Source organism: Rosa chinensis, chromosome 5 (genome assembly GCF_002994745.2).
Source record: "Rosa chinensis cultivar Old Blush chromosome 5, RchiOBHm-V2, whole genome shotgun sequence".
Classification (NCBI taxonomy): domain Eukaryota; kingdom Viridiplantae; phylum Streptophyta; class Magnoliopsida; order Rosales; family Rosaceae; genus Rosa; species Rosa chinensis.
Window position 1 is genome coordinate 35,773,417 of NC_037092.1, and position 70,576 is coordinate 35,843,992.

Consider the following 70,576-nt stretch of genomic DNA (forward strand, 5'->3'; position numbering starts at 1 on the left):
CACATATGCCATGCTCCTATTTAATTGCAACCCAATTAAATAAACATGGGACATAAACAAAATATTATTACTTGCTCTATGTGTTTATCATTTTTCATACAGATACAAACTTTACGAGTCTATGTTCTACGACCAACCGCCAGGCGGTAAGGCAACGCCTCATAATGACAATGACCGCTACGCGGCATTGCAGTCAAGCTTTTCTCCTTCGAGAAAACAGCAAGGGACTAGTTAACACAGCCCACGGCAGCCATTGATCCGGCAGTTAACCCCGACGCTTGGGTATCTAAGATTGGGCTCACTACCCAACACCCTCTGCTCCGCGCAGCTCCCCTCATCAAACAATTTTCCGACCATCCGGAGGTCTATAGCCAGGAGTGGGGGACTCCTCGCAGGGCCTAGCAGGGGCCCACCCGAAAGGGCAAAAGCGTTCGCTCCAACCAATTCTAGATGGACGACGCACTCGCACTAATTATGCTTGATATAAGGCACAAAGCTACGCTTTGGTATCAACCCGCAAGGACACCCTCCTTGACTGGGGACTTCGGGGACTTGTACATACAGCCCAACATAATTAGCAACGGTCACGCTTATGCCTCAGGGCATCACCTTCGAGCTACCCGTTAATGCCTTCCCGGCAACCCTTGAGCTTCCGCTCACGAGCTTTCCGCTCATGCCTTCCCCGCACCCACGAGCTTCCGCTCACGAGCTTCCCGCTCATGCCTTCCCGGCACCCACGAGCTTCCCGCTCATGCCTTCCCGGCAACCCTTGAGCTTCCGCTCACGAGCTTTACGCTCATGCCTTCCCGGCACCCACGAGCTTCCCGCTCATGCCTTCCCGGCAACCCACGAGCTTCCCGCTCATGCCTTCCCGGCAACCCAGAGCTTCCCGCTCATGCCTTCCCGGCACCCCCAAGCTTCCGCTCATGCCTTCCCGGCAACCCACGAGCCTTCCCGGCAGCCCCGAGTGTTTCGCTCATGCCTGCCCAGCAATCCTCAAACTTTACACTCATGTCTACTCGACACACCACACGTTAATGGAACATTGAATTCTTCTACCATTTGTCGCTTGTGACAAATCAAATTCTTTTCACGTTCCATTAATACGAGCGACAACCAAACAAACACAAACGTTCAAGCATTCAACACTCACGAATTACAAACGCTTACCTCCGCAACGCTCATACAACTTACATTTATGCAATCCATATGCTCACACAACCATACGCGTTCTCGAGTTTGTACGTCATAAGCGATCGTACTCGGCGCCATTCGGGTGTATACATCAACATGTATCATGCACCCCGTACGTTAGTATATGCCAACGCATATAATTGCAACTCACATTTGTTGCCCGATGCAACGAGAATCCTACATATGCCTGTTTTTTGTCTTTGTTTTGCAGGTTCACGAGTCCCTTCTTTCTTACGGAGTTCGGGGACTTGTAGGGGCTCCGTGCCGCCCGGTTACTTATGCTTGATGACATCGTGGTTATAACTCCCCAACCAAGAAGCTCCTCTTACTTGGGGACTTCGGGGACTTGTACATACCTCCAACAATATGGAGTATTTACTACATCATCAAACATAAGTAACACCCTCTTTGAGACACCCACGAGCCATGGTGAGGCCCAACCGAGACATGCATCTTGTAGCCCTATGTTCAAGCTACGCTACGGTATCCGGAAGTCACAAATCCGTCGCCGGGAAGCCACCTTCCCGGCCTTGCCAACATGCCCTCACAAATAGGCTCTCTAGACTAGAATAGTTATGGTTGCTTGTCCCACATCGAAAACAATGTAAAGGAGAAGCATTCCTTCACCTATAAAAGGAATGTCTCCTCCCACTTAAACACCATTCAACATCATCCCATTACATCTCTTGTAATCTTGTTGGGCCGCAAGGCTCGACACACTAGTGTAAGCTTTCAAGTGGACGTAGTCTCCCGCTAAGGCGGGAGGTGAACCACTATACACCTTGTGTCAATCTCTCTCTCTTTACTTATCGTTAATTAGATCCCCAACGGATCCAAACATTAACAGAAGATAAGTTCCAGATTCGCGATTATTGAGGTTTATGTCAATGACATGAAGATAATTTGAACCTTTGATGTGTTAAGGGAAATTGCTGAACATTTGAAATCAGAGTTTGAGGTGAAGGATCATGGGAAAACACAGTTTTGTCGCGATTTAAAACTTGAGCATCGTGCCAATGGAATTATGATTCATCAATAGGCTTATATCCAAAATATGTCTAGGCGCTTTGATGAAGATAAAGTTAAGCTTGTTAGCATTCTCATGGTTCTCCGTAGTCTTGACCCTAAAAAAGATTCGTTTCATCCTAAGGATGACGTTGAAGACGTGTTAGATACTGAAGTGCCATACCGAAGTGCAATAGAAGCATTATTGCACTTAGCACAATGCATAAGACCGAACATCTCATTTGTTGTAAACTTGTTAACTAGTTATAGCTCTGCACTAACGCGACACCATTGGACTGGTGTAACGAATATCTTTTGATACTAAAGGGTACGATAGATATTTGCTTATTCTATCCGTACAGAGAGAAAATGAAGGATGACATGATGGATTTGGACCCGTCATGCTCGAGAGCACCACCGCCTCCTATGCCACTGTCAGCGCAAGCCAACCTTTCCCTACCCTTCACCAAAAATTGAATGATGTTTTGGTAGATTTTGCTGATGTCGGCTACCTGTCTAACCCATATAAAGGTCGTTTCCAAACTGATTATGTATTTACCATGTGAAAAATTGTGATATCTTGCAGGTCTACAAAACAGAACATTGTCACTACTTTTTCGAATCATGTAGAGATTATAGCTATTCACGAAGCAGTTATGAATGTATATGGTTAAGATCCATAATTACGCATATTCGAAGTACATGTGGTTTGAAGTCTACCACAGATGAACCTACAAATATTTATGAGGATAATGCTGCTTGCATTGAACAAATGAAGCAAGGTTATATCAAGGGCGACAACACCAAGCATATATCGCCTAAGTTCTTCTATAATCAGCAACAACAAACTCTCCTCAAGTTCAAAGTAAAACAAGTTCGATTTGTGGCTGATTTATTTACTAAGTCTTTGCCCAAGTCCACATTCGAGAAATATGTGGAAAGTATTGGTTTACGAAAATTATCAGAACTCCCATGATAGTAATCATCAGGGGGGACGCAAACATCAGGGGAAGATGTCTTCATGTTTTGATTTAGAAATATAAAGGGTGTGTTGTACTCTTTTTCCCCTTCGACTGACGTTATTTTTGTCCTACTGAGTTTTTGTTACTCAACAAGGTTTTTTATGAGGCAATGTGAGAAGCACCAGTGTTTGGACGACACAAGAGGGAGTGTTAAAGAGAAACCCAAATTATGTGTGCCTGGCCCAAACATAATTTTGGGTGAGGCTATTGTCACCCTATAATTTTCCTTATTCACCCTACATTTTAATTTCAATTATTAGATTTACTTATCCAACTCATTTCTCTTTCCAAGAATATCCTCCATCATATGACATATCAAATTAAAAAAGAAATTTTGTTTAACGAAAATTTCTCATTTAATTTATATCAATTAAAAAAAGGTCCTAAAATATATTAAAGTTTCATAATAAAATCATAATTTGATTTACTTCCATTTTTTTTATTTTTTCCATTCAGTTTCAACGTTCGTTTATTTCAATCCATATTAAAAAATTAGTAAGTGCTACTATGAGCAATGAAAAAAAGATTGATTTTTTTTTTGTGTTTTAAATTTTTTACTTTCGGTGTTTATAAAGGTATTATAAAGATTTTGATGAAGTTAACACTAATGGTTTTGTGAATTGAATAACGAATTAACAATGAAGACGCAACAAAAAAAGAACAAAGAAAATTGTAATAAATTGAAATTTGGATGGAGAAGATGAAGATTAATGTTATTAGAAGATAAATTAAATAGTTTTGTATTTAATTGGTTATGTATTTAGTTTTCCTTAAAGATTTAAATTTTAGAAAATTAGTGTATTTATTAGTTATTTTGCATTTAGGGCCGGTGTTGGTGGAGTTATTAGAAATAATGAAGGTGTTTGGTGCATGGGTTTTATGCAGCATATTGGTTATGGTGAAGTCTTGCAAGCTAAAGCTTGGGGCCTTGTGACTAGCCTTCAAATTGCGGTTGATATGAAGATTAAACATCTGGATGTGGAATCTGATTCTGTTATTCTCATAAATCTTATTCAGAGTAAGGATATTGATTTACACCCTTTAGGGACTTTGATTTTGAACTGCAGATCATTGATGAATCACTTTGAGTCCTGCTCCATCAAGCATATTCATAGAGAGAGAAATATGGTGGCAGACATCTTAGCAAAGCATAGCTTGGACAGCGAATTAGGAGTTTGCAGAATTGACACAAACCCTCCCTTTGTGAATCAAGTTTTGATGGATGATATTGATGGCCTAGTGAGGCCTAGGATGGTTGCAACAGCTTCGGCTGAGTGGTAGTAGTTGTTTTCTTTTCCTCTTTTTTTGGGCTTATTGCCCCTATGTAACCAAAAAAAATATATATAGTTTTTCAATAATTCAAATATTTGTAGGGTGAACAAAGAAAATGGTAGGGTGACAATAACCGCACCCTTACTTGTTTTAGTTGTAATATGGTAGAATATTCTACATCTCCTAATTTGTATTTGATTAGGATTCCTTGTACTCTAAGATATTATAGTTGTAATCCTCTATATAAAGAGACTCATATTATGAATGAATATATCAAGTATTCTCCCAAATTCTCTTGTCCTTAAACAAATGCAAAGATATTTTGCTCAATAACAATTAAAATGGTTAGTGAGATTTTGATTTCAAAAGGAAACATAAAATAAATTTTAAAATTTGAATAAAGAAAAAAAAATAATGAAAAAGATCAAGTTACCCACATGTGTTCATCATGTGACAACACTTGACAGTGGAACTTGACCGAAATTATAATTGGCAAATTTGAGAAAAATTAAAGTCTTGTTAGGTAAAATTGATAAGTTATTGTATAAATTGACAATAGATGGAAACTCGGTTGATTGTTCGGCCAATACTAAACTTGACGGAAGCAATTTTATTTTTTAAATCAAAGCATCATATTTCAATTAAATGTAATGGTAATATTACTAAATGTACAAATGTACACTACAAACAAGAGCCAAAAAGGCCTCCTGGGAGTAATTTAGTGTTGGTATAAGCAGGACCCAGTGTTTTTTGAGTTCGGTACTGAGGAAGTGAGGATAATGCCACAATGGTGCCTTGTGCTCGTATAATTTATGGGCATTTCATTTTCTTGGAACTTATTATGAGGCATGAGGCTCATGACACGAGGCAATGAGGCATGCGGCATGAGAGGCATGAAGCATGGGGCATGGGGCATGGGGCATGGGACATGACTCATAAGGATGAAGAGGATAAGGTATTGTCCTTGGGGAAACTGGTACATGTCCTTTATTTGGAGGGACTTGGAGGCCCTCGATTTGATTTCTCTTTGATGGAAAAGGACAGACAGCAACGTGGCAGAGCACGTGTCACATGAGAAACTAGGGCATCTTAGAAAGCAAAGGATTTTCTTCTTCTTTGAAACTAGGGCATCTTAGAAAGCAAAGGATTTTCTTCTTCTTTGAAAACGATTCGGTTTACATTCGGGTTAGGAGATTCTACATCCAAAATCTCCTTTTTTTTTTAACTAAATTTCATTGAATCAATTAGTGATTAGAATCACTTAAAATGGCATCCCTAATGCAATCGGGAGCAACAACAAACCAACTTTGACTCTCATTCAAGTGCAAAGCATGGTTAGCCAAGACATGAGCTATTTTGTTAGCCTCACGTGATACATGAACTACTTTAAAGTCTACATGCCTATTCATAATATCTTTCACTTCTATAATGAGAATACCCAAGCTTGACAGATCAGTATCTTGCTGCACCAAGGCTTGCACAAGCAGGACACAATCCCCTAATCTGTTCATAGTTCAACGTCTCAGCTAGCTTCATACCTTCAGTCAAGGCATTCAACTCTGCATGGAAAGGAGATGTGATCTGAGCAAAAGGTTGCCCCACTGCGCATTAAAATGGCAGTTTTCATCCCTTATGATCACCCCACTACCACCGCGATGTGTTCCAGCCATGAAAGCACCATCGGAATTACACTTCCTCCAACCAATATCATGTTTTGTCCATGTGTGATGTCGAGGTCTGGTACCTCCGAGACCTAATTCATTGGCTTTAGAAAATTCTTGAAGCCATCCCAAACTAAGCATAGAAGCCTCGCTTGGTCGCTGTTTTGTGTTATCCCACAACTGACTGTTCCTATTCTTCCAAATAGCCCACATAATCACAAGAACTTTATTAAAAGCTTCCTTGGACACAGAACTTGCTAAGTGCAAAATCTCCTTTGTAATTAAAACAGTGTTTTATTCCTCTTAAATAAAGTCTTGTATTTTGATTATATAATCCATTTCCTTGTAAAAGAATATTGTTTAAATTTATTGACATCTTATATTAATTAGGTAATCATAAATATTATGATGGAAAGAAATCCAAACTCTAACCATAATAATCACCATTTTCTCAAAGTTACTGATTGTCAACAAATTACAAGTCATATCAATAGATTTGTGAATTGTGATCTATTAATATTTATCTGTTGTTTAGAACTGTGTAATGAAAAAATCTAGCATGTTTAGAATTGACGAGATTGTTTATATAACCAAATAGTTTTGATTTTGAAACACGAGTCTAGTCCAAATTACTGTAAGTTAGAATTATTCTTATTTTTATTCTAGGGTTTTAGGGTTCATTAACTCTGACCGAAACCTATTTTCACTAGTCTCGATCCGACCAAACCCGATTCCAAATATCTGAATATGAGTTGCACACTCCTAAGTGAAGGAATCATCACTTCAATTCCTACTACGTGAACATGGCTGGAGAAATTAAATGGGCATAGAAAAAAAAATTCTAACCCTAATTTGAGGTAGTTAAATTAGTTAGGTCCCGTAATAACTATTTGAAAATGGTAGGTATCCAACCAGAGGTCTATTATCCAAATTCAAAAGCGTACGCTTCCACAGAATGATTCCTCCCTAAGATTCCGAATCCTCCCCCACACTCCTTTTCGATCAACGATTGTCTGCCGCGTGGGACCCGCCTGGTGAAATCACTGTCGTCCAATTATCGAACGGCAATTGGGTAGGACAAGTCACGTGTGTGTTTGCAGGGACCAGAATGCACAACTTTTTGATGTGCGGGTCCCAAGTGGGAATTGGACTAAATTATTGTTCCACTTAGCACGCATTTCTAGGAAAATAAAAAAAATGTGGGTTTTTTGGGATGAAGTTTGGGGAAGCTTCGGACGGGAGAGCAGGAATTTTCGTGGCCGTGGAGTTCAATGGCTAGGATGGCGAGACTTGGCGGATATTTTTGTCTTTGCGGTTGGGAAATTTCCTCAAGGTGGACGTTTGCATCATGGTCCACGAGGAAAAATAGAAACTCTCTACCAAAAGTGAAAAAAATAAGAAAAATAAATTACTTTTAAAGATAAATAAACAGATAATTATATGATATTAGTTTCTCAAATTGATGTCAGTGCTTTATTAAATATTTAACTCTATTAATGTTTGTAATTAGGGGAACGGGACTCTTCAACATTAATCATGATCCCGTGGTCAGCTACTGACCATGGATCATTTGGTCAGTAGCTGACCAGGGGAGCGGGACTCTTTAAACATTAGCAGATTAGCTTATTGTGTTTGGTAACCTATTTTTTACTTTTCACATTAATTGTTCTTACTTCTAGTTAAAAAGATCTCTGGTGTCTATCATTGTGGCTTTCTTGGCTGATATTTTCAACTTTATTATCAACAAATAGTTAGTTGTCTTCAGCAATATCAACTTTTATTACTCGTGAAAAAAAAATACCCATCTACTTATATTTGCCATTTTCTTTTGTATATAGGGGTTCCCCTTCTTCAAGGCTTTTTTTAGCATTTACAATCTCTTTTTTGGGATAATTACAAAGCTCCTTTTCTATTTGGTATACATTCAAAGGGATCATGTGATTCCTTTTTCTCTGCCTTTCATAAATGTTTCCATACAATGTTTTGATAAACTTTATTCTGGTGATGGGGATTTGGAAAACTACGTTAGAGTTATTTTTTGGTAGAAAATTTTTGAAAAAGAGATAAAGAGAACATATTTTAAAATTTTAGTTCTAAGTTTGTATCACGGGTAAGTTAACTTGTATACAATATAATAAGTCTTTCAACAGAATTAGTTATGTAAAGATGATTAGTTACCAAACGAAAAGTTAAATGACGTGAATGGAAATATCAACATAAATTACACTCATAAAGTATCTTAGCAACTCCAACAGATTCCCTATATTTTAATTTTTCTCTACTTTAGGGAAAAATGAGCCTCTTTTGCTCCAACAGATTTCCTATAACTATCTCTATTTTAGGGAAAGTGAGGAGAGAGAAAACCAAATTCTCTATATTTACAGCAAACTCCAAAATTTTAAAGAAGAATATGGAGATTTTATATATTACTGTAAATTAGGGAATGTGTTGGAGTTGGAAAAGAAAAATAGGCTAAAGGTTTGACTTTTGCTTCTCTATAATACAAAAATTATAGAGAACCTGTTGGAGTTGCTGTAAGAGTAGGAAATAAATTTGACACATAGAAAATGAATGTGAATATACTCTTTGTATAAAAAAGTAAATAAATTATTATTGAAAGACAATAATATAAACTTACATACACTTCAAATCAACTATACGTGTGCACACAATCGTTGTATATTATACCGACCAATTACATGATTACATAATTAGAAAGTGATATAGACAACTAGTCAAGTACTACCATTAGCATGTGTAGGCAGTGAATTAAGGAACAAAAACAGAATAATTGTGGCCAAAGACTAATTTCCCAATATTAGCACGAAAAATAAAATAAAAATGATCTTCATTTCCAAATCACTTGGAGGCGGTTTAAGCAAAAGAGGTCACTTTTTCCCGTCCGTACGCTTAAAAGTTGTCCCTTTCCGGCGACCAATTGGGCCCAAAACCCCCCCATATCAATTCTCAGGGAGTCTCTGATAAATTTCCAATTATCGTCTACATACATAAAATACATACACACAGAAGTATTTTTGAAGTCGCACAAAACCAAGGCCACGAAACCCACAAGAGACCCCACGGCACATCCTCAGCCACACCGTCCTCTCTAACCCCCCCTCCTCATCTATATAACAATCCCTCATCTGGGTCTTTGAAACAACCACCACAAACACACTTGCTCCATTCTCGATCCGCATCTGGGTTTTTTATTTTTCAGAACTCGGATTCCTTGCTGGTGCGATTTTTCTGCGAAGAAGAAGAAGAGGGAAAAGATTTTGGTGTTGAGTTTGTTCCGTTTGGGGTAAAACCCGGTTCGACGAGTTGTAGACATCACGGCTATACACAGAGTTTCACGGCCGCTCATTCATGTCCGGACTGTCCGACGTAAGGGTTGTGTAATTGAGAGCAACCCTTCGCCGCACGGCGGGCGTGGTGCTTTGCCGTCTGAAGGAGGAAGTCCTTCCGACCTCCTTTTCCTCGCCGGTGGTGGTGTTCAGGCTTCCCACTTGCTTTTGTTTTTCTAGCTTTTTTTTTCTTTTTAGTAGTTTCTGGTTTTAGCTGAAGATTGTTGTTTCGAGATTTTCTGCAAGTAGATCCTGTTTGTTGTCGTTGGTGTGGTTTCATTTGATTAAAAAAAAAAAAGAACAAAAAAAAAAAATGATGCTGAAGATCAAGAGGGTTCCTACTGTGGTTTCGAATTACCAGAAAGATGAGGCTGACGAGGGTCGCCGAGCTGGGGGCTGTGGCCGCAACTGCCTCAACAAATGTTGCATTTCGGGTAATTTCTTGAATTAAACTAGAATTGTCCAAGTTTTTTTTTTGTGCCTGGATTTCTGTTTGTATACTTTGTCAAGAGAATGCATCATAGGTTAAATTGAGGGTTTTGTTTGATTGTGTCACTGGTCTTATATTTTGGGATTTGTGAATATATTTTGGGGGTGGAGTAAGAGTCAAGCTCATTTTATAGTCTTTTAACATCATAAGTTATATAGCTTGGTGATGGGGTTGTCTTCTTTTTTGGGTCTTTGTAGGAGCAAAACTTCCATTGTATGCTTTCAAGAAGCAAAACAACTCATCTGGTGACAAGGGATTTTCCGGACATGAGAAGCAAGAGGCTCCCGTTGCTTTTCTTGACTCATTGCTTCTTGGAGAGGTAAATTAGTTGCAGCAGATTAAGAAATAATCACAAACCTTGTCTATTGCCTCTTATGTGTAATAATTATTGAAATTGTTCATGACTTCATTGCAGTGGGAGGATCGCATGCAGAAAGGGCTATTTCGATATGATGTCACTGCCTGCGAAACCAAGGTTACTAGTTGCCCGCCTTTGTTGTTATTAACTGGATTCAAGCTGCAAAACGATATCTTTATCTACTTAATTGAGATATTGGTACCAATTTTGTTATTTTACTTGGTGTAGGTGATCCCAGGCCAGTTTGGCTTCATTGCCCAGCTCAATGAGGGCCGCCACCTTAAGAAGCGACCAACCGAGTTTCGAGTTGACAAGGTTCTCCAACCTTTTGATGGCAGCAAGTTCAACTTCACTAAAGTTGGCCAAGAGGAGGTTCTGTTCCAGTTTGAAGCAAGTGAAGATGGTGAAGTTCAGTTTCACCCTAATGCACCTATTGATGTTGAAAATTCTCCAAGCGTCGTTGCCATCAATGTATGTTCTCTTTTCTTGTGCATTGTTTGCTCTTAACAAGTTATTTGAGTGAAAGTTTTCAGCATTAACCATCCGCCATTCAACAGGTCAGTCCAATTGAATATGGGCATGTGCTGTTGATTCCTCGTATTCTTGAGTCTTTGCCACAAAGGATTGATCGTGAAAGCTTCTTGCTTGCACTTCACATGGCGGCAGAAGCAGGGAATCCTTACTTCCGATTGGGTTACAACAGCTTGGGTGCATTTGCTACCATCAATCACCTTCACTTCCAGGTTTCTAGCTGCATCACTTTTCTAGCAAACTAATACTGACTATAAGTTTCAGCTTCTGATATGGTTCACTACTAATTATAGTTATCAGTCAACAATTCCAGTTTGCTGATTTTTATTTCTTGTACAGGCTTACTACTTGGCTGTAACCTTCCCCATTGAAAAGGCTCCTACTAAGAAAATAACCAGTTTGGATGTTGGGGTGAAGATTTCTGAGCTTCTGAACTATCCTGTTAGAGGTCTAGTTTTTGAGGGTGGAAATACTCTGGAAGATTTGTCAAACTCTGTCTCCGATGCCTGCATTTGCCTTCAAGAGAACAACATTCCTTACAATGTCCTCATATCTGACTGTGGAAAGCGGATCTTTCTCTTGCCACAGGTATATAGTTAATGAACCTTAAACGTTGAATACGTTATATCATGTTTATAATTCATTGGTCGTTTCACTCACCCTGCGCTTCTCAAATACAGTGTTATGCTGAGAAACAAGCTCTTGGGGAAGTTAGGGCAGAGCTTCTGGATACTCAGGTGAATCCAGCTGTGTGGGAAATTAGTGGACATATGGTGTTAAAGAGGAGGGAGGACTATGATGAGGCTTCTGATGAAAATGCTTGGAAGCTCCTGGCTGAGGTCTCTCTTTCTGAAGAGAGGTTCCAAGAGGTGAACACTCTTATATTTGGAGCCATTGCTTGTGGTGGCGATGATGGGAATGCAAATTTACTAGAGGATCCAGATGTGAAGCCTCACTCTCATGAAGAAGTCAATGCCATTAACAAAAGCTCCCGTCATGCTATACTGTCCGGGACACAGGAATGCCTCGTTCTGCAGTAATGAGCAGATCAGTGGTTTTGTACCTGTGAATCTAGTATTGCAGTTTGCCATTTGGGTTTATGTCTGTACCGTATTGGATGCTAGCCGATGCCTAAATAAGCAAAACTGGGTTTGCATAGCCAGCTCTACTTTTGCAGTTTGTATGTTCTGCATAACGACTTTGATCTATTTGCTTAGGTTGCTTTATGGTGACTGTAAAATACTCTGTAGAGATTGCTATTGTGGATGATCAATAAATGTCATGTTTATTCTATGATGACCTCTTGCAGCAGTTTTTGTTTTGACTATTTATGCTTCTCTGTTGCTGAGCCCCCAAATATGAAATACCGGTAAGTAGCCGTTACGTGTGCGTCCATGTTCTTTTAAACAATGCTTGCAAGAAGAAATCCTTAAATGTTAGCATGCAAATCAGAAGCCATTTAAAACGCAAGAGCATGCCTCAGCTTCAAGCAGATGCCCAATTCCAATGTTTGCAGTGAATACAATTCAAGCAGATGCTCTAGTTCCTGAAACTTGTAGATCGAGGACATTGTAACTTTTGTATGTGCCAAATTTGGTTTTGGGTTCAAATGGCACGATTTGTTCCATCCATGTTTGTTATGGTCGAGTGGGTCATTCCCAAGTCGATGAAGCATTCCAAGTTGAATAATCAAATCACAAATTGGAGAAGACTTTGACCATGGCGGCTTGTAACAGAGTTGACTTGCAGATCGGCAAGGACTAGTTTACGTATTGGTCTGTAAATTAATAGGGGAAACACAAAACGTTGTACAGACTGATATTTTATCCTTCTTATTTATCAAAATGTTTGTGCGCAGATCCCCCTGGATTCCTTTTATGTAGAAGTTGCATAAACAGCGTTGACTTGAGGCTAGATCAAACCAGTTCTACCGTGCCAAAGAATGCATCAAAATCAAATCCAGGACAGTCATCTAACCGATCACTCAAAATTGTACCATCAGTTGTACAGGTATGCTAGTGAGGGAAGGCAAACTGACTTTATCACAGCTATTCAGAAGGTTGCAAATTGTGATCAAAATGCTTCGATTCAGCTCCTGTCCCGACTGAGCCCGCTGAATAACTCATTTCTTCACACAGCAGTGACTTTCGGGCATGTAAGTCTAGCCATCAAGATCATGAAGCTTCACCCGCCACTTTTGTTGGTTAAAAACTTTGAAGGTGACACTGCACTCCACGTTGCGGCCAAAACCGGAGGGGGTGATGATAACCTGATAAGGTGCATTATGGAGCATGAGAATCTGGATTCTGGTGAAGGTCAAGCGACGGACATTGAAAAGGTTGATATATCAGTGTTCAGAATGAAAAATGATGAGGAAAATACTCCCTTGCATGAGGCCCTGATAAATGGTAATCACTTGGAGGCAAAGTATTTGATCAAGGCTGATCCTTCAGTTTCATTTTGTGCCAACGAGGAGAGAAAGTCCCCTTTGTATCTAGCTGCAGAAGCTGGGCTCGTTGAAATTGTGAAGCTAATATATGACACTACTGCAGTTCAGAATAACACAGGTGATCAAGGTAATGGCGTGCCGCCTATGAACTTGGTGATGGAGGGCAAGTCCCCGTTGCATGCTGCGATTCTCAGCCAGAAGGAAGGTATTTACTAGTCATTTTTCGGGTACACATCTTTAGAGGATGGAATATTTCCTTCATTTTTAAACAGTCATGCTGCATTTGACCACTCTATGAGACAACTGATTAGTTACTTATCCCTTTATATGATTCAATTTCTGGTTTTAGATGTCCTAGGCATACTATCAAGAATGCGATTCACCGTAGAGCATTTAGAAGACGAGAAAGGGAGGACTCCACTTCATTGTGCAGCATCAACAGGTTATCTCGAAGGGCTTCGCTTCCTATTAAAAAGATGTTTATCCGATTCTCATCGAGCAGATAGTGGTGGCACCTTTCCAATCCATTCTGCATCAAGCAAAGGTCATGTTCCTATAGTTAAGCTGCTTCTTGAACATTATCCCGATTTAAAGGAATTGAGGAACTCGAGTGGAGAAAACATTCTTCATGTTGCAGCAAAGTGTGGCAGGGACAATCTTGTGAAATATTTTCTCGAGAAAGGTGAATTTAAGATGTTGATAAACCAAAAAAACAAAGCTGGAAATACTCCTTTACATTTGGCTACAATTTACCAACATCCAGCAGTTGTGAACATCCTGACTTGGGATAAAAGGACCAATTTGAAGCTCTTGAATGTAAGAGGCATGACAGCTCTTGATATTGCAGAAAATACTCTGGAAACTACTCCATCGTTCCACCGGGTAAGTTTACAACTCTTGATGCTTATGGTTACATGTTCTTTTCTAATGATATGTCGTCTCCTCCATTTATCAAGAATATGATCTGTATTGGAAATTTTGTTTTCTGCTACACATATATATAGAGGCTAGCATGGATAGCACTGAAATCAGCGGGTGCACAGCAAGCTCAAAGTTCGAATATATGGAAAACAGGACAGAATACACAGCAGGATTTGTTAGTTTCGGCAACTAAACCACTAGGAGGCAACGGTGGAGATGTCAGAACTAAAATTGAAGATGCTACGGACAGAGTTATAAATTCTTGTAACAATATTCAGCTAGTGTTACCAAACAAGCAAAGCAATAAGGACACAGTCAATACTCTTTTGGTGGTGACTACACTCATTGCCACAGTGTCGTTTGCAGCTGGTTTCACAATGCCAGGCGGCTACAATAACTCCGGCCCTCATGAGGGCACGGCAACTTTGCTAAATAAAGAAATGTTCCAAGTCTTCGTGATCTGCAACACACTTGCTATGTATAATTCTGTCCTTGTTGCAATCACTCTCATTTGGGCACAACTAGGGGATTTAAGCTTGGTGCCTCTTCGTATAGCATTGCCACTGTTGGGGCTCGCGCTTACAATGCTGTCCTTAGCATTCATGGCTGGAGTTTTTGTAGTAGTTAGTAGTCTTCAGTGGCTAGCTAGCGTTGTGATGATCATGGGTGTAGTTTTCCTTTTCACCGTGATAGCACTATTCACTCCACTCTTCTTCCCTTCCAAACTGTTCCCAACTTCCTCCACTTTCCGTGTACGTCGTTACATCATCTATTATCCTTTCCGTTTGGCAGTACTGGTTTCTGGAAGTCACAAAGACTTTGAAGAAGAAGACTAATTAACCGCAAGTCGGACATAGAAGTCTATTGGGCTAATGTTGTATTATATTTCATGATGCCTTCTGTAATATTTTAAATTCTGTCTTGGACTATAACGTAGTATTATATTTGATATTGCCTTCTGTAATAATTTAAGTACTCTCTTGGACTGATGCTTAGGTGATTACTTTTCTAAAATACATTGCAAATGAATATCCTGGAGGGATTGTGCACATCTTATATATGATCCCAAGCACTTCGGCCGAGCTAGACGTGTTGAACACCAGAGTAATCTCGTGCCGTCCTTAAGCCTAAGGACGGGACGGGATTAGTGGGACCAGGGCCGGCCTTGTGAGTTTGGAGGCTCAAGGCTAAAAATAATTTTGAGGCTCCAAAACAAATGTTCAAACCATTACGAATGCACTTTCTTATTTCTTCTCAAAATCTAAATCAGGGGTCTTTATTGCCACTGACTAAGAACCCAAATCGAATTTGTGGTAATTGGAATGCATGCAAGAACTCAAATTTCTGCCTTTCTGGTGATTAATTATACTCAGCCTTTGAACAAAAACCATTTCTTAAACCCAGAAGAAGAAAAAATAGAAGAGAAAAGCAAAAACCGTGAAATTGATCACAACTCTTACCAGGTCAAGCTATTCAGACACCAAATTGATCAAAATCTTAGTAGATCAAGCTACCCAGACACCAAAGACATAGAGAGAGAAATAACACAACCAAAAACCAAAAACCCAAACGATAAGAAGAAACTGATGAGAAATAAGGAATTGATGATAAATTGTGTATTAATTTAGAGAAAAATCCAAACCAAATGAGCAGAGCAAATTACAAGGAACGGTGAGGCAATGAGGTTGCTGCATAAAGGCAAAACAAAGGGGCTACGATTGCCGGATGGCGGCCAAGATTCTGAATTGAATTCAAAATGATCTGGTATGCAATATTATACTGTGCTTCTTTATTTCTCTCTTTCTAAACTGAGTTCAAAATGGTCACAGACTAACACAACATATCAAAGAGAGACCCACCCTCCCATTGGCAGATCAAACCAAAACCCAGATAACTCTATGACCCTATTGACCCACATCAGTTCAAAACTTCAAATTTTCTTCTGATACAACCTGAGTCAAGTCATACTACATCTTTGCAATTCGATTAAAAACATATCAAATTTCTTCTATGCAATTTTGGGTTGTGAGAATGAAGAATGAGAGGCAAAACAGAAGAGAAAGAGATAAAAAGGGGGAAGAAAGAACTGAGGATGGGGGATTGGAGGTGATAATGATGTGAAATTAAACTGGTGATTTGTTTGATAAGAACACAGGAGAGGGAGAGAGAGCTCTGGAAGGAGAAGAATAGGAGATTGTAACAAAATAGAAAAAGATAAACCAAGTTTTACTATTTTTATTTTATTATTATTGCAGGTCAACATAAATTTTTTTTTGAGGCCTCTTGAAATATGAGGCTCTAGGCCTGGGCCTGCTTCGCCTAGGCTCAAGGCCGGCCCTGAGTGGGACCCACCAAAGGAGTTGTTAGACTCGGCCTTGGAGAAACGGACTGTATTCATTAGGTTTAGTCCAAGCAAAATACCTTGGTCATCTAGGCAACTTTATTAATAACAGAAACTTGAGCCTCAAACCATTCAATCAAGAATTTTGAGCACGGTTATGTGGCAACTGAAATCCCTCATTAAAAATCTAGCATTTTTCAAATGCAGTATTATGCTGAGGAACAAGTTCTTGGGAAAGCAAGAGCAGAGCTTCTGGATGCTCAAGTTGATCAGCTCTACTTCTTCTGGATCGTGTTCCGTGTTCTGCATAATGGCTTTGATCTATTTCCTTAGGGTGCTTTATGGATACTGTTTAAGAAACTATTTGCATACATTGCTGTATAAAGAAAAGCTAAAGTGGCACCTCTAAATTCAGTTCCTTGAGATGTCCCATGATGGAGGTAATAGTAAATTTTTCCCATTAGGTATCTTAATCATCATGTTAGTAACCCTGCCTCTCCCCCCATTTATCCATCTCTATCTTCATTAGAATTAGATGCATCCTATTTTAGACTTGTAGATTGAGACTCGGTTTGCCAAATTGTTTTTGGGTTCAAATGCCTCGATTTGTTCAATCCCTGATCTCTATGGTCTTTACCGAGTCGTTGCCCAAGTCAATCTAGCATTCCAAGACTCCAAGTTGAATAGTTAAATCACAAATTGGAGAAGGCATGAACTTGGCCATTGCCCATTGCCCATTATCGGTTTTAGAGATTTTCTGGCTTTTTGGTGCTTCGGGTTAGGACTGGTGTTGATAATGTATTGTAAAATAAGATAATTTGAGAGAAAATTGTATGTTTCTTAGTTGATAATAGGACCTTTATATAGAGGCGCAAGAGTACAAAGATTACATAATATTACAAGAATATACTCTCCCTATTACATAAAAAAATATATTCTTGTTTAGACCAGACGCCACACCTAAACATAGCTTAACTGCAACAAAATAATAATTTCTTGTGTTTGTGTTTTCGTTTTCGTTTTGCTTTGTGCTTCCTCGATATTGACCTCCAATAGCCCTTTCAATCTCCAAAGCATCCATTTCTTCTCTCACTCTCTTTTCATACTTGCTTGATCCACTTAATTTGTCACACCCTGCCTATAGCTTACCTCACCCATATTCACTCATACAAACAACTTTTCAACATTGATTACTTTACTTTGTGCTTCCTCAAAATTTACCTTTGCAGCTGCTAGCTCAGCCGTAAGCTTCTTCCTTTGAACATTTACTCTCTCATTTCCCTTGCTCCTTCCATGCTTGAGCTTTGAAATAGTAAATTTGTTCATAGTGGAGAAGCAATGAATTATAATATCTCCACAGCACAAAAGAAGCATTTGTAGTTGTGGAGGGGAAGTTGAATACAGCGGTAACTTTCTTCCATCTTCTATCTCTAACAATCTGCACACTGCATTCGATTAGAAAATTATTAGCCAAAGAGTACTCATCTTTGGTGAATGGCAAAAGAAATACTTGATTCATGCATTCCTACTCCAGTGGCGGAAGCACATGGTGGGCTATATGGGCTCAAGGCTAGACAACATTTAGCCTAAAAAACCCTTAAGTATATAGATATCTCTACCTCCAACCCATACCAGCCCAAAGAAAAAAAAAAATTACATGTAGAAGTCCCGTATTCCCAGCTCCCAGAGTCCCAGTCCCGTACTCCCACAGCAGCTCCCAGCTCCCAGTCCTGTACTCCCACAGTCCCACAGCAGCTCTCAGCTCCCAGTCCCGTACTCTAGACCTCTAGTGTTTCGAACTTTCGATGGAGGTAATGGACTTATGGATTGAAACAAGGTATGAAGCTTTATCAATCTCCTCTGTTCTTCACTTCTTGCTGCTCTGTTTTTCCCAATGGGGTTTCTTGACTTTCCTCAAAGAAATCCCAGATCTCTTTACTATGATTGTCGATTCTGTTTGCTAGTTGCTACCACTGGTTGTGAGTTGGGGCTGTTGGGCTTTTGTGTATGAGTTGAGATTTGGGGGAGAGAGAGATAGAGAGAGAGACTGAGAGACTGAGAGAGAGAGATTCCATGTTAGCTGAGGTCTGGCCGTCTGGTTGTGAGTTGGGGCTGTTGGGCTTTTGTGTATGAGTTGAGATTTGGGGGGGGGGGGAGAGAGAGACGGAGAGATTGAGAGACTGAGAGAGAGAGAGATTCCATGTTAGTTGAGGAATTGAGGATCTTGAATTCTTGATTCTTGATCATGGATTCATGGTCAGTGACGGTGTGTCGGTCACTGGGTGAAGGTCAGTCAGTCAGAAAATATTATTATTGTGCCCTTCTAATTAGCCTAGACAGGAATTCCATCCTGGTTCCGCCACTGTCCTACTCATATCCAACTTATTATGAAACATACATAGCCACCAATGCAGAACAGCCAGTTATCAGAAAACGAGAATACAGATTTACCACTCTACTTCTACTCTAAACAATCTGTTCTCTTATATGGCACGTACAATTTTTCCATTTTGTATCACACTTCTTTTTCCATTTTCACCATCATATATGAGTAAAAATTTCAGTGAGCATAGAGCAGGCAGTCAAGAATTGATTTGAAAACACAAAGAACATCATATTTAGAAGTAAATGCAATACCAAATCAAGCCAAGCATCCATAATGGGAGAAAACAATCACTTGTTTCATACAATGCTTAGTTTTGTTTTCATTTGTGTTTTAGTCTAGGCGTCACTCTTGTGTTTTGTTTCTTGTTTGATTTTCAGTATTTCTTTAGTTACTAACGATTTCTAGTTTCTTTTGTTTCTTAGGTACAACGTGAAGCTCAAGTGTTCCCTCCAATCCTTAGCGTTGAGTGATCCCTTTATTACTTTACTACATTCAAGCGACTACAACAAAAGTTTAAATTGAAGTGCTATTCTCAGCCTATAAAAAATCAAAACTACAATGAAATAGTAAGTATGGATACCTGTAAATCTGGTAAATCATTGATTCGAAGATTGAATTTCAGTGTCAAATCTCTTCCAGCAATATATTCCTCTTTGTCTTGGTCTTTAGAGGTCTTAGAGATCTTGAACACCATTTTTACTAGATGCACATAGAAGTATATATGATTTATTTTGGTTTGAGCTCCAATTTTATAGGTTGAATAGAGAGTTCTCAAATAGAGGATTTTAAGAAACAATTGGCGGATTTAAAATTATAGGTGTTTTTGAAAATCGTGAGCGTTTCAAAACTGTGGGCAGTTTTAAAATTTGAATTGCTTTTAAAGTAAGAAATAATTGACGGTTTTAAACAATGACCACCATTCAAGCATGAGAAAGCATAGCTCAAAACATCCTTTCGTGGAAGACAGATGGTTCTCCAACAATGATTTTCACAATAAAAAATAACTGACGCTTTTAAAGTTTTAGGCAGTTTTGAAAATTGCATTAAATTTTGAAATTTGTGAGCATTAAAAAAAAAAAAAATTGGTTTTGTGCTATGTAATTTTCTAAAAAAAGAAAAAAGAAAAAAGAAAAAAGAAAAAAGAAAAAAGAAAAAAGAAAAAAACAATGGTTGATTTTGAAGACTTTTTGAATCAATCCGGGACCGGGCTTCAATTTCATTGATCTCAATCTGGCTAGGCTAAGCCCATCAAGCCCACCAGGCAGCAAAGCCCCTACCTTCTTCTTTGCCCCATACTCACTAGTCAGTACAGTTCTTCCCTCTGCAAAAACATAGGCCGTTCTGAATACCCACAACTCACTCTGATCACTGGCTCGATTTCAAGCACAGAAACACCGAAAACTGTTTCCAAAGTCTGGAGGTGTAGAAGAAAGCGGTCTTTTCAGTTGAAATTTAAAGTAGGTTGCTATTATTTCTTTGTTTTGTTGAATTGTTTTGGTTCTTTATTTTCTTCCATTGGACAAAAAATGTTCGCGTCTGTCTTCCATGAAAGGATGCTTGAGCTATGCTTTCTCATGCCCTAAATCTTTGAAATTCGTTATCTGTGTATTATGGGTTCTTGGATTGACTGCTTTCATTTTGTTTTCTTCAAAGATTGTTGATAATCTCTGCGTCTTTTATAGCTGAGAATCATGAAAATAAGTGGGTTTTTTTGTTTTGTTTTGTTCATGTAATTATAATTGTTTCTACTCAAAATGAAAACATAGTAAATAAGGATTTGGAGCTTGAAATGAAAATGCACACCACCTGTTCGATAAAATGCTCAATTCAAGATGTGGCTATTGCTCTGACGAATGCCGCCGAGTGTTTTCACGTTGTATTTGATATTGTTCATGATAGCCGGAGTAATTTTTTTACAATATCTTTTCATTTTCTGTAACATTGTTAGGTGGAATTGCAGATTGGTAGGAGATGAAGAAAGGATTGCACCCTCAGATGCAATGGGTATCCTATGTGACACAGAGCGGGAGATTGATGCACGTTATGATGACCAAGATACACCATGTTGGCAAAGTCTACCACTTGAAGGCCAAGCGCCAAATGGCTGAGAACCTTGGGCAGGTTGCTAAGTTCAGGCAACGTTATGAGAAGGCGGCTCCTACTCAGAAAGATGGACCGTGATTGGTACCATGGTCTGGATTTTCAATTTCAATAACTTGTATTTCACAGTTGTTTGTTATGTTTAACTCGATGAAGGGGGTTCCATTGTGATCTCATTTTTGTGTACCGAGTAAAACTCGTGTGCTTCTGGAGTTAAGAGTTTGTTGCTACTCATTGGCTTATGTTCTGTTTCTACATTAATTGCAATAACCTCATGGCACTTACTGTATGAACGTTTGACATGATATGGTTTTTAAACATCTATTGTAGATTCTAAATGGAATTGCATACCATCACACAGGAGGACTATATTGTTCATCACTTCATCTCATTCAAGACTTTTATCAATGAGTTGGTTTCCCTCACTGTTATGATGATTCATGAAGGCAGGCCAAAAGGTCGCTGTTCTGAATAACAGTGACATAGAGGGGGCTTTTAACTTCTCAGATTCATAATTTTGATTAACCAATGATCTGCCCTTCCTCAAACCTCTAGTAATACGGTAGAACTAAATTTCTGATGATCATTTAGTCTAGCGGTAGTCTTCGAATTAATATGCAGTTGAATTAGTATACTACTGCTAAAATAATTTCGTGATTCCTCAGAATTGGTCCAAACCAAAATTGACCTCTTAGCTATTGCAAGAAATGCCTTGAATCAGTGGAAGTTGTTTTGAAACAGTCGGCTATCTTTTGCCTTTGATCTCCTTTATGCCTGCGGTATATGCCTCCAGCAGTAAGATCAATTGAGATTCTTTAGTTTTGATCTCTAAACCATTTGCATTAGCATTTATAACTCACAGAAATGGCTTTCCGTAAAAATCTATACATTTGGAGTACTTGCTAACATCAGGAGAGTGCTTTTCCTTTACAAAACCGCATTTTACATTATTATCCATAAGAAATACTCACTTCTCAGTGTAGATTACATGATCAACTATCCTCGGAACCTCCTATTCATTCCTAAAAAAAAAAAAAAAAACTAACCTCCTATTCATTCTGAACCCTAAAAAAAATACTAATCATATATAGACAGGGTGCCAAAGTTCAATGACAGCTGAAGTGAGACCAAAAACACACTTTTCAGATCCAATTCGACTGCTCTTTCTGTCAAAATGCATTAGATTCTCCTTCTATTGTCCACCCTTGCTTTCTTGGATTTATGCCCTTCTAGTAGATGCTCGGTACTTGATTGAATCTAAAAGAAAGAAGAGAATGTATTATACATCTATTGCAAGTTTGCAGAAGATTCAGAGAAAAAAATTCATGCCATTGAGGTCCTTACCTTATCGAGCTTTTCCCTGACCATCTGGACAGTTTGATTCATGGATGCGGAAGCAAAATATTCCTTAAATGAATTACCAAAGGATCATATTAGCCATACGCAATTCACAAGCAACTTCAGCACTCAAGTATTTCAAACTTTGTACAATTTTTAATACTTTGAACCATATCCCATCCAAAACACATCTTTTAATACATTGACTAGCAACCTATTGAAAATAAACCCATCGTTTGGCTTCATTCCAAGTAAGTCACCCTGGGAATGGCGTCCTATTGCAAACTACTAGCAATCACAGGTTACTTTATTGTTGCTACAAAGCTGCTATGCTAAATTGCACTAGAAGTGGAAGGGTGTTATAAGCATGAGACTGGTTAACATATGAGAGCAATAACAAACCTTCTCAGAGGAAACTCTTGTAATGGGAGGATTATTAACTTGCGAAGTAAGTTGTGATTGTCCATAGTCCCTAAACAGAAAGGAAAGGCAATCAGTCAAGCTATATAAAAGATGTTCTGTTGAGATGAAACTGAAATCCTAACATGCTTTGTACATACCTTGGGCTACAGTTTACACGTTGGGAATCGCTGTAAGTCTGGGATGGGGTTGCATCGAACGAAACCTCGGTTAAAGCACCTGACTTGTTAACTCTGGACCCTTTAGAACCACAAGCTGATATCATAAATAAATCATATGTGTCAGATATGTATTAAGTTCTAATTTTTGCACCAATTTGGTTACAATACATAAGAGCCTCTGTCATCATACACAGAACTTACGGTTCAACCGTGCTAGAACTTCTCTTCTCCTGCCTTCCAGTTTGTCCTTTGTGTCGGCAAGGCTCTCAAACTGAGGAGCATATGAAACCCCCAGTCGATTTCCAAGGAAAACATACTCGTCTAACTTCCTCTTTGCAAACCTAAAATGTACAAACCATTAGTCTGGTACTTGGCCCTATTTTAATTTCTTCACAAGTCGTATGATATTCACCTGGCGTTGCTGACAAGACGAAACTTTATCCAGTAAACATCAGTGAATTGCTCACAATCTTCTGCATCCATTGGTTTACACCTGAACATGGCAAATGACCATTGATACAATAGCATAAGACAAAATAGTTTGCTAGCAACAAATAAAATCTTAACAACGAAAAGACAGTAAATTACTCCTCTACATCTCCATAGGATGAGAACAGCGTCAACAGCTCATCACCGCATCCCAAAGATGGAACATTCCTCACTATCAAATACCTGCCACAAATAATTATATCAATAAGACATTTAAAACAAATTTATACAAACTGGAACAGAAGAAAAACACCAATAAAGACCTTGATTCGTCACAGACTGTGTAAACACGAACAGCAGGGGGTTCATCTTTGTATCGAGGCATTTGTTTACCACCAAAACTGAGGAATAATCACCAATTACTCAGCTATGATTGAAAATGGAAAAGCCTGCAGTAGTTACTGTTCCTTTGCACGATATTATTGGTCCTGCTCTTCAAACAGAACAAAACATAGTATTATGTCCATAAGAAAGCAAACACCCAGGACAGAAAAGATTTCACCATAGGGGCAAATACATTTTTAGATGAGCTTTAATTCAATATTTGACAATACATCATGTGGGTAAGAAACCATCTACTTTGCTCTCTCTGAAATGAAGAAGGCTGGTTTTTCTTGCACAAGGCAACACCTCTAACTCTAAAATACCAAGCAATGACAGAAAGATGAAACTGTCCTTCTGACAAAATTCATTTCAGCATGTTTCTGACCAAGCTCAGTTTCAAATCAATACTGGGTGACACTCTACTCAGATTTAGACATTCCATCAGATATATCATAGTTTGCATTTCCTACATTTTGAAGCCAACATACATAGCTCACTCCTCTTTCATATTCTTACTTTCCAACTCTATGAGGAAATTTCACAAACACATTATTATAGGCAAAGCTGTAATAACTCCATACAAACCTCCCACACCTAAAGTTTCAAACACAGCCAGCCAATTTACCATAATTTTTTTTTTTTTTAAATTAAACTCCTTCGCAGCAATCGGTATCCAATTGAACCCAAATCACACTCTTTCATGCAAATAAATCGAAATTTCAGAACAAAATCAAACTAACCAAACGAAAGAAGAGAAACTCACCTGAAACCAATACGAATCGCTTTGGTTTGGTTTGCAGCTCAAGAAACGGAATCGATTGAGGAGTCTACACACAGAAATAGAGCTACCGCCGATTTTAACCTTTTTTTTTTTTTTTAATTACGAAATGACAAGAATGCCCCTCATTAGCATTGACAAAGCGTTCGCGCTCTACGATCGTTTATTCCGTTTAGGGTTTTTCTCTAGACCTCGAGCTCAGCTCAGCTTTCTGCAGATCCATGGCCGCCGCCGACGGTGGAGAAGTCAGTGCAATTCTCCGCGACCTCGAAAGCTTGAAGGCTAGTAAGAGCGAAATCGAGCTCCGAATCTCTGCCCTCGAAGCTCGCCTGCAAGAGATTAACCTTCAGCAGCCGAACGGTGCCGTTTCGAATGGCTCCTGTGCTCCTCTGCCGTCGTCCGTTGATTCCGGCTACGGTCACGATTTGTCGCCTCAGATGATTTACCGCTACAGCCGCCAGCTCTTGCTTCCCTCTTTCGGAGTCCAAGGTCTGTGTGTGCTCTTTCAAGTTATGAAGTTGTAGCCTTTTATATAGAATTCGATTAACTTATTGAAGTAATTAACAAGAACTAATTAGTTTTTTTGAAAAACGAAGAAGGATTTGATGCATTGTAATGCATTCAATGATTGATGAGTTTTTGATCTCATATAATTTCTGAAACGTAGTGTAAAACTTTGAATGGATTTTTTTTTTTTTTTAAATTATTTCTGAAATGAGGGCATTTCTAATTGAAATTTCATATTCTAATTGGTTTAGCTCAGTCGAAGCTCCTAAAGTCATCGATTTTGGTGGTTGGAGCTGGAGGGTTGGGCTCGCCGGCTCTGCTATATCTTGCAGCTTGTGGTGTTGGTAAGATTCCCAAACTTATTTGGTATGATTATTGTTGCATTAATCGTTTTTTCGATACTGGCGGAACTGAGATTGAATCCTTCTGGTATTAGGCCACTTGGGGATTATTGATCATGATGTGGTTGAGCTCAACAATATGCACAGGCAGGTATAAGTTGGAGAATATGCTTTTTCACTGTTATTCTTCATATCTATGTTATGTTATGGTTTCTGAGCTAGCAATGGTGATCGGTGGAACTCAGTAAAATGATTACTACTGCGTCATGGATTTCATACTGTTTTGTAATACTGTGTTTGTGGAAGCATGTGTATATGTTCATTCACTTTGGATTAATTTTCACTGGTTTTCTCTCGATTCAGATTATCCACACTGAAAGATTTATTGGTCAGCCCAAAGTGAGATCTGCTGCGGCTGCTTGTCGATCGTACGTCTTTTGTTTTGGAGTTATTATTGTAGGCTTAGAATCTGGTGTTGCATCAGAGTGCATTGCAAATAATAAATTAACTTTGCTGCAAAATTTCTTGACAGCTTTTCTGTTTTAATGTCATTTTATTGCTTCTTTTTAATATGAATTTGTCCCCTTTTGAATATGATCAATTACTCTTCTCGCTTTGTGCGTAGGATTAACTCCACTATCCAGGTTGTGGAATACCAAGAACCATTACGCACATCCAATGCTTTGGAAATCATGAGCAAGTATCCTTGAAATTTTGCATTTGTATTTTGTGTTGTTTTCCCTTTACTGCAATTTGGAAATATAGCTTTAAAATCTTAAAATTTTGTTTGATTCCCAATTGCTGAAACACTAAATTATCCTTGACTATCGATGTGTTAAAGATATGATATAATAGTGGATGCCACGGACAATGCTCCTAGCCGTTACATGATAAGTGATTGCTGCGTGGTGCTAGGGAAGGTAATTTGGCCCTTATGATGACCTTGCAAAGTCTCTTTGAGTTTACACCTTTTTTTACTATTTGGTTACTAATCAGTGGGTAATGAAGAAATCCGTTGTAGAGTATAGACGAGTTCATTGCACACAATGGATAATGAAGAAACCAGTTGTCTACTATAGAGTTTAAAGTTGCACAGAGGGGTGCAGATTATGGTCCCCAAGAGAAAGAACCCATAATTGCGCATTTTTTGATTAATAGAAGCACAACAAGGAAAAAAAAGGCAAAAGAAATATAATAACCAATGTGCATCTGAAATAGTGGTTGATATCTCAACTTCTTCCTTATACTTTTTGTCTTTGTGAAAGAACAGTTTAGGTTAATAGTGAAAATAACCATTGTGCATCTGACATAGCAATTGAAATCTGAACTCCTCCCTTATACTTCCTTATTAATTGTTTAAACTAATAGTGAATTTTGTTTGCATTTGGAATGTCAAAACGTGGATGCTCAATTGTGCCTCGTGTATTTGTGTAAATTATAATTCATGCTGCACTTGTTATGTTAGGATCTGGAAAGAAAATCTTTTTGTACCATCATGTGTCTTTTCATCTTCTCCGCTGAACTTAATTGTTCCTATGTTTATCTTGCAGCCTCTTGTATCTGGTGCCGCACTCGGATTTGAAGGGCAGGTACATTGTGCAGAAAATTTGATAACTAGTCCCATCTTGAAGCATGAGTTTTTTTATTTTTATTTTTTATTATTCTAGTACAGTCTGTATTTTCATCATTTTATTATGTCATAAGATTGCTACTACTTACTTCTTCGAATTTGTTGTATGTAGCTCACGGTGTACAATTACAATGGTGGACCATGCTATCGATGCCTATTTCCAACTCCTCCACCTACAACAGCATGTCAAAGGTGTTCTGATAGTGGTGTACTAGGTGTAGGTAAGTTGATAAAATTATCATCATTCAAATAACCATTGAATATAAATAGCTGCAACATTTTCCCTGTCGAATGCAGTACAAAGATAAGCATACAAGTTTGATCATAGTAGTTGAGTTGCGGATTTTTTTTTTACATAAATAGGGGTTTCTTTCCCATTTAATTATTGCTTTTTTTAAAGAAAAAAAAAATTCTATATTCCTCACCTGCAAACCGGTCCCTATTTCTAACATTCTAGTTTACTATTTTCAGTTCCAGGTATCATTGGTTGTCTCCAAGCCCTAGAAGCTATTAAGATTGCAGGTGAAGTTGGTGAACCACTCTCAGGACGAATGCTTTTACTTGATTCATTGTCGGGACGGATTCGAATTGTATGTTTCATTTTGAAACTAAGGAAATTCAATTTCTAATTGGTAGACTCAAGTTTACTTTTGATATTATGGATAATGTCTTAAAATGCAAATTACTGAAGTCAGAGTGCTTTGGGTAAGATGTATCCAGTTTAACTTCCTTTCTCTTTTAAATGATCCCAATCTGTTATATAATTAGTGTTTTGGTTACACAACCAGGGATAGCCATCCCCCAAATACCTTTCCACTTTTAGGGATCATTTTGTAATGCATCCTTTAAGACAAGCAGAAACGTGTGGTATCTCTTTATGTTTTCTGCATGAAAAGTTAACTTGACAGTTGACGTGCCATGTTAATCATGTGGCCTTCTTCTTTAGATATTTAGCTCAGAAATGTTGCCTGGCATTTGCAGGTTAAGATCCGAGGAAGGTCCTTGCAATGCGTAGCTTGTGGTGAAAATACAACATTCTCTAAGCTGCAATTTCGGGAATTTGACTATGAAAACTTCACTCAGTCTCCACTAACTCCGGTACATATCATCTCCTATTGATACATATAAAGATTAGTTGACATTTCAATGCTATTGTCTTGTCTCATGTCAATCTGGCTTTCTAATGACACATGCAGTCACCTTTGAAGTTAAACCTACTTCAGGCAGACTCCAGAATAAATACTAAAGAGTACAAGGAGAAAATTGATGACGGGAAAGCACATGTTTTGATTGATGTTCGTCCAGAACACCACTTCAAGATCGTTTCTCTGCCCAATTCGTTAAACATTCCACTCCCAAGTTTGGAGGCTCGGTTACCTGAAATCTCTCTAGCTTTAAAGGAAAACGAAGAGAATAGAGGTGTTAATTCTGAACTATATGTAGTATGTAGAAGGGGTAATGATTCTCAGAGGGCTGTTCAGAGTCTCCACAAGCTGGGCTTCACCTCAGCCAGAGACATCATTGGGGGACTGGAGGCCTGGGCTCGTGATGTGGATCCAAACTTTCCTACTTATTAGCAAGGTTAAGTTCTGACATTTGTGTACTGTATACTATTTTTGGGCTGTGTTTACATTACTTGGGATTTACAATCTATTTGTATGGAGTATTTGTAAGACGCGTGCAAATTTACAATACTCAGAAGAAACGGAATCAATATATTCAGAGGGGATTATTATGTTGGAGCACATGTAACCTTTTTCAGCTAAGGAAAGCCGATTTACCATTCATGGATGTATTGCACTATTCCCTTTTTATTTATTATTATTTTTTTATATATAAATAAATTAAAAAGACTACAAACAACTAAATCAACTACTAAATAGAGAAGCCTCTAAGGCATCCATAATTAAACCTATCAGATAAAGCAGCAGCTGTGGCATTGGGCATTGGGGAGATCACGGCTCCAAACATGACTTGTACTAAGGTTGTGACCCATTTTTACCAAGGATGTAATTAGGAATCTCTAAAAAATTATTAAAAAAAAAAAAAATTCTGGGCGAGTAATTGGCTTCTCTAAAAATGTGGTTAACTTGATATCTTCAATTGCAAGCTTCCTAATGTCACTAATGATTGACTTGAGCCTCAAAGGAATAGAAAACTTACCAGTGATGCACTTAATAAGGGTTCTTGACTCACCTTCCACTTGAAAAAGTTATATTCTTTTGTAAGGCTTGACAAAGACCGTCACGAAAGCAAGATTTTCAGCGAGTAAGACATTGGTAGTCCCCAAATTTTTGAGCCCACCATTAAGGAAGTATCATTAGTCTCTAATTATAAAACCGGCAACAGTTTTATTGTTACGGATAACAGAGCCATCAAAGTTAAGTTTGACCACTTGAGAGCTTTAGAGCAAGTTCACTCGTTGGGTCACCGGGTCACATACTATTCACTACTTTTTAGTGTATATTTTCATTCTCTGGGTCACGAAATACACTGTGCCCGTGACCCAGGGCACGAAATACACTGTGCAGGTCACCATGGTGACCCAGAACACTGTACAGGGTGACTCAGGGCACGAAATACACTATGCTCGTGACCTAGATGGTGAAATTAACACTAAAAAGCAGTGAATAGTGGGTGACCTGGTGATCCAACGAGTGAACTTGCTCTTATGAATCCCATTTAGTGCTTGAGCTTGATTAGAAGAGCTTTTAGTAGCCGTACCGAAGGCTTATCAACACTTAAAAGCCAAAATTCCATTTCATGATATTCCTACTCTGAATTAAGGACCATAGTAACTCAATTTGCATGGATTAGAGTTGTGTTAGGGTCTGTAACTCACATCAAGAGGCCTAAAGATCGAGAAATTAGACAACCAAGCTCACTATAAACATAATCAAGCCAGCTATATAATGAACCATGCTTGTATACCCCAAGGATACGAAATCGAGGGTTCTAGCTATAAAATCTAAGGATGTCATCCCCTAAATTTTAATCTAGAAATATTAAAACACATACCAAAGAATTGACAATTTTTAAACATACAATGTAATCGATTCTTACATATTACAAGCATCCAATTATGAATATCACCAAGAAATAAATTATGAATATACACAATCACATTGTTAAAATTTGGAAACGAAGTTGATAAAAACTCAAAAACTTGCTATATTGTTTTCTGCATTATGCTTTTACAAAATTCTTTATAAATTTTATAAATACACATTATTTGTTTTTATCAAAAGATTTTTATTGGTTGGCTTGTTATTACTTTCTCTAGTTGGTGATACCATGAGACAAATCATATGCTTTTTTTTTGGGGGGGGGGGGGGGTTGTTTGGCTAATTCCTTCAACTAACCTTAACTATATCCATTAAGACATCTTAGTGAAGAATACCAACTTTTTTTTTTTGGGTGGGGGCTCGAGACCTCTGCAAGGCATATGGTTATGCCCTTTGTCTATAACAATATTGATACTCGACAACATTATAGAGATATCATTCAACCAAAAGTGGATTCAATTTTGTCGGTGCAAGCTAGCAATACGTTAGAACAAAGGCGTAGCTACACACGGGCTCCGTTGGGCTACAGCCCACCTTAGATTTTGGAAAAACATAAATTTGTAGCTTAATTATGGTTTAACAGATTAAATATTAAAAATTGGCCCACCTCAAATTTTCAAACTTAGCCCATATGTTATTTCTTTTCTTGTTTTAGTCATACACTAGTCTGCAGGTACGAAATTTTTTTTTTTTTTTTTTTTTAAATGTTGGTAGTTATTGCAGAAGAAGTAGATTCATTGGTAGTAAAATACTCAAATAGTGGGAGAGAAAAGTGGGGGTTGTGGAATCATTTCTTTTTAATTTTCTTAATAAAAATTTATTTTATAATTGTCTTATTTATCCTTCTGATTTAATTTATTCTCAAATTTTTTTAATCTTTCAGAGTTAAACCTGTCAAAATTTTCAATTTTGGCTAATAAAGTCTATTCTCTTAATAATAGTATAGATATGTTATTTATTTGCTCGAAGTATTTGATTTTATTTTACTTTGTATTATGCTTTAAGAGGCATAGTCGCATAAAAAATTTGTGTGTTTTTTTTTTGGGTAAATCAGGTCTAAAAAAGAGCCAACTGAGAATTATAATACATATTCAATAATTAAAGATTTTTGCTTCTATTCAAGGGCTCAGGGTACAATTTGAGTAGGTGTGTTTTTTTGTCTTAAACTTTTGTTATCGAATTTCTATCACACGTTTTAATGTTGATTTTTTGGGTCATTTAGCTATTTGATTATTTAATATGTATTTAATATATAATGTAGTTTAATTTAAGAAAAGAATAAAACATATTTCTTGTAAAACTTTTAAGAGTTTTTTTTTTAGCTCACCATATTTTAAAATCCTAGTTCCGCCATTGCGTTAGAAGGCAGCATTAATTTCAAATATTGTTACGTACATACATCACTTAAAAATTGATCAATAGCATTAGTGAATTGACAAAGGCTATGTTTGGGGGGGCTTTTTTGCTCCCCTGCTTATAAGCACAAGAGCTATTGGCGTTTGGTAACCCAGCTTAATTTCAGGCTTTTAAAAAAGCTGCCCCAGCTTATGGCGAGAAGCAGAAGCTGGCTCCCCCCAGCTTTTAAAAGCCAGAAGCTCGGGGGTTACTGTAGCGCGGAACACTGTTCATTAATGAATTTTTGAAAATCCCGTTTTCTATCCTCCGTTGGCTGAAACAATTACAGCCGATGCCACCCATCTCCATCGGTCTCTCGATCCCATCTCTCATCTCCCTCTGCTCTCTCCCATCTCCTCTCTCCCCTCTGCTCGATCTCCCTTCTCCCTCTGCTCGAACGCATCCCATCCGATCTCTCTCAAATAACCCATCACAGAACGCATCCAATCCCTGCTCGATCTCCCATCGGTCTCCGGTCGATCTCCCATCGGTCTCCGGTCAATCTCCCATCTCCATCGGTCGATCTCCCATCTCCATCCGGTCGATCTCCGCTCGGTCTCTGCTGGGTCTCCGGTCTCGATCTCCGCTCGATCTCTACTCAAGTAAGAACAGGGATTTCTTGTATCGAATCAGGATATTGTTTTTGTTGGAGAACCAGATGAATTCTTAGTACTAACATAAACTTAAATTTCTGTTACACAAATTAATAATACCATTTATAACTGTACCATCATTCGCAAAGGAAAGTATTTATAACTGGATTTTGTTGTCAACAGTACTCTAGCCTTGCATACATTTGGCTAGGACTTGATTCGGGTGTTATAGAGTGGGTTTGTTCTGTAGGCATTGATCCTGCTATGTCATAGTACCAAAACAATTGCAGTAAACTTGAAAATTTGAGTCCCTGAGGGGTGAGCATGTTTTGTCATTACATTTGTCTAGGACGCGGGTGTTTTGGAGTGGGTTTGTTGATCCTGCTATGTCATAGTACCAAAAAGTCGCTGTAAACTTGAAAGTTTGAGTCCCTGAGGTGTGAGCTTGTTTTGTCAATACATTTGTCTAGGACACGGGTGTTTTGGAGTGGGTTTGTTGATCCTGCTATGTCATAGTATCAAAAAGTTGCTGTAAACTTGAAAATATGAGTCCGGAGGTGTGAGCCTGTTTTGTCATTACTTCTGGTTTGGTTTATAAGTGTATTTCTTACTTTTTAATCCTTGAAGCTCAACAATTTCATAGAGGAATTGTAGGGAATTAGGCTGTGAGTTCTGCGTAGAACTGAGTAGCAGCCAAAAACTTTTCTTCATATTATGCAAAATAAAAATAAGGTACTACACTTTTAACGCAAGCACAAATCCCAGGCATCGGTACAAGTCTTGACTTGTTTTTCAAGCAACCTCCATGGCGGAGAGGTTTAGATAGCTGTTGATGACAGATTGATATATGCCAACCCAGAACAGAATTAAGTTAAACGACTCTCCCTATGAGTTTGTCAATGAAGTGATACTGAAATTTCAGTCCATCACTAATATCTATAACTTGGTGCCATTCAGTTTCATCTGGTCCATATATCATCCCGAAAAAGTTCACCAGAAAACTAGAGACTTAATTTGTGTCATGTGAAAACTAAAGGGAAGAAAATTTTTAATGCCCATACGTACTTTGTGTTTTTGAATTCCCATTTCTAAGTTTCTGTTTCACTATTTCTGAGTATGGTCCTACGAGTTTTGCTTTAAAACTTGATAAAATTCAGAGTTTCGATATTGAGGCATTGAATTATTTGAATATCACATTGATTCCTTAAGGCATTAAATCTGTTCGTGTACTGTTTTTAATCTGCATTGGTTTTTTGTTTTTGTTTTGAGATTGTGTAGGGAATCATACTTCAGTCTTGCTAATTGATTGCTGCATGGTTGCCTGACTAAGCTGCAAATGGACTGGAATGCAAACATTGTGCTGCAATATGCTGTTGTTGGCTTGTTGAACCTGAAGAGAAGGAGTAAAGCCATTGGTCTGTTGCAATAAATTCAGTTGGCTGTGTTTGTGAATTTGTGATATAGGGCTTCAGTTCTTTACCTTTTTTGCTTTTTTCTATTTGGATTTCAGCCATTCAGACATATTGTCTTGTTATTTAATTTTGTGAGTTTGTCTTGCTGGCTTGACACTCTTTGGCTTTGCCATGAAAAGTTGAAAACTCATCAAGTCCGAAACTTTCATAATTTCCAGCTTCTTGAACTGATGATCTGTTAAACTGCTGGTCCTCTTGAATTTGAATTTTCAATTCCTATTTGATCTTTCATGCCTTTTCCATAGTTGGAATGTGATTTTTAATAGATTATAACTTTGAGGAGGGAATTCAGGAAATGGTTCACTTTATGTTTGGTAAAAATTGAATTCTGGAGACAAAAGGATGTTTTGGGCTTATGATACGAGTGTTTCTATCGGTACTTCGAGATCCCGAAATGAATTATATACAGATACATGCACATGGTGATAGACATTTTGTCCGCAGTGAAGAAAGGTAAGGTTATGGGTCAAGTGGTGAGATAGAAATGGATGATGATGTAGAAGAAGAATATCATAGTCACGGTGCACAAGAAATGGAAGCAATAAGAAATAGCATTACTCAAAGTTTGATGAAAGCGCGTAATAACGTGAACATTTGATGTGAACTAGAAACTATGATTTATAATAATATAGTCACCATGATTTAAATTCATATTGTCCAATATTAATCAAATAGTCACCATGCTTTATAAAAATTCAAAGTTAACAAAAATTAATACGGACATAATAAAGATTAAAAAGAATAACAAGATCATTTGAACAATATTGTTTTATATACAATTAATTAAGCAAAATAATCTCTCATGTCCAATTCGGTCATTCCACAAATAAAAAGCACAAGCCAGTTTGATTTACCAAACACTTTGCCACTGCTTCTGCCACTGACAGCCCTTATAAAAAGTCAGTTTACCAAACACTCAGCAGCTTTGCTTTTCAGCCACTTATTCTCAGAAATAAGCAGAAGCCAGCTTTTTCTCAAGGAACAGCCATACCAAACATAGCCAAAGGCATGCAGCAAACTAACTAGTTAATAAACTTACATGCCTTAGTAATAAAAGACTAAAGAAAAAAATTTCATAGCACAAAACTTACGCATATATAGCAGAAATGTTGTTACAAAAACATTCTTGAGAGCAATACTTTCTTTTCTCCCTTGGTACTTTGTGGTCTCTATGCATGGGAATTGCACGAACTAAGACTGTAGATTGAGAATTTGACCAAAAATGGAAAATTAAGACTTAAAAGAAAGAAATTACAGCATGATATGCAAGCAAAAGAAAGTGACTTAATTGATTCTTAATTAGAGTACTGCGATCCGATTGTTCTAGTTCATTGGGGGTGGAGGACAAAGGAAAGGAGGCCGAGGCCAAGGTTGAGCATACCCACACATTCCATAGGTGCAAAGTACCCCAAAAGGACACCTATTCCCACATCTTCCACAATTGAAAATGCTGATATTTGTATTCACGCAAAAACCACGGCAACATTGCCATCCTAAAGGGCATCTATATCCACAAATCCTGCAATTGTTCACGTCTGAGCTCACGTCAACACATTGGTTTCGACAACACCGCCATCTGCGAGGAAACTCCCGCGGCCGACGACATGTCCATGGCCTGTTCCGGCATCCCGGTTCCCGTGGTCTAGGCCATTCCACGATTTTCTTCAAAAATGGCGACATAGATGAACTGCCATTGATATTTTGTAGCACTACCGAAGAAATATCATCCCCTTCTGCTATCACAACTAGGGTTAGGGATAGTAGAAGTACTGAAATGACAATCTCTACCTTGGCGAGCAGCATTGTTTTAAGATGCATGCACAAGATGAAGATAGAGGAGGGCATTGATGCGATATATATAAGTAATTAACCAAAAAGCTGGGAGATCGTTTCGATTTGATTGTTTAATTCCTTGTTCATGCTTTTCTTGCATGGGTTTATGGCAGTGGATGGTGGTGTTGGTGTGGAGAGACGAACAATTACATGTTGATAAACGAGTTTTTCATTACTTGGGAGGGGCTTTAATTGAATCCCTTTGATTGTAAATTTGCAACTTTTATGAAATCCAAGTGATTAGAGTAGGACAAACGGCGTGAGTAAATATGGTAAACCTGAAGGCGACCAATGGATATTGAACGTACGTAAAATATATTTTTGCGTATTTTTCGGTCCAAAATATAATTGGTATGAAGGATAATGCTATGGGGCATTAATTAAGGCCTAAAATTGGTGGCGTTAATTGTATATAGCATTATCAAATTATGCACGTATCGATAATTTGTCACTTCAAAAATTTTGTCACCTATTAATAAAAATTATTGCATGCTAATGTCTTCACATTTAATGTCTTGAAAATTTTATTTAAGTCATACATACGTTTTTTAATTTTCTCTATTTTCTAAACAGAAATGTTCCATAGTCCCAAATTTCAGAAAAAAATCTCAATAAATTTTGATATGTTATAAACTAGATAATAAGATAGAGGTAGAATAAAGAAACAGAATATAAGAGGAGGTAAAAGTGTATGTTTCATTCTCATTAGCCCCTTTATATAGGAGTATGATTTACATCATAATGACATAACTAATGAGTGTTTACAGTGGACAACCACATATATATAATATTTACAACATGATAATCTATGGATTACACAATAAAGATATCATTTTTGGAAAAATTTCTCACTAAGGACAAATTTTTTTATTGAGAGCGGATGAAATGTTTACTAACCCACACTAAATCCCAAACCCTAAACACTATTGACCCACAATAAATACATTATTAATATCCAGTAAAACCCAAAAGCCTAAACTCCAAAAACTATTGCACTTTACCAATAACTTTCATTAAAGTGCTAAACAATCTATATGAGGTTAGGAAAGTGTTGTTGTGGGTCAATAAAGCGTTTAGGGTTTAGATTTTTATGGGGCTTACTAGAGTATAGGGTTTTAGAGTGAGAGTCAATAACACATGTTTGGGATTTAGGATTTTATTAGGGCCAGTAAATTGTTTACTGAGAGTCAATAAAATGTTTATTAGGGCTCACTAATGTGTTTGGGGTTTAGAGGATTTATAGTGGGTTAGCCACATGTTTGAGATTTATGGTTTAGGGTTTATTGTGGGCATCTTCACCGAACCATAAATCCAAAATGGAGGACTAACCAAGGTTAGACCACTTAGTTGGTGTCGATTTATAATTTTAATATGAAACCCTAATCATGATTGTTTTTGGAATTTGGTAATTGTCTCAGTTTTGTTGTATTATATTAACTTTTTTGTCTGCCAACTTACAAACGGCGGGAGGGACTCCTATTCTTTTTCTAAGAGTATTTTATTTGCACCATGATTAAGAGTATTTTATTTGCACCATAATTGGGTGCCTAAATGACCAAAGTACTATTGAAGATTTTTCCTTAGAGCAACTCCAACAGATTCCCTATATTTTTTATTTTTCTCTATTTTAGGAAAAAACAAACCTCTTTTGCTCCAATATATTCCCTATAACTATCCCCATTTTAAGGAAAGTGAACCCAATGTATCAGTCTTCTCCGGCTGTGATCCATCCATTCTAAAAACCCTAAGAGCTTCTGTTGCTGCCACTATGCGGCCGTGCGCTGCTATCATCTTCGACATGCTTCAATGCAAGGTCCTTGCATGGAATTGTCGTGGAATTGTCAATCACGAAACATAACTATCCCTGGTCAACATGGTGCAAGCAAAAAAGCCCAGCCTCATCTTTCTGGCGGAAACTCTAGCATAGCCAGATCTGATCACATCTCTCAAGACTCATCTAGGTTTTGATGGTAGTATATGTTACGAGGAGGCAGAAGGCTCACAAGGACTGGCCTTACTTTGGAAAGCAGACACCCCGGTCAATCTCAGAACCTCTTCTCCTCATCATATTGATGTAGAAGTGGGCAAGAGAGGAATAAATGATCTTTGGAGATTTACAGGCCTATATGGCTTTGCATCTCGCTCTCAAAGACACCGAACTTGGAACTTGATTCAAACTCTTGCAGCAAAGCCGTGTGCCTTGCCTTGGCTTATGGTAGGAGATTTTAATGAGATATGAAGCAACCTCAACAAATTTAGAGGGCCACTTAGGGCTGCCAGACCAATGGAAGATTGTCGAAGAACAATGACTGGTTTTGGTTTGTATGATATGGGATTCATTGGTTGCAAGTATACATGGTGCAATAGATATACAAAAGAAAGGCTTGACAAGGCCTTCTATTCCTTGCAGTGGAGGGAATGTTTTCCTTTCTCTAGGGTGTTTACTCTCCCTCCATCTGAATCGGACCATTGTCCAATACTAATAGATGTTTGTTCAGAATGACCAAAGTCCTGGAAAGCTCCATCAAGGTTTCGTTTTGAGGAATTTTGGCACCAATACCCAAAGTGTACTGACATTATTAGACAGTGTTGGGCACCCCTCTAACAGGGAATGCAATGAAGTAATTGGAGACAAAGCTTAATACCACTAGAACTCATTTACTTGAGTGGCACAAGAAGGATGTTTCACAAAACAAAGTTGAGATGAGGGTGCTGCAGGAGAAAATGAAAGACATCATGTCCCATCCGTACACCCCCCAACAATATGATGAACAAAAGCAGCTTCATATTAGATATAGTGTGTTACTTGCACAAGAAGAAACATATTGGCGACAGCGATCAAAGACATTCTGGATGAAGGATGGGGACAAAAATATAGCTTTCTTCCATCGCAATGCATCTAACAGAAGATCCAAAAACAAAATCAAAGGCTTAAATGATGAAGCCGGTATGTGGCACACTGAACCTGAAGCTGTGCAGCGCATTCTGATGCAGTATTTCAAAGGTATCTATACCTCTTCCGGAACTAACTTAAATGCTATCTTTCAAGTGCTAGAAGCTGTTGATGTCAAAGTTAATGCATATATGAATGGGGAGCTTACCAAACCCTATGTTGAAAAGGAAATAAAAGATGCCCTCTTCCAAATGCATCCATCCAAAAGCCCTGGACCGGATGGCTTGTCCCCGTTTTTCTTTCAGAAATATTGGAACATTATATTTGTTGATGTTTGTTTGGGAGTGAAAACTTTTTTGGAGACAAGAGAATTAGAGTATTCAGCAAACTTCACCCATCTATGTCTCGTTCCCAAAATTCCTGAAGCAATAGAAGCAAATCAGTTTCGACCTATTGCATTATGCAATGTGTTATGCAGAATCAACTCCAAGGTTTTAGCCAATAGATTGAAACAGATCTTGTCCTCCATCATCTCTCCTTTTCAAAGTGCATATGTACCTGGCAGGTTGATATCTGATAATACACTTGTGGCCACTGAAGTTGCTCACTTTATGCACAAACTGCGCAAACAAGAAGAAGGCTTTTTATCACTCAAGTTAGACATAAGCAAGGCTTATGATAGACTTGAATGGGACTTCTTGCGAGCAATGTTAACAAAGTTGGGGTTTCAAGAACAGTGGATCAACATTGTTATGAAGTGTGTAGCATCTGTTCACTACTCGATTTTGATAAATGGCCAACCTTCTGAAGCAATTGTTCCAACTAGGGGCATTAGGCAAGGTGATCCTCTATCACCTTACCTATTCATTCTATGTGCAGAAGGTTTATCTGCTCTTATCTCTAAGGCAGTGGAACTGTCTCATCTGAAAGGGCTCACTATGTGTCCTTGAGCTCCTAATCTGCACCACTTATTTTTTTACAGATGATAGCTTGATTTTTGGGGCTGCAACTGAATCTGAATGCCTTGTTTTGAAATAGATTCTCAACACTTATGAATTGGCTTTGGGACAAAAGGTTAATTACCAAAAGAGCAGTGTTGTTTTCAGCAGGAATGTGCATCTTGATTTGCAAGATAAGTTAGCTGGATTATTGGAAGTTACAAAAATGGAAGAGCATGATCGTTATTTGGGGTTACCATTACGAGTAGGCAAATCGAAGACATCAATTTTTTCATACATCAAAGAGAGATTGACAAAAAAGCTTTTGGGATGGAAATAAAAAATTCTCAGTTCGGCTGGTAAGGAAATTCTAATTAAAGCCATAGCTCAGACGATGCCATCTTATGCTATGAATTGCCATCTTCTTCCTAAAACATTGTGTGATGATATTCATCAATTGTGTGCTTAATTCTTTTGGGGTGACACTAATCAGAAAAGGAAAATTCATTGGAGGAGTTAGAGTAAGCTTTGCATGACAAAACAAGAAGGAGGCCTTGGCTTCAAAAATCTTTATGCATATAACTTAGCTATGCTAGCTAAACAAGCATGGAGGTTAATCTCAAATCCTCAGTCATTGATTGCCAGAGTATATAAGGCAAAATACTATCCAAATCATTCTTTTTGGGATGCAGAACTTGGAGATGCTCCATCCTTTTCATGGAGAAGCATATTAGAAAGTAGACCTGTCTTGGCTGCTGGTATTCAATGAAAAGTGGCAACTGGAGAACAAGTGGATATATGGAAAGATAGTTATATTCCTTATGTCCTCGTTATCTTATTCATAAGCCACAATATACTACCATCAGTAAGGTGGTAGACTTAATTAATGGGGAAACTCGGAGCTGGAATCACGAAGTTGTCCAAGCTACATTCCCACCTGACGTAGCCAACAAAATACTCAATATTCATTTAGTAGAAGTGCAGGGGCAGATCGATATAGATGGAGGCAAAAAAGAATGGTAAGTACACAGTCAAGTCTGCATATTGGATTGCTCGACAACAGGTTATGGGAGAGTTCCTAACTTCTACCTCATCTGGAAATCCATACGAAGTTCGATGGAAGAAAATATGGAACACAAAGGTTCCCGGAAGAGTGACAATCTGTTTATGGAGGGCTGCTAATAATATATTGCCTACTCGAGAAAGTTTGAGTCACAAAGGATATACAAGTCCCTTCAATTGTTTGCTATGTAATGAAGTGTTGGAAACTAATAGTCATGTGTTGTGTCACTGTCCTGTGGCAGAAGAAGCTATTGGAGCAGTAAATATCCCAGTTGTGAGTTGTCTACCGGGTAGTTTTAAAGAATGACTCTTGCATCAGGGCCATCATCTAAATAGAGAAAATTGGGAGAAGCTACTTATGCTACTATGGGCTTTATGGAAAAACAGAAATAGTAAGCTGTGGAATGGTACTCTCAAAAGTGCACAAGAGATTGTTGTGGCCACGTTCACTTGGTATGATCAATTCCTACAAGTGCAGAAGGTACTGCCGTAATAAAAAGCAGCCAAACAGGATAAACATTGGACTCCACCATCAAGTCAACAACTCAAAATCAATGTTGATGGAGCTTTCTTGCCTTCTAATGATTGTGGAGGCATTGGTGGAGTAATCAGGATAAGTGATGGCTCTTTTGTTGCTGCTTTTTCAAAGTATGTACTGCATGTTTCGTCTCCAAAGCAGGTAGAGCTAGCTAGCTATCCGAGAGGGTTTGGATTTCCTACGGCAATGTGGCCTTCATGAGGTCTGCCTTAAAAGTGATTGTCAGGTTGCAATTCAAGAGATAGGAGAAGAGGATTTCAACCTCAACAAAAACGACAATCTGTTAATCGATATACAACAGTGTAGTAAGCTTGTGCATAATCTGAGTTTCTCCTTTGCTCCTAGAACTGCCAATAATGTGGCACAGAGGTTAGCAACCATTGCTTATGAATCCAATACTTCTCAAGTATGGATAGAACAAGCTCCAGAAAGCATTCTGGATGTTTTAGTTTCTGATTGTAATCGATTACCTTAATCAAAAAAGCTTCTTGTGGTATTTTTACTCAAAAAAAAAAAAATGTTAGGGAAAATGAGGAAAAAGAAAACCAAATTCCCTAAATTTACAGCAATCTCTAAAATTTTAAGGAAGAATTATGGAGATTTTAGAGATTGTTGTAAACTAGAGAATCTGTTGGAGTTAGAGAAGAAAAAGAGGCTAAAGCTTTGACTTTTGTTTCCCTATAATACAGAAAATATAGAGAAGCTGTTGGAGTTGCTTTTAGGGACATGAAGTTTTGTCCTAGTCTGTATTAAGTTTTACTTGCTAAAAGTGAGCTCCAAGCTTGAACAACTAGAATTAGGTAGGGGTGGGCGTTTTCAACGGAGAGTCCGAGAAACCGGCTCGATCCGAACCGAAACCGACCATTCAGGTCGGTTTTCAAAGCTGACTTCCTCGGGTCGGGCTAAGCCGAACCAATTAAAGTGTCATTCAGTTCGGTCTCGGTTTCAGTATTTGCATAACCGATCCGGACTGATATTTGGTACATGTTTTCATTTATGCATTTCTACTTGTTTAGTTTCGACAGGTTTATGTTTAGTTTCTGCATTTCTGCATTTGTAGTTTGCAGTTTTGCTTAGCTTCTGCATTTATACTTTACAGTTTTGCTTTCAATTCTGCATTTCTTCATTTTTATGTTTACAGTTTTGTTTAGTTTCTGCATTTCTGCATTTGTACTTTACTGCTTTAGTTTTCAGTTTGCAGCTCCAGTGAATCTGCAATTCTGCAGTTTGCATAGTTCTGGAAAAACTGTTCTCTTGGCCCGAAAAACAAAACCGATTGTGTTCGGGTCAGTTTCTCATCGGTTTCAACCTGCTCAACACACCGATCCGGACCGATCCGCCAGTGTCAGTTTCGGAATCGGTTTTCAGCTTTTTCGGACCGAACCGATCCGAACCCAGCCCTAGAATTAGGTGCTTAGTTTTGGTGCTTGTATCTCTTTGGCTAGCTTTTGGCCACGTATTAATGCAACTAAATTTGGCGCAAAAAATAAAATACCATGGAAGTCATATTTGAATCTTATTGAGAACAATAAAAAAAGGTTATTAGCATAATAAATATCGTCTGAAAAAACATCGTATTTGTCGATTTATTTGGTCATAATTATTGTTAACTTTAGAATTCAGAAAATTCTCAATATCTTAACCGTCCATGTAGGTCGGAAAAAAAAATTATCTACCATTCTTTTTTTTCTTTTTTTAAGCGAAGGAGGCCAGCACAATTTTACAATTAAGCAAGTATTACAAAAACGACACACCCCTTAGGATTGTTAGAAAAAGCCGTTTTATAGAGTACCAGTTCTATACTACTAAAGCTGACAAGACCAGCCTCAAATTTCACTCTGAAATTCAAAGTGACGGTGTGGGGCCTACTTTAGGAGAAATTTTACCGAAAATTTGGCAAAATTGCCCCTAAAATTGATTATCTGTTGAAGGAAACACAATTTAGTGTGTCTAGTCAAAGTAGGATTACTCATCTAGATTTAATAGGGAGAGAATATCCTAGATTTCCATATCATAGATGGAATAGGAATCCTATCATAGAGAATATCCTTGTACTTACCTAATCCTATCATAGGATTACAAGATTGTACTTGTAATCCTCTATATAAAGAGACCCTTATTATCAATGAAAGACACAACAATTCTCTTTACTTTCTCTTTGCAATTTAGTTTTCCTTAAACACTATCAAATCCTGCAAAACAAACTAAACACTTCTAATAGCACGAATCCAACCTCAAACTCCTGGAATCTACCTGCTCCCCATGGTAATAACTACACTCCAACTAAAAATATAAAATACATATGGGTCATAGCCTTTAAATCTCAATAATCAAAACACTAAATTACAATACAAACCAAATAATGACAAATAGAATATTCTAATCAAAATCGGAATCGATATGATAGAAATTTAATGACTACTATTTCACTTGTAGTTCTTACCAAGCGACCACTAGGTAAGTAAATACTCATAGCACTCACTAAGCTGTTACGGGAAGTTCCTAGATTACATCACCCATAGCACTTATTGATATCCCTGAATCATACTCATAGCACATAACGGCGGTTATTGGGTTCAAGATAGACATGTACACATAATCATCAATAAGAAAGATCTCAAATCATATACATACATACTAGACCACCAGTACATCCCCTATCCTCTCGTGCCACAACAATCATAATGCCCACCAGTTCATCTCCTTTCGCCTGGTGCCACAACAATAACGTTGGCCACCAGTCCATCCCCTCTCTTTTGGTGCCACAAGTTGAGACCAGTAGTCAATCTCCTATCTCCTAGTGTTTCCAATCACATAACACACCAAATGGAGACATTTAATGAAGTCGCATTCATTAAGATAAACTCAACTAATGATTGTAACATCCATAAATCATAATAAAGCTAAACCCGAGAAACATAAATCGCGAATAGCATATAGTCCAAAATATTCAATGGAATTAAAAAATCACAAATATAATTAAAATCCAAACCAGAAATAAAATCAAAACTCTTTTTCAGATATCACAACAATAGTCGCGGATAACTATATATTTCTCAAATCAATCAAACACATGACGTACACAAGTGTAAATCAAGCAATACAAACCTCCAATGATCCAAATAATATTAACAATCTCAACCCATCAATTAAAACTCAAATCCAACACTCCCATCCGAAATAAACTAATATTCAACTAAATTCGAGTTCGAATCGAAACTCTAAAATCTCATTTAATAATTCGTTGAAAATTTTGAAAATTTGAATTCATATCAGAATCGGCTCAAACTTCTAGGATTTCGTCAACTCAAAATTTTTAACACTAATAAAGCATCACAACGATTCAAAGGTCGGATTTTCAAGAATCTAAACCCGAAAATACCGAAATTACATAATTTTTAATCTATACTTAAACGATCAAGAATCGTTGAAGAAATTACACCTATGGATTCTAACATCAAGAAATTCCTAATGAGCTTCATTATAAGCCTAGAAACGATAGCACGCACCCCTAGTGGCGGACGCAGAAATTTTTGTGAGTGGGGGCAAAAAAAAAGGTTGAACAAACAAATATAAAATTAAACATAATTTTTCAATCTTTTGATATTGATAATATTTTCAAGGGTTAAAATCTGTTTAGTTCTTGTACTTTGCCTCTAACATCATTTTAGTCCCTGCCATTTTAATTTCATCCAAAAACTCCCTGACCTCTCAATTTCCACTCGATAGGTCCAATTCGTCAAGTTTCCCTCTAAATGTTCCGTTAACCAGTGACGTGACCCATTTTAAGGGTAAAATTACTATTATAGCCCTCACATCCACCCTTTAAATTTTTTTTTTTTTTTTTAACTTCTCTTTTTTCTTTCTGCATAAATCTTCTTTCTCTACCCAATACCTACCGCCTCCGCCACCACCTTGTAATTCAATGGTCTTGAAGAGCTAGGCCCAAAATTGAAGATTAAACTCTTGATTGGAATTGAAAATCTAAAGATTAGAATCCTAAACCACACCATTTCGACAAACCAACTCAGCAAAACCCATAAACTCATACTCTTATCCCACACCATTTCCCTGCAGTAATTTGTTTCCTAACAAAACCAGACAAGAAAATCTAGATCCTTTAATCAGTAGCACTTACCTTGTGCTTTAGATCCAAATCAAAGACTCCACATCCCATGAAAACAAGAGAGATACATAGCACTTCAACATTCAAGAATGGCAGTCTAGATGGGTTCCTTCAAGCACAGTTTCCAAGAGTGTTTTGAGAGAGGCTTCTTTCCACCAACTGAAGAAGAACTCCACCTCCAGCACACGATTCCGAATTCGGCTTCTTCAGAATCGCCTTCACCTGCATTAGCTGTGAGGCAGCATATTACACTTCCTCTGGGGGCAGGGCAGCATATTCCTTTTCTTCTGGGGGCAAAACCAATCAACATAACATATATATATATATATATATATATATATGAAGCTGCTAAGCAAATGAAAAAAATCCACTGGGGGCAGCAGCCCCCACTCGTCCCAACGTGCGTCCGCCAGTGCGCACCCCTACGCACCGCCACAAGTGGCTATGAGTGGGCCTCACACGCGCTATTCCAGACTTCGAGTCTCAGTGCACAGCATATACCAAAACATTCATCACAACACACATAACAACCTTTTCAGCTACCCCTATGACAGATTATGAACTAGGGGTTCGAAACTTACCTAAAAAATTTCAGGTACTGAAACTTCACACTAATGATATAGCCTCCACAAGTTGAATTGTTCCAAGTCGTTTGGGGATTTTGAATCAACAACTGAAAGGCTTCAAAATCCAAGGTGTGTCACAGCCAAGGTGGCCGCAGGAGGAAGTTCCAGCCGAGTCATTTCACTCGGGTCTGAAAGGGTTCTTGGGTTTGATTCTCACTGCACATTGTGAACTGGAGCTAACAAGGGTTATGGGTCAATAGAGGAAGAACAACCAATCATTTTCTAATCGATGTGGTGATTTGGGTGGCATAGAATTCGCTTGGTTCTAGGTACGGGTTGGCCCAGAGACTGGATTGCGCCTCTGAGCGTACGGTTTTAAGGGAAAGGGGTTCCCCCCTCCTCTAAAGAGCTAGGGTTTCCTCCTATTTATATTCATGAAATGTCAATTTCGCCCCTATAAAGGTCTTTGAAAACTCTGACGTAGAAATTTGACTTCCTTAGACCATAACTTACTCAAATGAACTCCGATTTTAGTGTGCTACGCGTCTATGGGCTCGGTTCAACCGACTCTACATCTTCCGTGAATAAAGTTTCTTTAAAAAGTCAACTTTAAAGCACCTAAACGTTCAAAATGAAAGTAAAAGTGAATATATTAGTTGTTTACCGTCTAAATGACGAGTAAACGGGTGACTCTAGGTACATGATGTAACAAAAGCAGAATAAGCCGCTACACCCCCACTACACCCACATTTTAAGCATTGAGCACTTTTATTAAAACAAGGAAAACTAGTCCTTTGAAGTAGACTAAAAGGTCAACAGAGTGGCTACTTTTCTGGCAACCAAAAAAGAAATTAAACAATAACAGGAAAGAAGATGAAATCTCCCCTCCTCACTCTCTAAATATTTTTAGAACCTTGTAAATCCAAATCAACCAACCCCACAACAAAAAAGGGCAGCCCAATCCAAATGAAAACCTAGCCCAAAGCCATGAGCCCACATGATAGGGTAGCAAATCCTGCCCAACTTGGCTGAGCAAGAGAACAGAGAAACACAACCAAGCTAGTCTCTCCCTCCGTCCTCCTTCACCGTTAGGGTCCGGCCACTACAGTAGGTCTTGTCACCATCACCACAGCCACCAACTTGTGCACCATCACTCGCCGTGTGATCAAGAAATTGAAGCTCTACCCCAATCCGATCACCATCTCCACGAGAAACAGAGCAATCCAGAAGAGTCTCCACCCCTCGTTGTTCATCAGCACTACATTTTTTTTTTAAGAGGTAGATGTGGAGTTTTGTTCAAGTATAATTGGCAATTGGTCTGTTTTTGACAAGGAGAAAATAGAAAAACAATTTTCAAAATTCAATTTGGAACCAAATTAGAAAGCATAAATCAGATTACTGACTAATCTCACCTTAAAGGGATGAAATCAGCTGTCTCCAATACACTATCCCTATTATGTCCCTATGCATTAATTAGTCCACAAAGATTAAGAAAATATTTTCTAAATCTTTTGTTCAATTTTTTATTATTTGTGGACCAATGAATGTATGAGAATAGAATGAGGATAGTGCAATTGAAGACAACTGATTTCATCCCTGCCTTGAAATATTTGCAAACTACTATAATTATTACCATCAATGTGGTTATTGCTTGCCTGCATAATAGGCTAGCATCTTAGAAAAGATGGGATGCAAGAAGTGCCAGCCCTGCGCCTAGACGAAGTAGGCTTGTGCCTAAGGCCTCCAAATGTATGGGCCTCCAACTTTTGAAACTTACATATAGAACTTTTGTATAAAAAATATATATATAAAAAAAAAATTAGCATTAATGATTAAATTTTTAACTCTTTCTTCCCATATTCTTCCATCATTTATGAATGTGAGGGTCTTGAATTTTTAATAATTAACTAATAAAATCTTCCGTAAAAATTAATTTTTTACTTTTACATCTCGGGCCTCGACAAACTCAAGGCCGACCTTGGATTTGCACAACATAAGTTTTTTTTTTTTAAAAAAAAAGGTTATGTTGCTAATTATAATAATCAAAAGTTGGAAAGCGAGTTACGAGTGTAAAAGCAATTAATGTGATCCAAGGTCGGTTTTGAGTTAAGACAACTCCGCCACATAAACTATTAAATTGTTTTGGGTTAATGCTCATACACCCCAAATTTGGGAAAATACTTCTCATACACCCCAGTGTATTATTTTTGTTCCCTTTTACACAACTTTTTCTCACTTTCTTTCCTACCTACCCGTCTTTTCAAAATCTCTACCATTAGTACCCCTTTGTTGTTTTGGTCTGTTAGAGTCTGCATCTGCATATGTCTCTTTCATAAATTTATATATGTTGTTTTAGAAACGTGGTGGGCCCATCAGAGTTTGTTTCATTTGAATATATGTATGAAGCTGACAGTCATCCTCTAATTCGAAAGGTAAACAGTACAAATTACTATTCATAATTTCAATTGTAGACAGACTTGAGCTTGTTGCTATATGCAAACATACTACTAAAGAACTGCAGAAAGAGAGAGAAAAACTGAGAAAACTAAAAACCTATCGAGACAACCTTGATAGAGAGTCTCCCAATTACTGGGATATTATTTATAGACTTCAGACTAGAATCTATAAAATAGAAGAAGAGATAGAAAATCTCCTATATGTTCTGGAAGAGGAACAAAAACCTCTGAATTATTTGAGCATTGGTTAGATCCGCACCTCACTGGTATCAGAGCTTGTAAAAGGCTCAAAGGAGAACCCCTCCTTAATGGGGACAATGTCCGAATTGTTACTAGAGAAGATAAATTCTCTACTAAAAGCTTCTGATGAGAAATATCAGAAGATGTTACTAGAAATATCTAGATGTCAGTCGACACTAGAAACAATACCTGCTATAATCCACCAATTAGAAAGATTGGAAAACAAACTGGATTATATCAAAGATCTTCCAAAAACGGAAGAAGAAAGACTGACAAGTGTCAGTAGAAAAATCAAAGAACAGCAAAAAACGCTGGAAACGATACTGAAGGACAAGAAATTGCCTACAGTAAAAAAGAAGACTAATGGATTCAAACCATTAGAGAAACCAGACTCAAATCGTGTTCCTAACATGATTTTTCTGGAACCATCTACTAGTCAGTCTAGTATCCGGTATGAAAACCCGGGAAATACAGAAAAAAGAGAAATGAAGATGTTAAGCATCTTTGGAAAAAAGAAAGGAGTTCAACTCCTAAATTCTGAAGAATTTGAATACAATGAAATCGAGCACGAGGTAAAAAACTCCTCAATTCCAAAGCTAGATTTCAAACAGATCTACCGACGGGGAACATTTGACCTGATGGACAGCCATCATTTCAAAATACTTGAATTCACAACCCCCTCAACAACAGGAGAAACAGATCTCTTGATGATCACCCCTGCTGAAGTTGCCAGAGCACAAGCAAAGCAGTATCAATTTATGCACATTGGAGCAGTCCAAGTCGGCATAAAACTGTTGGCAAGAGAAGGCATCAACTGTTCAGTCCTATGTGTCCTGCAAGACAACAGATTGACAGACTTCCAAGCTAGTCTGTTGGGAACTCTAGAAGCATCACTATGCAACCAAGTAGCATATTTCAACTGCTTCCCCAACTTTTCAACCAGCTTGAAAGATGCAGCCCACTGCCTCAGACTGAGAGTCAAGACAGACGGGATCTCAATGAAAGAAGAAATGCAAGAATTGGCAATAGTATACAGAGTGTACTATAAACTGATGAGCACCACAGTAGAACCAAAGACAAGGATCTCCAACATCCCTGGTCTCACTACTGGATTCCTCACCAGCCAGAAAAACCATTCACAACAGATTCACAAGGTTGCTTGGAATGAAGTAACTTTTCCTCTTGAATGGAAATTGTCCGGTCCAAAAAAGCTGCCGGAAAGAGCAAAAGCAAAGATCTACGAGAGTAGACGCACTGGAGAAATCAGCCTCAACTTTGAAGATCACAGGAAAAGTGATGTCTGTCCTGAAAACATCAGGATAAACAGCAATCTTCTGAGAAGAAGCTACAGCACCAGAGAAGCCGGTGTCAGTGGTACAAAACCCACTATTGAAGAACCAATATCAGAAGAAGATCTGGAAGCTGATCTATGCAGACTAGTCCATATGCTCAGAGCTGAGAAGCTCTATGATCTTTACAAAGAAGCTGAGAATTGTGAAAGTCCTGAAAGATTAGAAAAACTAATCGAGGAAATGAAAGAGTTCAAATGCAGAAAGACAAGAAAAGTCTTTCCTTATCAAGATGTTGAAATGGAAGAAGGAGGAAGCTCCAGAACTTTCATAAAAAAAGAAACAAGGGAAATGAAACTCCCAGTTCAGAAAGCCCCCACGGGTAAAAAAGGAGAAAGAAATTCTCAAAGATTCGTCCCCGAGGACAATCTGCCAAGAGTTCCGATCACGAACTATGGCATCTGGTTGAATCTAGACAAGAGTCTAGACAAAAGAAAAACCATTGACCAATGGGTGGATAGCCTGATGATGGCCTCTGCACTCACCCTTGGAAAATTTGAAGCACCAGATTTGCAGGTGTACTATGAAACTACTCTCACCGGAGTAGCAAAAAAGTATTACCTATCTTTCAAGGAAACCACCAGAGGAAGAGACTGGCTTGAAGAGATAAAAAATTCAAAGTCTCCGTATGATTTTGCAGTACCCCTGTACGATCAATTCTGTGGAGATCTCTCAAATCTGAGTGAGAAAGCCAAAGAAACGGCAAAGTCGAATATCTATGCTCTCAAAATCTGTGACATGAGATATTTCGAGGAATACCTGAATGAATTTCAGGAATATTACTGTACAATTGGTGAACTAGAGAATACTGATCTAGTTAATCTGTTGCACAGAAAGCTCCCTGAACCATGGAGAACAGCTGTGAGAGAAAGCATAGCTGAAAAACCAATTGAAAGATTTTCAGTTGGAGGAATTGCCGACAGAATCCGGCAACTACTGAAGGAGCAATGCAAAGCCAATCTTAGAGCTAAGATGGCCAAGAAGCAACTCAAAGGAGTTGAAAATTTCTGTTACGGAATACTGGATATGCCCACAAACTGGGGATGTCATGAATCCAAATTCCACAGAAAGAAGAAAAAAGAAAAATATTACTCTAAAAAATTCAAAAAGAGTAATCAGAGAAAGAATTGGAGATTCAAGAAGAGCTCCAATTACAAAAAGCAACAGGATGAAGATCCAAAAAAGAAATTCTTCAAGAAAAGAAGAATACTCAGCAGCATAAACAACCTAGCAAGAAAGCTTGCAGATGTTGGTTGTGTAAAGCTGAAGGGCACTATGCCAATGAATGCCCGGAAAAGGGTAACAGATCTACTAAAGCTCTCTTTGAAGAATATGAGCAAATAGTAGAGGTAGCAAACATGAAAGGCTACGAAATAGCCTATTCTGATGATGAAGATGACGACAGGTCAGTCTATTCTGCCTGGTCTGAAGAAGAAGAAAGTTCATCAGAAGAGTCTGAGATAGATTCTGAAGTAGAGTACTTCGAATCCAGACACATGAACGTTTTGAAAGTCAAAAACTGGGAAGAAAGCAAGACAGAATCCTTCATGTCTTCTTATCAGGTGAACCCTGGTTCATTCGTCTGTGACTACTGCTTATGTCACGAGAAGAATGGTCTCCCTATGTTCTGTGAAGAGTCTAAAAAGACGTATCACAAAGAATGCTTCATAGCTGAAGCAAGAAGAAAAACCAAGAATGGTCTTGTCAGCCAATGGGTTGAGCAAGAATATGAAGAGTATTTCGCTGAGAAGAAAGCGAAAGAAGTCGAAACTCTGTTCCAGGAAACCATGGAACAAACAAAGAATGTTGCAACAACTGTAGTCCAAGAAACGACTATGGAACAACCATCTTCCTCAGAAATAAAGGAAGAAATCATCGGTGAAGAAACAATCGATGAAGATATTGAACTGGTTGAAATACCAGAAAATGTTCATCTCTTAGAAAGACAAGAGATAGCTGCGGATACTGGTACATGGGATCTACTTGGCCAACCTTCCGGCAAGTTTGATTACAAAGTCAGATATGATCCTCCCCCCTGGTTTAGTAATCCAGACAGCAAGAAGATAACTCCTACAGACTGGGATGATGATGACAAATCACCCACTCAGGAAAATGTTCCAGAAGAATGTAAACCATTCATTCCAACGGAACAAGCTCAAAAAAATGAGCCTCACCAATCGAAAGTCGTCTCTACAAGTAGATACAGCAACTACATAGAGATCGGACTCAAGTTCCCTGATCACAAGAAATATCATCTGCATGCTTTTGTAGATAATGGATCAGGCTTTACTGTTGCAAAGAGATTTGCAATTCCAGAAGAACTCTGGAACGAAGACAAGAAAAAGTCAGCTACTGGTGTTACATTTGATGGAAGCCATCTCACCATGAAGAAGGTAGCAAAAAATGTTCATATCACCATTGGTGGAGGAACATTTATCATCCAGAATGTTTGGCAATCTGAAGGCCAAGGATCTGATTTCTTGTTGGGCAATGATTTTATTCTCCAACAACGATTCATTCAGGATGAAGAAGCGATGGGCTTCAGAAAAGGAGAACGGGTGTTCTGGGCTGACCGCCTCACACATGCATTCAGTGTCGTCGGTCCCGGTTTTACTACTCAGTATCAGAGATCGCAACAGAATAGTGGTGATCTTACCCCCTACAAACCCAAATTTCAACCCATACTCCAAATCAAACAACAAGAAGAACTGCTTGTTGAAGAATCTTCAGAAGATGAAGAAGAAGCTAGTGAAGATGAAGAAGATAGTTTCATCCACGAGCACAACCTCAAGCACTTTCAGAACAAGCTTGAGTCTCAACAAACTCCCACTCTTGACAAAATCAAGAAACTACTCGAGCAGAATGTGGATACAAATCCTCAGAAGTTTTGGGAAAAAGACCCAGTGGTCTGTGAATTGAGATTGCATGACATGAATGTTATCTGCCATGTCAAAGCCATTCCTCAGTACAAAGAGGAAGATCAGAAAGAATTCAGAAGTGATATTGAACATCTCCTGAAGAAGAGATTAATTCAACCTTCCACTAGCCCTCATCATGCTCCAGCATTCTACGTGAGAAATCATGCAGAGAATCTAAGAGGAAAAGCTAGAATGGTTATTGACTATAGAGATGTCAATAAGAAGACTGTCAAAGACGGATATCAGATCGCTCAAGTCAGAGTCCTGATCAACCAGCTCAGAGGAGCTAAAGTCTTTTCGAAATTCGATGCAAAGTCGGGTTTCTGGCAGGTCAAGATGCATCCTGAGAGTATACCTCTCACTGCATTTGGAACACCACAAGGTCATTACGAGTGGCTAGTAATGCCTTTTGGTCTCAAGCAAGCTCCCTCAATCTTTCAAAGAAAGATGGACAACATCTTCAAGCATGTAGCGGAGTTCTGCGTCGTCTACATAGATGACATCCTGGTCTTCTCCAAAAACAGAGAAGAACACATGAAGCACCTCCACGAGGTAACAAAGCTGATAGTCCAGCATGGAATTATCCTAGGTGAGAAGAAAATCTTCTTTATCCTCGATGAAGTTGATTTCCTAGGAATAAACATCAAGAATGGAGTCATAAAGCTCCAACCTCACATCCTTGAAAAGATCTGGAAGTTCCCAGACAAAATTCCTGATGCTAAGAGTCTAGAGAGATTCCTTGGTGTCATAAATTATGGGAGAGATTTCATCCCTAGAATCTCAGGGTTAACAGCAATGTTATCTCCCAAGACAAGTTCCAAAAGAAAATGGAACTTCACAGAAGATGATGAAAAGATCGTGAAGCAGATAAAAGACCTCTGCAAGAACCTCCCTCCTCTTCAACAACCAGAAGAGAATGACGAAATTATCCTCCAGACAGATGCGAGTGATAATTACTGGTCCGGTGTTGTTCTGGCGAGAGCGCCTGGAACTAACATTGAAAAGATCTGCAAATTTTGTAGTGGCAAGTTCAGCCCTGCAGAACTGAATTATCCCACAGGGGAAAAAGAAATTTTAGCTGTCAAGAAAACGATTTTAAATTCTCCAGCTTATCTGGGAAAAACCTTTACTGTCCGCACCGATTGTGCTAGAGTAAAGAATTTTAAAAATTTTAAACTTGACAAAGCTGCTGATAGAGGAAGATTAGCCAATTGGCAATTGTTTCTTAACCAATATGATTATACTGTTGAATTAATTGCAGGAAACAAGAACTATCTTCCAGACGCATTGACCAGAGAACTGGCAATGTTCAGCCAAAGAGAAGACGACGAAGGTCGTAATCCCAGAAGCAGAAGGACTGGGAAAGAACAGGAATCTGAAGAAGATCCAAAAGAAACCAAGGAGAAGATCCTTAAAAGGTTTCTGCTAAGCTCAAAAGGCTTGGCCTCAACTGATCAATCCCAGGGTAAAGGATTGGCTAGCCCGTCTCAAACGGCAGACGGTAAAGGCACATCAAGACCGTTGACGGCTGCTGCTTTGCCAAAAAGCAGACCAACTCCTAGTGGAGTTATAAATGTTTTTAATTACGAATTAAGAACTTTTGATACTCCTGTGTTCAGAACTGGCAGGAGACTAGCGTATCACCAGAAGGCAATCCTGGACAATCTCTTATTTGCCTTTCAAGAAAGAAGCAGTGGATTAATGTTCCCAGCTCTGTTTGCATTAGCTGAAGAACTCTACGAGAATGGTAGACCACAAGGTGAAGAGCTTCATACACAGCAGAGTGCTGTAAGGAAAGAGAAACTATCCTTCCTTGAAAGTCCAGAAAGTGCTAGGGTCCCTATCATAGCACTCAATGAATCAGACTGGTATGAATTCCATAATCTGATAGGAAGGCACAATCCTGAAAACCTAGTTCCTCCAACCCTCTTTATTGTCTCAGGACCATATGTTGGAAGATACCTGGTAAATGTTCAGAGTGAACATCCTCAAGAACACAAGCTATGGCTTGTTGAAAATGGTTTTGTCCATAATTTATGGACTAAAACTAATGATGATCTGAGAGGCTTGCCGCCTATTATTGTCAACACGGTCAAGAACATCAGAAAAGACAACTGTATGCTTCGTCTGAAGTTCAGATCCACACCTCCTGAATGAATCCAGAAGACAGATGGTGAAGTTGAATATATTCCTCCGTATCATTATGTGAGAATTATTCAAAGAAGATATCTTCAACCAGCCTGTGTAGCATACAACGGCCAACCGAATTCTAGCATTCCCTGGATGAAGGCCATGGCTCTTGACTACATCAAAAAGATCATCTCTGAAGACATCAACAACACATTCCTGGCAGCAGGAGAAAAGACAATTATCACTGCTTACGATCATCCTGACGTAGTCAGCAGCGATATATTCCTATCTCTAACCAGAAAAGAGATAGACTCGACAATGGCATGCATGCGTTGGGTGGAAAAGCTTGAAAATGACAACCACTACAAGATGTATGTTGATACAGACGTCGAGGATAATGCAACAACAACTCGTATGGCCCAGGCAGACAACAACTCCTTTGTCTTTGGCCACCATTCTGAAACGGACGAGAACATGTGAAGCTACAGGTGAAGAATCAGCACCAAAATAGCAACTGTATAACTTTAGACTTTTCTAAAGCTACTTTTGCTTTTTCCTTTTCAAAAAGAAAAGGTTAAGTGAAAAACATTTCACTTTTTCCTTTTGCTTTTCCCTGACCGACCTCCACCAGCAGGAGCACTACGAAAAGCAGAAGTCACGGAGTTGTCCTGTACATTTTTGTAATTTGAATTCTAGTTTGAGTTCCGCTCCCTATATATGGAGCTTCAGCTTCTCTTAGAAGGCATTGGAAGTGGAGATCAGAAAAACCTCTCTGAAAATAAAAATAGAATAGCAGTGTGCTTCCTTTCCTATTTAGGTGTGAAGTAGTGTGCTTCCATTACAAGTAAGTAACTGTTCTCATTCTTATGGATAGCTAAACAGCGTTTGCTGTTTACCTGAGAATGAGGCTCTGATTGTTTAAAGTTTTATATGTATATTTGAATAAATAAATTCAGATGGATGTTCACCCACTTCTTTAATTTATAAAATGTCTATGTCATTATCTTTACATTTTGTAATCATCTTTATCATGCATAAGTTTACTATGTCAAAGTTTGAACATTCGAATGCATGCATCCCATGGAAAGCTAAAGTTCTAAAGCTTTACTGTTCAGCCAAAAGAATCAGTTTTAAAACAGAAAAATTAGGACAAGCAGCAGTGATTCCGCCCTGTGAGTAGCCGTTTAGACAGGAAGTCGTTAGGCGAAATGTGGCATGTTGAAGGCTAGTCTTGTTTTTGTTTTAATGTTTTTTATTGTTTCCTTTTGACTGAATAGAACGGTAGAAGAATCTAAGGTCAACATAGGATACAGATGGCATTTGTTTGTTAAAACTATCCCTGTTAGTCTTTGTCTTTCATCAATAGTGAAATACCAAAGTGTTGGGCAGTTGGGAAAAATACCAAGAATTTTTGGGTATGCGGGAATTACCCCAATTGTTTTTATACATTAAAGTGGTTGGCTACATATACTTTGTTCTTTTCAATAACAGTACAAAAATAATCATATATTTAACGAATTTTCTTAAAGAATCAAGCCAATTCAAGTTAGACAAAGAAAATATAATAAAAAATTAAGAGTGGAGAATGACTAACAAACACCATTCCTTTTGGCCACCCTTTATTAAGAGTGGAGAATGACTAACAAACACCATTAGTGTTTGTATAAGACCCTCCATTACCGAAATAACGAATAATCTTCTCATTGCACTCTCATGTGCAACCATTCCTTGCTCCTTTCAGTCCTTTGAGTCATTTGTAGTGACAAATTTGTCACGCTTTTCGTCTCCTACTCTCAGTCCAATAAGAGCAAGTTTACCCATTGGGTCACCGGATTACCTACTATTTACTGATTTTGTGTGTTTATTTCCACTCTCTAGGTCATGAAATACACTGTATTGGTGATCCAGGGCACGAAATACACTGTACAGGTTAACATGGTGACCCAAGGTAAACCAAGACACGAAATACACTGTGCTCGTGATCTAGAAGGTGAAAATACACATAAAAATAATGAATAATAAGTAATCCGGTGACCCAAAGATGAACTTGTTCTAAGAACCAGTGAGCTAATGCTATCTGGATCACCTTCCGAAAACCGAAAGGATTCACTTGGGACAGTCCCCAAAGAGAAAAGTTGAAACGCATAGCATGTCCAGGATGAAATGGCAAATGCAGAGAGGTCCACGTCCGTGTAGTACCCACCCGCGAGATCAGACACGTGTACGGCATCATTTTAGCTCTATCACTTTGTCTGTTGGTAGTAGCTATAGCTAGCTAGTTAGTCAGTCATTACTGCCAGTCCTACCTTGGCTGCTACCAAAGTCCTTTAAATTTCTGTATTTCGGCAATCTGATCAGATAAGATCAGATCAAACTACAGTAGAATAGTCTGAGTCTTCAAATTCAACGTAGTCATGAGAAGCCATCTTCTTCCCCTCTCATCATCCTCAAGATCCTTGCTTTTCAGGTCCTTAACATCACCACCGTCATCGTCATCATCATCATGTAGTCCTCCTAACCAGGTCAGTCACTTCTCCTTCTGCTGCGACTACTGGCGGAACTGATAACCTTTCCCAATCTCTTATTTCGTTATAAACCATGTATAATTAACCAATATATTTTTGCTATTTTTGGTGTGAAGTTTGGGAGATGTTATAGTGGCAGCCATGGCCAGGGGGAGCAGGAGATGACTAGAGCGCCATCGACAGCAGAAGAGTTCAAGAGAGTTGCAGAGGAGAAGCTGAAGGAAGCCGAGCAAGGCGTGGCCAATCAGACCTTTGAGAAGACTTATGATGGCATTGAGGAGGATACTGTAGGCGACGCCAAAATTGAGTCCGTCAAGGAAAGGTACAAGCAGCATGAACCGGGGCCTGACTACCGTAGGAGGCCAGATCATGATTAAGACAATAATTACTTGCCCATGTAATCAGCTAGAGTGATTATACTACCGAAGTCGAGACACATATTCTTCTCAGAATCTTATAATTATGTAATTTCCGTCAAAGAGAGATTTACTTATTGTCCGATTTGGATGTCACTGAAACTATATATGTAATGTATATGTGTTACACGGATCCGTGTTACACAACAGAGAAGTGGGTGATCTTTTCAATTAAACTTGCTTTAATTCTCTGAGGAATAAGGAAAACCCTCGTGTAATATGTGTTGAAGACGATCAAGGCCGTCAATTAGAAATAAACGTCCTTCTGTAGTATTCTGGTTATATGAAGGTCAGTATGCACTACTCTTCTCATACAATCTCTAGTGTGTTCGTTCCTATTTGTTAGAACTTTGAACAGAATAATTTTGATTTCGAGTATATCCTTGTTCCAGCCTGGAAGCTCATGATAGGGGTGCCCACTAACGAGGTCCCTTCAACTTCGATTGTGTGTGGAACTGTGGATTGAAAGACCTCACAACAAAAGAAAATATAAATTGTGTGAGGATGGCGGAAGACCTCACAATAAAAGACAAGATATATATTTAGCAATGGGTGGTCGATCAGTGATTGGATTGAGGTCTTTGGAGTTAAATTTTTTTTTTTAAAAATTTCCAACTCATTAATCCTTGATGTTATGTTGAATTTGAAGGAACAAATAGGCCACGGTTCATTGACAAGTAGTAATTCTTCAGACCATGTTTGTTGTCGTCCGATATTATACCAGAGTAGGTATCCTTTCTAATCAGCTTCTGGGTAAGAATTACCGGACACAAAAATATGAATGACTAGGCCTTCGATAAAATGCTGTTGGCCCTGATGGAAAAGAATATGGGAACTGAGTCAACTGACCATATTGTACGGTTACGAATTGACAATATTTGTATGGTATCAAAAACATGTTGTAGCTCTGGTTACGAATTGACCATTGTTTACATGGGAATTGGTTGCATATGTCATTATAGTAGTTAGAAGTGAGAGGGCAGATTGAGGAATTGGTTGCATACGTAATTTTAGTTGTTAGAAGTGAGAGAGAAGATTGAGGATTAGAACATCCAACATAAAAAAAAAAATTTATAAATAGGTGGTATACTGCTAAATACATCAATGTCTTTTGAGTTAAAAACTTAAAATTTAACATCATGCCCAATATCATTTGGTCTGATGTGATAGATCTCCAATTTATAAGTGGGAAGTCGTAAGTTGAATTCACAATATACTAGTTATATATGAGTTGTGTTTATATATATATGAAAAAAATATATATAAAATCTAACATCAAATAAGTGATTAAGCTAAATCAATATCAATGCAATGTTGATTTACGGGCCATGCTTATTTTTTCAGTCCTTATCACCTAACCATGATCAACATGCCCTTCAACATCGTGACCCACATGATTCACTACTAATTTGCACAATATAAGGCCAACTCTATGTCTAATAGACATGCATCTGTGGTCCTTGAATCCGTATACCTTAAAAAAACCAAAAAATGTAGAGCATGGGATTGGAATGGGGAGACACTGATCTACAACTAAACCCTCTTCGATCAGCTTCAAAATACTCAAATCTCATTTCTCTTATTGAACAATCCAACTTAATTGATAGTTTTTGTTATTTTTTACTTAACTAATTTGATTTATTTCGACTCTATGACCGTCTTGAAACTTGGCAACTGTCAAGAATTCTTAATTAATAGATAGTCAACCGTTTGGTAAATGTTACTCCTTTGCAAATTTGAGGCCTCTTTGTTTTTGTGTTTTTTTTTTCAATGACACTTTTCGGCTTTGTTTTTGAGAATGAAGCCAATGAGCTGATCATATGGAGCGCTGTACCTTTCACCCAAAAAAAAAAATATGGAGGGCTGTACCTTTGACAGAAAGAAGTTACATATAATTATGTCATATAATTGAACTTCCTTTATTCATCACCCCCCTTTGTAGATTTTTCTTTGCAATGTATATGAATGACTTTACATTGGGTTAGTTCTGTATATTTGCATGTCCTATACTAGCTAGAAGCTAATAGAGATTGATGAAGAGACAGATCACCATCACCTTCTAATCTATGCAACTTGGCAAAAACCCCAACCAATGTTGCGGTATTGTAAGTACATGCCTCCGTCTGCATGTAATTCCACCTCTCATCCCGGAATCCATCATCCCTGTTCGGGCCACCGACTAAGGCTCCGACAACCACATTTGGGTTCGGATCCTTCCTCCCATACCAGTTATCATACCCCTGCGTGCACCCAATAAATCCCTTGTTCCTCTTATACGAATCAATGGATGCTCCTCTGTGGTGCAGCCTCAGAGGGTAGTTTTGACCGTACCCGACCAAGTAGCTCATGGCCATTGGATTAGACCCCAAAATGTAATCAACCTGTGACTTGGCAAAAGCTAACATTTCTTCAGGGCCAACCTGACCTTTGTCGCAGTTTAGATTCTGATGAGTGGCCTGGAGATGATCAAAGTAAACTGTGAGGAGAAATGCAGCATTTGAAACGTATTGCATGTTGTTCCATTGGCGGATGTACAGTAGGCCTCCTGGGGTCCGTTGCACGTTGGTCTTGTTGTTCTTGCCAAGGCAAGCACACATGTAGTATTCTGCTTTTGATAGGTATTGTTTCAGTATGTGCTCGTGCTGCTTGTGCTTTGCTTCCTTAAGCAACTGGAAAAAGAAAACGTAAATGAAGGTTAAGGTATTAAGTAAAACGAATACACGCACATGAAGGTTAAGGTATTAAGTAAAACCAATACAATTTTAACAAAAGATTAGAGAGTACCAACCCAATAGCAGCTAGATACAATAATTTTTTATCCCGTCAGGAAACAAAACAGAAGCAGCTATTTACCTAAACCTATTTCAGGCATTTTATAAAACATATCTCGAACCTACATGGCTACATGTATTAAGATAAAATGCTAAGCAATTAAAAGTGATTGTTGGCGGACATATATAAATAAGAATTAGTCGTGTGGGATAGATTGTATTCAGTCCAATATAAAATTGTCAATGACAATATGAAACGTATTCTTGAATTAAATTACACTTTATTATTATTACGAGTGACTGCACTCTCGTCTTTGTTAGTGATGTGATACACAATGAGAAATTGAGAATCAAATCATTTTAGGCTTTATTGATGACATAATATGCTAGTGGTCGAGGTTGAGTTTATTTACCATTGAAGCAATGATTTGAACACCAGCATACTTAACATCCCAGCTAAACTCTGTGATGGACCAAGTGGTGCCTCCAAAAGCTTGAGCATTGTTCAAAACATAGTTCAAATAATCTTCATTGTTTGTAGCCTTGTACAACCACATAGCTGCCCAGAGCAACTCATCCATGTATCCACTCCAAGATGTATAGTGGCCTTTAACCACCTTAATGCTCTCATCATACTTCCCTCTATATTTGTCACCAAACTCAAACAACTGCCAACAACAAACCGATTCCAAATTTATTTATCATATAAGCAAATTTATGTCTAATTAAGTATATATTGACCCGAACTATTATACTTTGGTAACCAGTATACCAACCTTATATATTTCTATACATGACAACTTCTCATTGAGTAAGTTACCTGTTTTGCATGGTCTAAAAGGAGGCCTGAGTAATGTGGGTTTGTTTTCCTAAACACAATGGCAGCTGCTGCCATTGCCGCGGCTGTCTCCCCGGCAACATCTGATCCGGGGTTTTTTTCATCGACTTTGTAGGATTGACGAGACGTTGTCATGTCTTCTGGTCTTTGCCAACAGTAGTGATCCGTGAATCCATCACCCACCTAAACTAAAGAAACCGCGAGTGAGACACATCCCAAACACTATGAATTTTACTAAATCAGACACCAGTGATTAAAATCATATAACTCAAAGGAATTACTCAACTAATAGAACTCAACCGTTACTAGACTACTGTGAACCTGTACCACATTTCAGACAGAATTAACTTAACGTATCATACACCTTGGTCAGAGAACATAAATCTTATCTGGCTGCCAGACCAATCAAACATGTCATACCACAGCAAAACATAACTGTGATAATGTACCACATATTTAAACAAAAGCCACCAAAATGTCAGTCCGACAAGAGAAGCTTTCCGGCAATGTATTACCTCCGCCCACAAAACATTTGGATGAGTATGAGCTTTTATGAAATAGTCTGTCCCCCATTTAATGGATTCAAGGGCATGGCTGTACTCGCCGGAATCCGTTATTTCTTTGCCGTATTCAATGACACCCCAAGAAAGCATCGTTATAGTAAACGCCATTGGCAAACCAAATTTCACATTATCACCAGCATCATAGTAACCTCCCACCAAGTCCACCTGAAATTAGATCAAATCAAACAAATAACTAACCATTCATATGATTGACGAATCACTTTGGTGAATATGGGGTAATGTTGGAAATGAAATAAGGGACTGACTCCTTGTTCTAGGCCATCGTTGAGGCCGGAATGGCCACGCCAAATGGCCCTCTGGTTGTAAGGTAAGCGACCGGAGCGCTGAGATTCAAAGTAGAGGAGACTCTTGGAGAGAGCTTCGCTGTAGTCGAAGGACTGAGACAATGGAAAGAGAGCAAATATGGAGAGTAGAACACACCATTTGTGGAGGATAATACCTTGCTTCTTGTCCTCCTCCATAGTATTAGTCTCTCTTTTCTCACATCCCTCGCACCATGCCTATTTATAATTCGTAATGATTCGGTGAGGTCGGGAACACGTGAGGTCAAAGTGTGTGACTCGATTTGATTGGTCTGACTTTAACAAGAGTCGTCGTTGGACAAGATTTGGAAATCCTGCTGTAATTAATATTTTACCGGAAATTTCTCTCAAAAATATATATATTTTGACCGGAAATAAGAAAATTTATCTGGCATAATTATAGCTCCTGATATGGAATTGAATCTATATATACATGCTGGTTTACAAAGAAGTTGGTGGGGATATTAGAATTTGAAATTATATTCCTTATAAGTACTTGTGGTTGGGAACAACCTCATAATTTCTCGTAACTTGATAGTAATTGTTTTATTTTACTTTGAATGTGTTTGAATGGTCAAAAATGTTTTGAATTACTAAAAAAATTTATAAATACAAAAAGAAATTTATATATATATATATATAATATGTACTATTTAGTTAAATGACATAAGTCTCCACTTTATCATTGAGAGATCGTGCGTTCGACTCACAATAAACTAGTTATTGTATTTGAATTATACATGATAAATATATGGGCTAAATATGGTTTAGTACCCTGTGGTATGGGTCCAACATCGATTCAGTCCCTCGACTTTTAATTTCATCAAAAATGCCCCGGTAATATCATCTTCTCGTCCAATAGATCCATCCGTCAGGATTCCATCAATTTCAGACGTTAAGTGGGGTCCACATGGAAGTGAAATTCCCAAAATGACCCTGACTCTTTAATAATTAATTCCCTCCCAATTCTCTCTCTCTCTCTCTCTCTCTCTCTCTCTCTCTCTCTCTCTCTCTCTCTCTCTCTCTCTCTCTCTCTCTCTCTCTCTCTCTCTCTCTCTCTCTACTCTGTAAGCTCCGAGTTCTCAGAGCTGGAAGCATTCAAAATTGGATTCCTCACAATTGCAAAGTTTAAATTTCATCAACAAAGTGAATTCCACACCTGCAAATGAACCTAACAAGTCCAAACAAACAAGCTTGAGCACAGCCGTATGAACCACACCTACAAACGCGTCCTTGCAATCTCCGACGACGGGATCACCTGCGCCGGAATCTTGGGAAGCTGAATCACCTGTGACAGAAGCTTGGGCGACGGTAGCCTCGGTGACGGAAGCTTGGGTGACGGGAGCCTCGGCGACGGAAGCTTGTCGCACCGCACATGTACACCCTCAGATCTAACCTCCATCAATTTTGAGTGAGGTAGGTACGTTGTGCACAATAAGACAAGCGCATGTTAGCAGGGACCAGTAAATATTTTTTTGGCTTTCTCACCTCTTTGGGTTTTTTGTCGTCGTTTGCTGCTTTCTCAAGCTGCTTCTTGTTGTTGTTGTCGTCTTTCTCTTTCTTGGACTGCGGCGAGATGAGGTCCACCTTCTTCTTCAGCTTTCCGGCGAGTTGTTCCCCGAGCTTTGAAGGGTCCACTTTCCCGACCACCGTCAGCTTGTGGGCTCCGGCCTCTGGCTTCACTGTGTCGACCCCTGCAAAAGAAAAAGGAAATCAAAGTTGAAATCGAATCTGGGTTTGGATGAGATTCAACCCATAAAGCAGAAACAGAGAGCGTTTCTTCTGGAATACACTCTTTTCTTTCATGCAAAAATAACCACAAAAATTGGAAAATACAAAAAGCCCATAACCCAGAAACAGCTTTAGGGGAAAATCAAAATAGACATTATGAAAACAGAGAAAATGGGTTTTGAGGGAAACGGTGAAACCCATAAATGGAAAGCTATAAATGAACAGGCTTTACGAAATTGGGAGATATATGAGGCTGAAAATAACGGGAAATTTAAACTTGTAAAGGAAATCTGACATTTAAAGTGGGTTTTAGACTAGGAAAGGGATATATGAGAGAAGCTCGTGGGTTGAGGATTGAGAGGAGGAGAGTAAAGCACATGCGAGACTGAAGTCTCTGATCGAAACGGGAAGTTGAGCTCCGTCAATGTTAGAAGAGAGAGAAGAAATTGTTTTTGCAGAAGTGGAGAGAGGAAGAAGAAAGAGAAGGGCAGAACTGACAATGAAGAGCCAGGGGGTCATTTTAGGAATTTCACTTCCATGTGGGCCCCATTTAACGTCTGAAATTGACGGAATCCCGACAGAATGACCTATTGGACGAGAAGATAATATTGTGGGGGTGTTTTTGATGAAATTGAAAGTCGAGGGACTGAATCGATGTTTGACCCATATCACAGGGTACTAAACAATATTTAGCCCTAAATATATACTAGCTGAGTCTACCCACTATGCGTATGGAGAGAAGTTAAAAAGCCCACCCATTATGCGTGTAGAGAGAAGTTAAAGATAATAGGGAACATTTTGATACAACTATACCACGTTTTCTATTATTTCTTTTATTTTCTATTTTTCAATTTACTATATTATCCATATTGATTAATTATATTTTCATAGTTTTTCAATATATAAGGGGTTAAATTGGTAAAAATTTCAGTTTTGAAGAGCAAGCTCTTTTCTCTTAATAATAATGTAGATATATAATAGGCATAATTGCCAAAATACACACTAAACATGACAATAATTGTCAATTCACACCCCCAACTTGTAATTGCGAAAATTAACCCCCTGAACTTCGTGAAAACTACTGATTTGCATCATCCGTCAAATTCAACATTTTCCATCCAAATCTGAGGGATAATATGGTCATTTTATATTTATGTCTTTGAATTATAAAAATAAATGAAAAAAAAATCTTTAGAAGGAGATTTATGCCCTTCCAACTACTTTTTTTTTTTGTCCCTTTTACTTACTGCTCAAAGGTCGACCAACCCTAGCTTTCTTAGTCGGAGAAACTTTCACCATCATTCTCTATCGGGAGAGACAAAACCGGTTCAAAATCCAGCTCCACTGGAACGATCACAGCATCATCAATACACTTGGTCTTCTTACAGTAAGGCACCAATTCCATTGACGCAGTCCTCTTAATCCCTGTAATCCAAGCAGTCTCCAGACTACCTATTTCCATATGCGGTGGAGAAGAAACCACCTCCACTTGCTTAGGCTTGAACCTATCCAGCTACTTGGCCAACAATTGCACAGATACACCTGGGACCGTGAAGCTGCGCGGCATAGGTACCGTTGTGAACAAATTCATAGCATAAGCCTTAGCTGCAAACATTGTCACATTCACAACCCTCTGCCCTCAAGAACTAGGCCCTGCGCCATCTACAGCCATCACAGAACCACCGGAAACCCTAAAACCAGAATTAGGGTTAGGGTTTCTACCTCTTATCTCCACCTCTGGCGACCCTACACAGCTAGCAAGTAGATGCACCAACAACCTGCAAACCTTGTAGTAGCCAAACATGTTCTCATATTTGAATTTCACCGCCGCCTCCTCACTTAAGGCAAACTCAAATAAGTAAGCTTGCTTGACCAGTTTTGAAATACAATGCCAGATCCGTACAAGCGACACCGTCCCATTTCGGATTGCCAACTAATCCAAACCTAGTAACAATCTAAGAGTATAACCAATCATCATATTAGCCCTGCCGTGAACAACGTCGACGATAAGCCCAAGATCTCAACCCACACCGGAATTCTTATGATCGAAACCCTATCAACCTCAGTCAAACCATCGTACTCCTCCAGCGCCAGCATAACTTTCCTGAAAAATCACAACCCACCCAAAATTTTTGACTGCTTCACCTCCCTTGTGTGAGAATAAAATAATCCACCTAAGCCTTAATCAACAGCTGGTTCTGTAAGCCCCAAACCTCAAACATCGTCCCCATGAAAGCTCGTGGATCCACTTTCTTTCAACCCTATAGCAGTCGACCCACAACATAGAAATGGATCGATATGGTAGAGCCACTGTCATGCCCCAAATTTTAAATAAAAGAAATTTGAATCTGAAACGCGATAACTCAACAAATCGCCCAAATGCTTAGGATTTTTTTTTCCATTTAAACTAGGCAACAAAATAAACTGAGTTCACACATGTCAATACAGACTCAATCACTAGAGTCATATATCACATAAGTTTACGAAATAAGTTGCATAACAAAATAATAAGTAAATGCTCCTCAGAGCTCACTACATAGCAGAAGTCTTAACAACAGTAAAGCCACAAAAATAGCTTCATACCCGTACAGCTACTACTAGAACTCAACTTTACCTGCGATTACCCTGACCTATAGGATTAACCCCTACACCATAGAATTGTGCCCCGGGTTGCCACACAACAAACCCAGTAAGATTTTGAAAGCTTGTATGAGTAAACTCAAATACAAAACCACACAACTCACACTAATAACGAGGAAAACCTTTCAACATACTCAAAGAAAATAACTCACACCAAGATTCCTTAAAAACCCAATATTATTTTCCTTAAAAATCAATACAATTCACACCATGACAAAATCATATAAAATGTTAACCTAACAAATCAGCATGAAAATCTGGTCCAACCAGGACAATAAAAGTCAACTCAGTGTAAAATCATATAAATCGTTAACCCAACAATTCAATATGAAACTCCAGTCCAACCTGGACAATAAAAGAAAGTACTCACCCAGAAACTCTCGTTTAAAAACATATACCCACAAGTGCCATAACACAAAGTTATGCCCCATGACAAGTCATTGGCAGACAGACTAGAGCTCTAACTAAATTGCAACCAATCACCCAACCAAAGGCTTGGTATCCCGATGTTCCTGCACTGAGGTTACAACCTGCAACCCGGATCCTCAGGCCAACCTGACTCTTACATCAAAACATTTAAACGAGTCGTACTAGACCCAAAATGTTACTCAAATCTCCAAAAATGAGAAATCATAACTTGTGACTCCTAAATCTTCAAACACTTTTCAAAACAATAGAAAATACCATTCACCACAACATATTGTTTTCCAAAACGTCATCCCCCAAAACAATAATATGAACTCACTCACAATTATTGCTTGCATCACAACCAATCCACCAATTTATATATATATATATATATATATATATATATATATATAGTCATTCACTCAGGAATGACACTAATACCAACTATAGTCTACAATCGCAAAACTCGAGGAAATCATTTTTTATAATTAAAATCTCATTTTAACTTACCTATGAACCATAGACGATCAAGTTACGAACCTTGTGAGATTACTCACTTCTAAATCCAGCTGCGTCTTCTCCTACAGTCGAGATAAAGTACAGAACTCTCTTAGTCAAGTAAAATAAGGTCTCAACTTAGTACACGATTAAAACGAAAGTGATTACGGTTCAAACCGAGCACTTGAACCAAAACCCAAAGATTTTGTCAATCGAGACAGAACTTCCTCTGAGAGCTCCCAAGGTCTTTAGAACACTTCTACAATCAATATGTCGAAAGACAAGTCGATCCAACAGTCGGATCCTCACGGATCGAAAACCGAGATAATCAAAATTACGGAAAACCTAGCATGCTTCAAATGATCACAACATAACTCATAATATATCAATATGCTCGTATCGACGAGTAGATGACAACCATGGAAACAGACACCCAAAAAAGTCCGAACCCGCCGCCGGCAACCCCCAAATTGAGTCATGAAACCTGTGCCAAAATGTTCATCTCAACATATACAACAACTTTCACAACTAGCACAAAGTCAGAATCTAAGCTATTTGGCCAGAATTTATCTCGAAACTTCAAGAAATCGGAAAAACCCGAAATTAGACTTTTGATCGATTCTTCGTCCTCGCTGCAAATCAGTTCAAACCATTTGGAAAGAATGCTCAGCGTCTCCTGGGCTTCAAGAAATTACCAGTGACGCCGCCATAGGTGGCTGGAGGATGGAGATATCACTATGGACGGAAAACGCGCCGCCATTGTTGCTGCGTCATCCAGGCAGCGATTCATCACGTACCACCACCACAAACTTGAAGAGGATGAAAAGGCGGCTCGAATGGGACCGGTGGCAGCTAGATTGGTGGACGGACGACGAAGATATGGCTGAAAGAAGAAAACGGGTCGGTGGGCTGTAGAGAGAGAAAAATTGGATTGAGTTTACGTTTTTGGAAAGTTAGGGTTTTCTGATATTTTTTTCAAATTTTTCTATTCATCCAAAATTGGAAACTTTTTCCGATGACCATAACTTCTTCATACTAACTCCGATTTTCGAGTTCCGCATGTCCACGAACTCGTATCGACGCGTTCTACGACTTTCATGAAGAAAGTTTTTGGAAAAACTCAACTAGTAAAGAGTCAACCCTTTGACTCCTTGAAAATAAAATGTTTCGAGTAATTATTCGTCCGAAACACTTTCGCTCCACACTCGAACCACGAAATCCTACTAATGAACACTTTATTAATTCCAGGAAATTTCAAGAAATTAATAACGAATTTTCGGGGTATTATAGCCACCTACCATACCAAACGACGTCCTCCCCTTTTCCGAGATAACCAGGGAGGCAGCCAACCTTGTGAAGACCTTCTCCCCCATTGTTGATGGCAAAAAGTGAATGCTAAGGAACGCGGCCAAGGAAACCCTCTGATTAAAAAAAAAAAAAAAAGGGATAAATATCCCAGGCAGGAAGTTGGGAGCATTTAAAGAAGCACAAAGCTTCTAAATAGCATGATTGTTGCTAATGAGTTTCTTTGGCAAAATGGAATCCTTGCTTTACTCTAAAAAATAAAAAATAAATAAATAAATTACAAAAGAGATCAAATAAAAAGATGGAGTAACCTTGAGGAAGAGGACAGTCATCTTGTTCATATCCTGCTTGAAATAGGGATCCAATCAATTAATTTGATTTTGAATTCCAATTGAGATATCAACTTTCATTAGCTCATGTGTCGGCTATAAAAGGAAGCTTTCTCTACAGAAACGTTTCTTATTGTTAACAAAATAAACAAAGGGGGAAAGGCAGAAAGCTTGGCGGATCAAAAAAAGATGGAAGACTTGACAACAAGAAGCCAACGCAGAAATTAAAGGCTTAAAGCTTAACTTCAGTGAGCCGTTCTTGTGAAGATAAAAAAAATGTGTCTATTGTTGCTGTTTCTGTAACTGATCAAAGCCTACCCAAGATATATAATATCGTTGTCAAAACTAAGAGGAGAAAGTGAGAACCAAGTCATCTAATGACAATCTATCGAGGAAAAAAAAAAAAGTCATCTAATGACAACAATTTACCAAGATGACAAATTTGCACAACATGAAGCTTTGGTGCGGCGGCATGTTTTGTCCTAAATGAGCTAGATCATGAACAAAAGAAATAAGCTTCCATAATTACTCTGAGAAGCCACCTTCATGTTCACTCACTCACAGCTTTCACAAAAGGCCGTGAGAATTTCTAAGCCAAAATATATTTAGGTATACAAATATTAATATTGTTGCTGCCTTCACAAATGATGATACCAAACCTCATTAGTCAAGTGGAAGCAAATTTTTTTTTTTTAGAAGCAGATAATTTTATTCTTTATCATCGTTTGCACCATACATATATCAATTTCTGTCTTGGATTAAGTCTTTGCTCCATAACAAATAAAACTGACAACTTATTGCAAACAAGTTTAGCTCTTTTATTCTAACAAACGAGCCTATCAAAATGACTAATACCTTATTAACATAATTCTCTGTATAGCAATCTCAATTGCCTATAGAACTTAACTATTGTACAAGTGAAAAAACTAAGAATCAAGTAATCTAATGGTTAGAGTCCATTAAATAGGCAAAATAAAACTAAGAACTCTAACCATTAGATTACTTGATTCTAAGGATCAGTCACAAAAAGACCCGAACCCTAACCCAATTCAATGTAGCAAATCCAAATTGCCCTAACCCACTAAAGAACCCTAGTTTAGTTGTTGTCGCGAACTCGCCATCACCAAGACCCACGGCACCTTCTCATTCACTGGCAACCGTCGCAATCCCCTAAAATCGGTCATTGAGCAAACCACTAACCAAGGAAGAATAAAACGCATCCCAAACAACGCAAATCCAGAGCCATGGGTGACCCATATATCCCATTGAAGATTCATTGTTGCGCAAAGCAACCATATTACATAGAACAGTCCTGACGGTTAATTCTCATTATGAATATTTTATGAATATTGTTGAGCATGATAGTACAGCTGTACATGCTACAAGATAAACAAAAGGATAAAATTCATTTTTACGTCATTAACCCTTACGTCAATAACTCGGTTCCATCACATTGTTAAACACTGAAAGAATAGGGTGACCTCGTGCTCCACTTCAAGTTTCTTGAGCGCATACGCAATCAATACAACTTTGGTCATCAAGCTGTGTTCTTTTACGACACAATAAACATAACTTGAGAAATCCTATTGG

At 38.4% G+C, this 70,576-nt stretch overlaps 6 protein-coding genes and 1 long non-coding RNA gene across 8 annotated transcripts; 5 read left to right on the forward strand and 2 right to left on the reverse strand.

The window, feature by feature from the left end:
• Window positions 1-9,201: 9,201 nt before the first annotated feature.
• Window positions 9,202-12,173, forward strand: LOC112201755 (GDP-L-galactose phosphorylase 2). The gene is made up of 7 exons (XM_024342678.2): window positions 9,202-9,935; window positions 10,189-10,310; window positions 10,407-10,466; window positions 10,578-10,820; window positions 10,907-11,092; window positions 11,220-11,468; window positions 11,561-12,173. Exons 1-7 carry the CDS (start codon window positions 9,815-9,817, stop codon window positions 11,918-11,920), a joined length of 1,341 nt encoding a protein of 446 aa, XP_024198446.1. The 5' UTR covers window positions 9,202-9,814; the 3' UTR covers window positions 11,921-12,173.
• A 145-nt stretch (window positions 12,174-12,318) lies between these two features.
• On the forward strand, window positions 12,319-15,309 carry LOC112201754 (protein ACCELERATED CELL DEATH 6). The gene is made up of 3 exons (XM_024342674.2): window positions 12,319-13,534; window positions 13,679-14,211; window positions 14,334-15,309. Exons 1-3 carry the CDS (start codon window positions 12,823-12,825, stop codon window positions 15,084-15,086), a joined length of 1,998 nt encoding a protein of 665 aa, XP_024198442.1. The 5' UTR covers window positions 12,319-12,822; the 3' UTR covers window positions 15,087-15,309.
• A 4,967-nt stretch (window positions 15,310-20,276) lies between these two features.
• LOC112165302 lies at window positions 20,277-21,401 on the forward strand. Its single transcript, XR_002922755.1, has 2 exons — window positions 20,277-20,434; window positions 20,938-21,401. It is a non-coding gene; the product is annotated as an uncharacterized LOC112165302 (long non-coding RNA).
• A 572-nt stretch (window positions 21,402-21,973) lies between these two features.
• Window positions 21,974-24,685, reverse strand: LOC112165301 (RNA-binding protein 48). Of its 2 annotated transcripts, none has more exons than XM_024301793.2 (9): window positions 24,573-24,685; window positions 23,749-23,913; window positions 23,585-23,668; window positions 23,409-23,489; window positions 23,198-23,337; window positions 22,976-23,090; window positions 22,818-22,887; window positions 22,422-22,484; window positions 21,974-22,334 (listed from the first exon to the last, which is right to left on the reverse strand). In XM_024301793.2, the coding sequence occupies exons 2-9, from the start codon at window positions 23,808-23,810 to the stop codon at window positions 22,257-22,259; spliced, it is 693 nt and encodes a 230-aa protein (XP_024157561.1). In that variant the 5' UTR covers window positions 23,811-23,913; window positions 24,573-24,685; the 3' UTR covers window positions 21,974-22,256. The 2 variants fall into 2 exon arrangements, with proteins under 2 accessions (XP_024157561.1, XP_024157562.1); XM_024301794.2 differs by having other exon boundaries at window positions 23,749-23,918; window positions 24,573-24,587.
• A 60-nt stretch (window positions 24,686-24,745) lies between these two features.
• On the forward strand, window positions 24,746-28,852 carry LOC112165300 (adenylyltransferase and sulfurtransferase MOCS3). The gene is made up of 11 exons (XM_024301792.2): window positions 24,746-25,076; window positions 25,346-25,438; window positions 25,531-25,586; window positions 25,799-25,863; window positions 26,061-26,135; window positions 26,277-26,355; window positions 26,986-27,024; window positions 27,178-27,286; window positions 27,537-27,655; window positions 28,047-28,163; window positions 28,262-28,852. The coding sequence occupies exons 1-11, from the start codon at window positions 24,809-24,811 to the stop codon at window positions 28,640-28,642; spliced, it is 1,401 nt and encodes a 466-aa protein (XP_024157560.1). The 5' UTR covers window positions 24,746-24,808; the 3' UTR covers window positions 28,643-28,852.
• Window positions 28,853-56,929: 28,077 nt separating this feature from the next.
• LOC112165841 lies at window positions 56,930-57,883 on the forward strand. The gene is made up of 2 exons (XM_024302524.2): window positions 56,930-57,161; window positions 57,281-57,883. The coding sequence occupies exons 1-2, from the start codon at window positions 57,054-57,056 to the stop codon at window positions 57,539-57,541; spliced, it is 369 nt and encodes a 122-aa protein (XP_024158292.1). The 5' UTR covers window positions 56,930-57,053; the 3' UTR covers window positions 57,542-57,883.
• A 1,620-nt stretch (window positions 57,884-59,503) lies between these two features.
• On the reverse strand, window positions 59,504-62,234 carry LOC112203723 (endoglucanase 11). Its single transcript, XM_024344648.2, has 5 exons — window positions 62,019-62,234; window positions 61,705-61,917; window positions 61,172-61,372; window positions 60,765-61,019; window positions 59,504-60,249 (listed from the first exon to the last, which is right to left on the reverse strand). Exons 1-5 carry the CDS (start codon window positions 62,232-62,234, stop codon window positions 59,590-59,592), a joined length of 1,545 nt encoding a protein of 514 aa, XP_024200416.1. The 3' UTR covers window positions 59,504-59,589.
• Between the last annotated feature and the right edge of the window lie 8,342 nt (window positions 62,235-70,576).

What these genes read in the sequence shown, in the direction of transcription:
- LOC112201755 (XM_024342678.2), top strand. Translation starts at nt 9,815, where the DNA reads ATGATGCTGAAGATCAAGAGGGTTCCTACTGTGGTTTCGAATTACCAG. An exon ending in ACTCATTGCTTCTTGGAGAG is followed by an intron (nt 10,311 to 10,406) that starts GTAAATTAGTTG and finishes ACTTCATTGCAG; the next exon opens with TGGGAGGATCGCATGCAGAA. An exon ending in TCAATCACCTTCACTTCCAG is followed by an intron (nt 11,093 to 11,219) that starts GTTTCTAGCTGC and finishes TTTCTTGTACAG; the next exon opens with GCTTACTACTTGGCTGTAAC.
- LOC112201754 (XM_024342674.2), top strand. Translation starts at nt 12,823, where the DNA reads ATGCATCAAAATCAAATCCAGGACAGTCATCTAACCGATCACTCAAAA. An exon ending in GATTCTCAGCCAGAAGGAAG is followed by an intron (nt 13,535 to 13,678) that starts GTATTTACTAGT and finishes TTCTGGTTTTAG; the next exon opens with ATGTCCTAGGCATACTATCA. An exon ending in CTACTCCATCGTTCCACCGG is followed by an intron (nt 14,212 to 14,333) that starts GTAAGTTTACAA and finishes ACATATATATAG; the next exon opens with AGGCTAGCATGGATAGCACT.
- LOC112165301 (XM_024301793.2), bottom strand. Translation starts at nt 23,810, where the DNA reads ATGCCTCGATACAAAGATGAACCCCCTGCTGTTCGTGTTTACACAGTC. An exon ending in CGTCTTGTCAGCAACGCCAG is followed by an intron (nt 23,338 to 23,408) that starts GTGAATATCATA and finishes TGTACATTTTAG; the next exon opens with GTTTGCAAAGAGGAAGTTAG. An exon ending in CAAGAGTTTCCTCTGAGAAG is followed by an intron (nt 22,485 to 22,817) that starts GTTTGTTATTGC and finishes AATTCATTTAAG; the next exon opens with GAATATTTTGCTTCCGCATC.
- LOC112165300 (XM_024301792.2), top strand. Translation starts at nt 24,809, where the DNA reads ATGGCCGCCGCCGACGGTGGAGAAGTCAGTGCAATTCTCCGCGACCTC. An exon ending in TAGTGGTGTACTAGGTGTAG is followed by an intron (nt 27,287 to 27,536) that starts GTAAGTTGATAA and finishes TACTATTTTCAG; the next exon opens with TTCCAGGTATCATTGGTTGT. An exon ending in CTCAGTCTCCACTAACTCCG is followed by an intron (nt 28,164 to 28,261) that starts GTACATATCATC and finishes TGACACATGCAG; the next exon opens with TCACCTTTGAAGTTAAACCT.
- LOC112165841 (XM_024302524.2), top strand. Translation starts at nt 57,054, where the DNA reads ATGAGAAGCCATCTTCTTCCCCTCTCATCATCCTCAAGATCCTTGCTT. An exon ending in CATGTAGTCCTCCTAACCAG is followed by an intron (nt 57,162 to 57,280) that starts GTCAGTCACTTC and finishes TTTGGTGTGAAG; the next exon opens with TTTGGGAGATGTTATAGTGG.
- LOC112203723 (XM_024344648.2), bottom strand. Translation starts at nt 62,234, where the DNA reads ATGGAGGAGGACAAGAAGCAAGGTATTATCCTCCACAAATGGTGTGTT. An exon ending in ACGATGGCCTAGAACAAGGA is followed by an intron (nt 61,918 to 62,018) that starts GTCAGTCCCTTA and finishes ATCTAATTTCAG; the next exon opens with GTGGACTTGGTGGGAGGTTA. An exon ending in TTCAAATCATTGCTTCAATG is followed by an intron (nt 60,250 to 60,764) that starts GTAAATAAACTC and finishes TTCTTTTTCCAG; the next exon opens with TTGCTTAAGGAAGCAAAGCA.